General features: G+C 39.9%; 10 protein-coding genes across 12 annotated transcripts in view; 4 read left to right on the top strand and 6 right to left on the bottom strand.

The window, feature by feature from the left end:
- Nucleotides 1–2,141: 2,141 nt before the first annotated feature.
- folr (folate receptor) lies at nucleotides 2,142–4,865 on the bottom strand. The gene is made up of 4 exons (XM_084350892.1): nucleotides 4,621–4,865; nucleotides 4,253–4,441; nucleotides 3,852–3,987; nucleotides 2,142–2,469 (listed from the first exon to the last, which is right to left on the bottom strand). Exons 1-4 carry the CDS (start codon nucleotides 4,768–4,770, stop codon nucleotides 2,195–2,197), a joined length of 750 nt encoding a protein of 249 aa, XP_084207018.1. The 5' UTR covers nucleotides 4,771–4,865; the 3' UTR covers nucleotides 2,142–2,194.
- A 4,727-nt stretch (nucleotides 4,866–9,592) lies between these two features.
- On the top strand, nucleotides 9,593–12,157 carry anapc15 (anaphase promoting complex subunit 15). 2 transcript variants are annotated; one of them, XM_084350994.1, is made up of 5 exons: nucleotides 9,593–9,683; nucleotides 10,019–10,140; nucleotides 10,220–10,279; nucleotides 10,839–10,979; nucleotides 11,222–12,157. In XM_084350994.1, exons 2-5 carry the CDS (start codon nucleotides 10,021–10,023, stop codon nucleotides 11,267–11,269), a joined length of 369 nt encoding a protein of 122 aa, XP_084207120.1. In that variant the 5' UTR covers nucleotides 9,593–9,683; nucleotides 10,019–10,020; the 3' UTR covers nucleotides 11,270–12,157. The 2 variants fall into 2 exon arrangements, with proteins under 2 accessions (XP_084207120.1, XP_084207119.1); XM_084350993.1 differs by having other exon boundaries at nucleotides 9,595–9,683; nucleotides 10,836–10,979.
- A 595-nt stretch (nucleotides 12,158–12,752) lies between these two features.
- Nucleotides 12,753–17,397, bottom strand: tomt (transmembrane O-methyltransferase). Its single transcript, XM_084350103.1, has 5 exons — nucleotides 17,349–17,397; nucleotides 13,652–13,919; nucleotides 13,375–13,571; nucleotides 13,065–13,187; nucleotides 12,753–12,969 (listed from the first exon to the last, which is right to left on the bottom strand). Exons 2-5 carry the CDS (start codon nucleotides 13,911–13,913, stop codon nucleotides 12,772–12,774), a joined length of 780 nt encoding a protein of 259 aa, XP_084206229.1. The 5' UTR covers nucleotides 13,914–13,919; nucleotides 17,349–17,397; the 3' UTR covers nucleotides 12,753–12,771.
- Nucleotides 15,363–20,869, bottom strand: sfrp2l (secreted frizzled-related protein 2 like). Its single transcript, XM_084350102.1, has 3 exons — nucleotides 18,702–20,869; nucleotides 17,572–17,652; nucleotides 15,363–17,430 (listed from the first exon to the last, which is right to left on the bottom strand). Exons 1-3 carry the CDS (start codon nucleotides 19,225–19,227, stop codon nucleotides 17,036–17,038), a joined length of 1,002 nt encoding a protein of 333 aa, XP_084206228.1. The 5' UTR covers nucleotides 19,228–20,869; the 3' UTR covers nucleotides 15,363–17,035.
- Nucleotides 20,870–21,438: 569 nt separating this feature from the next.
- On the top strand, nucleotides 21,439–26,661 carry lamtor1 (late endosomal/lysosomal adaptor, MAPK and MTOR activator 1). The gene is made up of 5 exons (XM_084350105.1): nucleotides 21,439–21,684; nucleotides 22,919–23,064; nucleotides 23,173–23,250; nucleotides 24,286–24,409; nucleotides 24,685–26,661. The coding sequence occupies exons 1-5, from the start codon at nucleotides 21,643–21,645 to the stop codon at nucleotides 24,775–24,777; spliced, it is 483 nt and encodes a 160-aa protein (XP_084206231.1). The 5' UTR covers nucleotides 21,439–21,642; the 3' UTR covers nucleotides 24,778–26,661.
- Nucleotides 26,662–26,672: 11 nt separating this feature from the next.
- On the bottom strand, nucleotides 26,673–29,064 carry lrrc51 (leucine rich repeat containing 51). The gene is made up of 5 exons (XM_084350104.1): nucleotides 28,746–29,064; nucleotides 28,497–28,568; nucleotides 27,912–28,117; nucleotides 27,663–27,811; nucleotides 26,673–27,076 (listed from the first exon to the last, which is right to left on the bottom strand). The coding sequence occupies exons 2-5, from the start codon at nucleotides 28,546–28,548 to the stop codon at nucleotides 26,950–26,952; spliced, it is 534 nt and encodes a 177-aa protein (XP_084206230.1). The 5' UTR covers nucleotides 28,549–28,568; nucleotides 28,746–29,064; the 3' UTR covers nucleotides 26,673–26,949.
- A 1,895-nt stretch (nucleotides 29,065–30,959) lies between these two features.
- On the top strand, nucleotides 30,960–46,611 carry LOC311256409 (uncharacterized protein). 2 transcript variants are annotated; one of them, XM_084351466.1, is made up of 25 exons: nucleotides 30,960–31,122; nucleotides 31,453–31,529; nucleotides 31,613–31,698; nucleotides 31,875–31,948; nucleotides 32,399–32,487; nucleotides 32,568–32,642; nucleotides 32,775–32,868; nucleotides 32,957–33,116; nucleotides 33,515–33,654; nucleotides 33,850–33,961; nucleotides 34,308–34,425; nucleotides 34,640–34,780; nucleotides 35,208–35,321; nucleotides 35,443–40,089; nucleotides 40,339–40,548; nucleotides 40,700–40,896; nucleotides 41,153–41,278; nucleotides 42,217–42,322; nucleotides 42,731–42,929; nucleotides 43,169–43,305; nucleotides 43,463–43,756; nucleotides 44,231–44,332; nucleotides 44,442–44,759; nucleotides 46,071–46,118; nucleotides 46,389–46,611. In XM_084351466.1, exons 2-24 carry the CDS (start codon nucleotides 31,491–31,493, stop codon nucleotides 46,104–46,106), a joined length of 7,614 nt encoding a protein of 2,537 aa, XP_084207592.1. In that variant the 5' UTR covers nucleotides 30,960–31,122; nucleotides 31,453–31,490; the 3' UTR covers nucleotides 46,107–46,118; nucleotides 46,389–46,611. The 2 variants fall into 2 exon arrangements, with proteins under 2 accessions (XP_084207592.1, XP_084207593.1); XM_084351467.1 differs by lacking the exon at nucleotides 46,071–46,118 and having other exon boundaries at nucleotides 30,961–31,122.
- Nucleotides 46,612–48,863: 2,252 nt separating this feature from the next.
- On the top strand, nucleotides 48,864–58,758 carry LOC311255673 (protein NLRC3-like). The gene is made up of 12 exons (XM_084350323.1): nucleotides 48,864–49,199; nucleotides 49,744–49,956; nucleotides 50,752–50,844; nucleotides 51,414–51,588; nucleotides 51,959–52,106; nucleotides 52,304–52,396; nucleotides 52,634–52,986; nucleotides 53,647–53,862; nucleotides 54,211–54,386; nucleotides 54,604–54,874; nucleotides 55,457–55,672; nucleotides 56,970–58,758. The coding sequence occupies exons 1-12, from the start codon at nucleotides 49,174–49,176 to the stop codon at nucleotides 57,354–57,356; spliced, it is 2,367 nt and encodes a 788-aa protein (XP_084206449.1). The 5' UTR covers nucleotides 48,864–49,173; the 3' UTR covers nucleotides 57,357–58,758.
- A 587-nt stretch (nucleotides 58,759–59,345) lies between these two features.
- On the bottom strand, nucleotides 59,346–62,384 carry LOC311256194 (uncharacterized protein; the record flags this gene model as incomplete). The annotated part of the gene is made up of 6 exons (XM_084351043.1): nucleotides 59,346–60,050; nucleotides 60,152–60,538; nucleotides 60,647–60,735; nucleotides 60,930–61,041; nucleotides 61,830–61,940; nucleotides 62,351–62,384. 6 exons carry the CDS (start codon nucleotides 62,382–62,384, stop codon nucleotides 60,037–60,039), a joined length of 747 nt encoding a protein of 248 aa, XP_084207169.1. The 3' UTR covers nucleotides 59,346–60,036.
- A 2,605-nt stretch (nucleotides 62,385–64,989) lies between these two features.
- The window catches only part of naalad2 (N-acetylated alpha-linked acidic dipeptidase 2), a 12,317-nt gene continuing 8,991 nt past the window's right edge, over nucleotides 64,990–68,315 (bottom strand). The window contains exons 17-20 of the mRNA XM_084350939.1: nucleotides 67,756–68,020; nucleotides 67,578–67,659; nucleotides 66,429–66,521; nucleotides 64,990–65,966 (exon numbers count right to left, since the gene is read on the bottom strand). Coding sequence (XP_084207065.1) covers nucleotides 65,777–65,966; nucleotides 66,429–66,521; nucleotides 67,578–67,659; nucleotides 67,756–68,020 — 630 coding nt within the window. The 3' untranslated portion in view covers nucleotides 64,990–65,776. The remainder of the gene's footprint in view (nucleotides 65,967–66,428; nucleotides 66,522–67,577; nucleotides 67,660–67,755; nucleotides 68,021–68,315) is intronic.

Here is a 68,315-nt window from a genome sequence, read left to right as displayed (position 1 = left end):
CCACCCATCTCTTTGTATAGGACCTTTATGAATTTCATACAGAGAAAATAGACAGGAAAGACTGGCTTGGAGTTCACAGTTACAGCTGAACTTGCAGTGCTAAGTTATGCAGTGGTATCATCAGGAAGGATGTCATTATCAGTGTCAGAAAGAAGCAGCACTTTGCCACATCTGATCTCTGTCAGGGGATAAGGCCGCATTTTCAAAATATAATATACTGTTGACTGCATCAGTTACACTTAGACAATTAATTACTAGATTACTTGTCTCAGGCTTTGATTATAAAAGTACAAAGTGCACAAAAGTTATCTAACTTATCTATGTTTAGTCAACGTTCTCTCTGCTCGACAGCTAACAAATCACAAGACTTGTCCAAAGACCTGAACATATTCAGACGTGGCGTTGACACCCACACATCTGTAAACACATGCCCCTCACATAGTGACTGAATGACACAAAAACACACGTAAACAGAGAGAGAGACATTAACACACCCTCACACACTCTCACACACTCTCACACACACACACACACACACACACACACACACACACACACACACACACACACACACACGCACACACACACACACACTCAGGGGACTGGAACTCCATAATTACCAGGCACTAACCACTAGCCGGCCCAGAGTGGTCATGTGATGGTGTGATCACTGGGGCCCAGCGTAGAGAAACATTTTCCCTCAGTGCAGATCCTGGGTCAGTTTTACTGTTTCATTACTGGCGGTTGAGGTTATGAAGGGGTTATTAAACTTATCCGTAGTTTGCACTTATAAGACATATGTCATCCCAGAGCTGTGCAGTAATACAGTATGTGGCATGTCCCTTCATGCCTTGTCCAGATGCTCAAGTTTATTTTTGTTTTATTTTCTTTCACCACACAGATTTTCAAATATAAAATACTTTCCTAGGCACAAAACTGCAGTGCTGCCTTGGGTTTGGCTACTTTTACATTTTGGTATTGAAGCTGTAATCTTTGGGCATATATCATACTGTATTTTTTTCACATTTTGCTGTTTTTATCCTAATAGAGAAATCATTCAACTGTATATTTCCAAAAGGGAGAATTGACGATCCAACAGGTTGAATTTGATCGCATTTATTCACACTGACGTGGAGCATTTCCAAAGTTCATGTAGCAAATGATCGCACCTTAATGGACACATCATACAGATAAATGATAGATAAAAAATCTTTTAGCACAATTATCAAGTATATACTTGAAAAGCACTGTAGGTGTGCTAGCCTAGAAATCATCTGTAACATTTGAGATGTTGAACAGTATGCAGAAGGAGGACATTGAGAAACAATGTGCTGTCAGGTACACATATTTTTGAGTGCATCATTTTTGGGGATGCATCCAAATGATGTAAAAGGAAAGTTCAATGATGAAGCTGTAAGACGCTAAAACACGCAAAGTCATTTAAAAAGAGGAAGTGTTTTACTCAGAGTATACTATCTTTGATTTGTCTGCAATAATGATAAAGGTTTAAACATAGACAGTATGTATTTTGGCCGGTACGTGTTTCTATTTTCAACGATGCCTATGTTTTTGTATTCAAACAAAACATAGTTTTCTTCCCTCAGGAAGACAAAGTAGATCCTTTTCAAACTTGAAGTCCACTTTAAATCCACAATATACATCACATAATGACATACTACAATGCCACCTGAAAACTGATCTTTTAAAAGATGACTTCACCCAAAAAATGAAAATTCAGTCATTATCTACACACCCCCATGCCAACAGTATTGCTGCATTCTCCTTAACAACTGAAGAAGATGGGGACTTGCTCTAAAGGCTTTAAACACAGCACATCCGGTGTAATCTAATTCTTTGTAGGCCCCAACACATTGATTACACCTTTTTTAAGCCTCAATCTTCATTTTAGCTACTCAGCTAATGAGCTTAAAAATTCTCCCGACTTTCCATCGACGTGAATGCGAGTACATAATGACTGAATTCTCATTTGTGGATCAACTTATCCTTGAACCTTTGCTCAACTGCTAGCTTCTAATGCATATACTGTATGTACTGGAAGACATGAACATAATAATCCCTAAATTGAAACAGTAGGTGGCGTCTTTTCGATGATTCAAAAGAGGACAAGAAAACAACAGAAAGAGCATTTGAAATCAGTTTTATTGGTACTGCCAAGGTGATACAGAACATCATTTTAGTACATCATTACAGAGAACGATGCCAAAGCCAGGAGCAGTAGCGTTTTAAAGGCAAAGCTTTGGTGTTGCTGTGCGCTGTTAAGGTAGAAGTCTGCGACCTTCCTGTTGGGGTTTGCACCTTCGAACCACAGCTGCATACAGCGGCCGGAGGCTCGGAGGTGGGTGGTATAAAGGTAGGAATTGGACCAGATTTGTTCACACATGTCTTTGGGTGTGGGGTAAACTTCGGTCCACTTTCTGCACTTGCTGCCATCAGGGCATTTGTTAATACCTGCAGGGGAGCAGAGTAGTTCAAGTTACAGCCAAAACTGCTGTATTTCTCAGGTATAATTGGATAAAATGCAGGAAATGCCTGGCAAACGGTAAAAAGGTGTAGTAGAAGATCTGTTTTTATGAGTGAGTGCATAGTATTGTGTAGATATACCCCAGATAAATGTTTGTTTTTTATGTAAGACGAGTGTGTTAGCAGTGATGGAATGTAACTAAGAACATTTACTCAAGTACTGTACTTAGGTACAATTTTGAAGTCCTTTACTCAAGTATTTTCATTTTCTGCTACTTTATAGGATACTTCCACTCTCCTGCATTTTGGAGGCAAATATTGTACTTCTTACTCCAACACATTTATTTGAAACCTTTAGTTACTAGTGACTTTGTAGATTTCATGCTGCATCAGAGCCAAAGACAGAAAAAATGTATCAGCAATCTGATAGAATAAATAAATAAATAATTGGTCAACACATATTATACTGTATATAAATACATATAATTATGTCTATTAACATTTATTGTACTTGTGATACTTAAGGTGCAACATGTAAGAATTTTAGTTTAAAACATTAAAAAAATGAACTAACATTATCAACAGAAAGTGAAGAAATACAAGCTTTGAAATGCCTACTGATGTTAGCATGCTAACCAGCTACCTGTTTCCCACCAGCATTCCTGGGTGGGTCCCCTACACCCTGGGCCTGAAAACATTCTTCTCCCGGGGGTCTAAGATCCTTTGGTGGTCCACCAAAACTCCCCTGTGCTGATAGGACCACGAGCTAACTGAGCTAACTAGCTAACAACTAGTTTGGTGACATGCTGCCCTCTTCCCCAATTCTTACATAGTGAAGGTGCACGATGTAGTTTTGGGGAAGAAATTTTAATCAGAAGAGAAAGATCTTCATTGACTGGATTTTTATGCCTAATTAAACTAAAAAAAACAAACTTTCTTTGTTTTCATGACTGAATAAACTGACCTTAAAAGGACAACACAATGTCATACTGTTTTACTTTGTTTATATGTGGCGGACCCTGCCACCTTTCTAGCTTCAAACAGTGTCCTGGGGACGTTATTTTCCTCTGAGAACAGCTTGTTTACTCAGTTATGGAAAACATTAATATTTCTGAGTTTGTATTATTACGTCATTAATATTGTAAATATTCAAATTCCAAGTTTGAATTTCTACTCCAAAACTACACAGTGCCCCTTTCAGTACATTAAATATAAGAAACTAAGACTTTTACTCAAGCACTATTTGTATGGGTGACTGTCACTTTTTACAGCATTGTGCATTAGTTTGTATGCAAAAGGTGTGAATTTGTATACACCCACTGGTCTCTGTGTGCATGCATACGTGTGTACGTGTGTGTTTTTGTACTTACCTGAGCTCCAGTCCCATCCCTTGTGCCAGTTAGTCTTGCAGGTGAAATCATCTTTGCAGTCTTCCCACCATTGGTGGCAGTCCTCCTGACACAGAGGCACATCCAAGATACGCTCCTTACGCCAGCTCTCAGTCGCCTACACACACACACACACACACACACACACACACACACACACACACACACACACACACACACGACTAGTAAGTCTGATCAATAGTTCTGAATAAAATAAATATATTTCGAGAATTAAACTCCTTGTCCCTTAAGTTGTAATGCTATGATCTGTCAGGTGAGTTATAAAAGTGTCTACAAATTATTATTACTATGATGATAGAAAATAATGGCGACATTCAGCGTCCTGTGCTGCCATCTAGAGGGCGCAAATGCACAATACACACTTCTTGTATCCAGGGTCCCAGGTGTGGTGAGCACTCATAGAAGCAGGTGTCCTGGATGAAGTGTTTCTTGCACTGGGTGCTCATGCCTCCACAGTGGTTCCAGTTGAAGTTGTACAGGTAGGAGTTATCCGCGTGGGCTTCTTCGCTGGTGTTGGCTATACAGCACGCATTGTCCCTCCACGGAGCACACTGGAGGAAGAGAGGGAGTAACGGGGGTGATGCCATTGAACCCAAAAACATGATTCCAGCCCTGCGTATGGCTTAAAAACATTAGATGAGAAAAACAAACAAACAAACTATAAAACACATTTGATTTCTTTTGTATCCTTCATGATACAACCAAATCAAATGGCATTTGTGTTCCTCACCTGTTTGTAAAGTTGTCCCTCAGGGCCAGGCTCTGTTTTGTGGTGTTTGGCGTCCATGCACATGTTGAGTTTGTCCAGAGACAGAGCGCCACTGGAGAGGGCAAGCAGCAAGGCCAGGATCACCCACATGGCTCTGCGGGGGAGAGGCATCAACGTACAAGTCGTTTACACGAGAGCCAACAGCTAACCGTTACACACGCGGTTGGTTGTTTAAATCTTGCGACAATTATTATCTCCGATGCAGCTGTGATCAGCTGCCAGCCGTCACCAGAAACGGACGTCGCTTCACCCATAAACATATATACCAGTGGCGAGAGCGGTGACCTTTTACTGTGGTCATGCTGAAGTGTCATGAGTTTCACTTCTACCGCGCCGTCCACTTGAAATTATAGTTTTCTTTTCCTCAAAAGTTCTCCGCGAAAACGGCACTGAACGCAAAGACTCAATAGAATTAATATTTTCACTCATTTTGACCAGGCTACACGATGAAATGAACCACTGACAGTTTCCCGCTGAACAATTCAAACAAGTCAGTTTTGCGCATGCGCGTTGGCAGATAAGCTGCTTCACTGACAGCTTTTTTGCCATTCAAAATGCTCATCTACAGTAAACACAACACAACAACACAACACAGCCTCTAGCAGTTCTGTACTACTCGGTGTCACAGTGCGCATGCGCGAAAAGCTGCAAGCTGTCAGCTTTCCAGTTTTTCGCAAGCAAAACGGGACAGATTAGGCACGGATTTAAGACCAAAACAGTAGAACTAAGGTATTGTATAATTGAACACACTGCCAGATTAATATTTTCAATTATTTTCATTGAAGGGCTTGGGCATGCACTGCATTTATAGCTTATTATGACCGCTCGCCCATGATATATACATAGACGCCGCATTGGATGTGGCAGATCTGCCCCGTAACACTTGTACATACAGCTGTATAGATATAAGTATGTTCTTCAATTTCTTTGTGTGCTGCACCATCAACGTGCCCACACATTGATCACTGCACTCATTCATCTACACACACCACTGACTCACACAGAAACACCTCATCTTAATTCTTATAATTTACTTTAATAAATCTAAGTTTAAGATTGTTCCTCTTTACACATCTCCCTCATTTGTCGTAACACCTCTAATATGACTAACACACACACACACACACACACACACACACACACACACACACACACACACACACACCACAACTTTGTCCATCTCAGCCATTTTTACACTATCTAGCCTGCAGGTGTAGTGGCAAATGAGAAGCTGGGTCATGATCATGCATGTGAATATATTTTGGAATATCCCTCTGCTCTAATTAAGCTTGAGGCTGATAAAAGACCAATGTTTGATGCACCATTTTATATTGACAATGTTGAAATAAATGAGCAACAGGTGTTGCCACAGCACACCCAAGGCCACAGAAGGGGCCTGGGTAAGACATTTGCAGCTTCTTAAGAGCACATCCAAGAATGAGAATAATAAGTGGCAATCCCAGGATGATCATCAAGGTAAAAGGATGGTCCAGAGGGGTGTGGGGACCCTGGACCACGGGGATAAAATGGGGAGAATCGGCGAGAGATCTCAGTTGCCCCGGGGTAGCTCACAGATGTATATTTTCTGTTTTTGGGAATAAACACCTTTTGGACTGAAGACCTGCTGCTTCGCCTTTGATTTTTTGGACTTCAACCTTCAGTGGATTTTCAGAGTCAGATAGTGCATTAATTGGAAAGATAAGAAAAGTAATGTCCCACTACACAGGTAATAATTACCTCACACTGATTGTTGATAAGCGCTGATTTTGAAATCTAATTGGCAGCTCTTTTAGTAACAGAGCATTACACAGATCATAATCTAATCTAATCATAATCGTTATTTAATAATTGTGCTTGTGTTTCTCAATCCCCCCTAAACTGCAACTAAGAACTCTAAAGAACTCCTAAACCAAGCCCAGACTATTGTTTATATTATCTTTAACTTTAAAATGTGAGTCACAGCAATGCAAAAAAAAAGTGTTACATTTATCATTTCGTTTACGATACCAGTATTACCAGCAATACGATATGATATGATAGGGTACGGTAGGGTACTTTATTGTTGATGAGATGCGGTACGATACAATACAATACAATACAATAGGGTACAATACGATGTGGTATGTTACAAAATGATACCATAGGGTACAATGCGATATGATAAGATGAGATACAATACAATGCAATATGCTACAATAGGGTACGATGCGATGCAATAGGGTACGATATGGTATGATGCGGTATGATGCAATATGATATGATATGATAGATTACGATAGGGTACAATGTGATGTGATATGATATGATATGATAGGGTATGATGAGATGGAGCCGATCCCAACTGACACTGGGCGATGGCGGGGTACACCCTGGATAAGTTGCCAGTTCATTACAGGGCTGACATATCAGGACAAACAACCATTCACGCTCGCAGTCACACCTATGGACGATTTAGAGTAACCGATTAACCTAACTTGCCATGCATAACCATGAAACATGCCACATGCTATCCTGAGAAATCCTGCTATCCTCACTTGTTACAGAAAGTGTCAACTAAGCCTTTGAGTGGTGTTTATGGTAATGTGGTTAACTCACGATGACAGCACAGGCAAACTCTGACGTAACACACGCATTACAGCATTACTCTGTAACTTCTATGTGAAATTAAAACATATCAACAGTTTTATTAAAAAACTAAGAATCTGTTTTCACTTTGAATATTAAAAAAATATATTATAAATACATTATTAAATATAATTATTATTATAAATACATTATAATAATACCCGTGGTTCCGAAACTGTGACCTAAATAACACAATGGAAAGCAATTAGAAAGACACTGTGAAGTTTCTTCCGTCTTCGAAAAGAAAATTAATCTTACACTAAAAACTAAATACATGATCCAGAAAACATAAGAACTATATGTGACATCACACTTAAAGACCAATGAGAACATTTCTACAAGAAATAATGAACAGATTCACTTTACCTTGTTAGATTCTGGGATAATTCTTCCTGAAGAGATGAGCCTACAAATCAGTAACTCCACTCAGCTCTTATACACACACCGTGAGTGGTTATGATCGTGTGAGTGGCGTGTGACTGAAAACAGGGTGGACCCCTTATTACTTAATATCTTTCCAGAATCCAAAGTCTGCCTTTTGTGCGCGCTCGTGTGTGTGTGCATGAAATTGTTTGTGTGTGTGTGTGTGTGTGTGTGTGTGTGTTCGAGATAGAGAGAAAGAACGAGAAAGAGGCAAGTAAGTATGTGATTATCTGTTTTGTGACGTCTTGTTATGAGGAAGGTTTGTCCTATCTCAAGGTCTACCCTGCTTACACACATAAATGCACACACACACACACACACACACACACACACACACACACACACCCACACACACACAGAATGGCCATCTGGTATGGCAGTGTGACCTGGGAGGGCAATAAGAGTAAGAGGTGGTGGTTAAGATAAGTTTCTGCTGCATCTGTATTTTTGAACTTTAGACTTTACAACAACAAAGGGAAGAAAGGAAAAAGGTCTTAAAAGACATTTTCATGCAGACTATGCCAGAGCACTTGACTCTTAGATTGTGGCAGTGTGTCAACTCAGAAAGAAGTGCCCCAGTCTGAAATACAATGATATTCCTCCAGATCAAAGGTAATTTGATTTGTCATTTTTCACATTTTGATCAAATGAATGATGGTAACAGGTTGCAGGACACACATACTACAGCTTTACCTCAAAAGTTTATATTGTTTTACTCTTGATGGAAATTATTGTATTAGTGAAGTTAAAATTCCACATACACTTTACAAGAATAATGTTGTATTGAGATCGAATATTTTGATAATTATCATCAACATATTAAAACCAATTGAGATATAATTGAGTTATAATGAATATAATTGCTCCCAGCTCCCCCTGCATGTCAAAGTATCCATGAGCAAGATACCAAACCCTGAATTTCTCCTGATGATGGTCTCTGCCATCAGTCTGCCATCAAGTGTTGTAAAGCAGTCAGTAGACTGGAAAAGCGCTGTAGAAATGCAAGTCCATTTACCATGTAACAGCTATCAGTTAAAAGATGGAAAACAACCATAAAAATTGTCAGTACATATTAAAATGAGAAGCCTCTGATGACTGTAAGTATTAGGGGTCGGCCATATATGGCTTTTTCAGGGCCGATACTGATTAAAAAACAAGGAGAATGAAAACCGATATTTGGGACCGATATTCATTTGCAGTAAAAATGAAAATCTTCGTGTCAAAATTTCAAACAACCAGTGATGAAATAAACATAACAATTTTCTCAAGTACTTAACTTGCATACTTCCTTTTTCTACTACTTTATCCTTCCTCTACACTACCTTTTTTCGATAGTTACTAGTTAATCTGCAGATTCAGATTATTCAGAGTTTATAGGCTTTTAATTGTGTCCTGTTGCCAATCAGAAAGTGTTGTGGGTGGGACATTTTGTGAGAGGATGCTGCATCAGAGCCAAAGTAACACATTTTAAAATTAGTTCATTTTATTGGCAATCTGACGGAATATAATCACAGATAACAATTATCTGAAAAATGCTAAATATCGGCCCAATAATTTGCAAGGGCCGATAATCAGTCTGCCTCTAGTATGTACAGGCTATTACATTTCAGTTATGGAGAAGAGATTTCAGTGAAGGTAATAACCCAGTTTACAGGGAAGGAGGTAACTCAGTTCAATGTTGAATGTATGTATGCTGTGACTGACATAATAACAGTGTAGGCAGTGACAAAAAAATACTCTTTAAAGTAGGCTACAAGAGACAATTTTATAGATGAAAGAAAATTAACTAATAAAATTAGTTTTCCTGTTGTCCTCTAGCTCAACAGTCCCTCGCTAAAGTACGTTATTGTTTTTGCTCCCAGGCGGAACCTTTGTGCGGTGACACCGGAAAGGAGGGGAACCTCTGGGTGAACACCAGCGATTTCCGGTTAAAGTTGTTTTGAATTTTTTTGAAAGCTGGAGCGAGAGATTGGCAGGTACGTACACGACATATAAATGGGGGTGAAATATGATATTTTATGACGTTATTTCTTTATCTAGAAGATCATCGTTGGTGACATTAACGTTTTGGGGTTTTATGTTAGAAAACCGGAAGACTTTAAATCGTATTTTAACGATATGTTACGTTAACTTACCGTGTCGTGTAAAATTGTGTTTCTCTGCTGCTTTTCTTACATTTGCTCCGACACATGCCTTATAGCTCCATTTCTCTCGTAAACACCTGGGTTTTCCTGGCTTTGTTTATATTGTGTAAAAGCTGTTCATTGCTACACAGAAGCTAGCTGGTCGACACTGTATTTGTTGTTGTCAGACATGTCCACGCTGTTCCCCTCTCTCTTCCCCCGGATAACGGAGTCCCTGTGGTTTAACTTGGACCGGCCCTGTGTGGACGAGACCGAGCTGCACCAGCAGGAGCAGCAGCACCAAACCTGGGTAACAAATCACCCCTGGTCTCCTTCTCACTCTCTTCATGCTGATACTTGAACATACTAACACTCCGTCTCCACCGCAGCTGCAGAGCATCGCTGAGAAGGACAACAACCTGATGCCCATCGGGAAACCTATTTTCGAGGTAATGTGAAGGTGTAGCCTTGAAGATATAGTCCGCAGATGCATTTTAAAGGAAAGGTTCAACCAAAAAATTAAAATTCAGTCATTAAAACAACAACCAAAAAACATAAATGGCTCCATACAGCTCATTTGGCGTAATCCCATTCCCTGGAAGCCCCTGGATCCAAAATTCATTTTGTAAAGATGTTATTCGCACCCTCAACGCTTGGTCAAGCTTGTGCAGCAACTTCAGGCAGGGTGCGTGCTAATGCTTTTGGCTTAGCAGCTACAGGGATGATTTCAGCTTGAAAAGGGGAGTAAATAACATATTTTCAAATCAATTTGGGGATCTTATAGCTTCAGGAGACTCGGATTATGCTGGACGAGCTTTATGAAGCGTTTAATTTGACTACAAAATATCAACTGACATTCCACCGTTATCGGTGTGAGTAGATAATGACTGAATATTCATGTTTGGGTGAACTAATCCTATAAATTGACATGCATTGTGCTACAGTGTGAAACATACACTGGTTACATAGTCCCCCGCATTTATGTTGTCTGCCTTCACCTGTCAGCAGGGGGGATATGAAGACGAGGAAGAGGAGGACGACGAGGATGAGGAGGACAGCGAGGAAGACTCTGAAGACGAAGAGGACATGCAGGACATGGATGAGATGAATGACTACAACGAGTCACCCGATGACGGCGAGATCAATGAGGTGCTTTGATGTATGACTTGTATAAAAAAAAAAAAACCCTACAGAGTAAACACTGTCTTTACAAAGTGGAATTAATTCTCTAACATCCTTTTAAAAGCATTGACTTGGATTTTGTTAAAAGTACTTTTTCTGATGGAAGGCACTGTTACTATATTTCTAAAATACTCTGAAATTTAGCTCCCTGTCCTCTCTCCAAACAGAGAAGTACGTTTATTTAATCTGGGTTTGTTTCTTTCTTTCAGGTTGACATGGAGGGACCAGATCAAGACCAAGACCAATGGATGATTTGAGAAAAAAAAGACCATGTTGGTCTTGATGAAGCTGTTTGGCACTGGATATTTTACTTCTTACGTAAAAACATGACTGCAGCCCCTTCAGTCGAGGACACAGATACATTTTATTTTTTTGTGTAAACAGGAAAAGAACACAACTGAATCAAAGCTGTACCAAGGTGCTTTGGAAGCAGATCAGGTAAATTCAGCACAAGTGTCTTATGTCAAGCTTCAGTTTGGACGTCGGTGGAAATAGCTGAGTGTTGCTACCTGGCACACGTTCACATTGTTAAAACACTGGCGGCTGTCGTCTGACTTTTCTTTTAGTTGGAATGTGTGAATCTGTCAAATACACACACACACACACACACACACACACACACACACACACACACACACAAAATGGTATTGTTTTAAATTATGACCTTGTCATATGTTCGGTCATGTGCCACTTCTTGGATAGCCTCCAAACAGCTGACTGAGGTCAAACAACGCTTCAGTCAGCTAAATAATTTGTTACCTATGAAGGAGATGTCACCATATGGTACAATTCTGTTTCAGAGCAGTGTTGTGTATGCTGCTTATCTTTTGTTACAGATATCTGAATTTTCTTAAAAGCTTGTGAAATAGTTTTATGTTCAGACACTTCTTATTGAAAATGCGTTGTAATATTCTTTTACAATGTCAACAGCCATCACCACTGAAGAATCGTAATGTAAATATGCACACACACACTGTCTATCCAATTTCTTATGTTCTGCTAAAGGAGTCCTTACAGACGTGTTGATTATTTGTACTGAAATGAACAGGAGCCTTGATTATTTGTATTAAATTATTTTGATGAAACCAAATTTATTCAGTTTTTTTTATATTTAATGTCTTATTAAAGCAACATTATGTAAATCATGTTGATGTTACAGTGTCTTGTAATAGGGTGAATGGTGTCTCTGTCTCAGCCACTCTGACCCCCATCACTTGTTTCTGCACTATGTAACTCCGGTAAGAGAGTAGGATCACAGCGTTAAATATGTGTCAACATACAAGTTAACAACACATAACATTGTTATGACGTAATGATTCTTGTTTGTAGTCAGCACCTACATTACATCTGACAAACTGTTATGGACCTGGGATTTTTATTAACAACAGTGGCGTTGCACTCAGAAACTGTGGGTGGCGCCGAAGATCCCCAGCAGGAATAAAAATGTGGATGTTGTTTCTGTAAAAATAACTTGTGCACGTGGTGTTACTAAATTTGTACATGACAGTACATTTTCCTGATAGTTCCCTTTTTCACAGAAGAGGGTGCTGTTAGTGAGGTATTTTGAAAGACATTCATGAAGTTTCCTTGAGTTGCCACCCATTGCATCTCTGAATAACTACATACTGAGATGTGACAGTTTTCAGGTGAATCAAACCTTGTAGAGAAGAAGTTACAGTTATGTTTTCCTTCAAAATTTTATTTAAAATTTCTTTGAACATGGGTTATACCCTCATCAATCCATCTCTTGCCACTTCATCTACTTGATTCCCTGGTAAATCAGCTCAGCCATCCCGTCCCTGATGCCTTTGCTGTACTCCAGCATGGCCCGGTGGATCCTCCACTCATACAAGCCGCTCTTACGAATGTGCCTGAGGAACTTTGGAGCTCCGGGGAACAGCACGTTGTCGGCCACAATCATAGATCCTTTTCCCAGCAGACCAGAGCCCTCTAGCATCTGTTACACACACACAGGCAGTATCATTTAACTGGAGGAGTGGATCAGGTGGCAAAATATAATGTATTTATTTAAGAATGATTTGTTTTAGTCACCTGCAGATCAGGGGCATAGCATTTCTTCCAGTGGTCCATGAAGATAAAATCTAGCTTTTCCAAACCATAGTTGGACCTCAGCTGAGGGATCACCTCATCGGATGGCCTCACGATGAGCTCCACCTGGAGAGCACACAGCATGGGTGTCTCAAAGATACAATACTCTTCACATTCAATAAATGAAATGGAAATGTCCCAGATTTATGCAAAACGATAATCATGATTGCCTTTAGATAAGTCATTTGGGGCTTTTAAAATGACTAAAGTGGAGAGCATTTGGATTAAAGGTGACATGTTTCTGCTGTCTCACCGTGTCATCGTCAAACCCTGCCAGGCGGATGATTTTCTCAGCGATGGCAGCATTCCTCTGGTCCATCTCGACGCTGTAGAGCCGGGCACCCAGAGGCAGAGCCCGGGCAATCCGCACGGTGCTGTACCCACAGTGGGCACCCAACTCTAGCACCGTCAAGGGGCTCTGCTCCATCAGCAACCGGTCCAGGATCTTCCCTACATGCAGATGAACCAAACATGTAAAAATCATGCTCATAATCAGGACAGTTGTTGTATAGAGTAAAGGATCTCCTCACCTTTTTTAGGCCCAATGTTGCTGATGAACTCCACCTTGCTGCACCAGATATCGAAGGCATCCAGGATGCTGTCAGGGTCTCCAGGGGTGGCGTGAGTGAGAACATACTGGTAGGCGCGCTCCTCTCGGCTCAGACCAGTAACACAGTCCTTCCATATCCTGACCAGGACCGCCCGATATAACAACACAAAGTAGTAACGGTACTTGATAATCAGTGTCAGGAGGAGGGGAATGAAGGCCAGAGCAATAGCAGGAGACACCATCCTATCCTGCATAAAGAAAAGCACGAGTAAATCCATTATTCATGATATGATACCTTGTTTTAAGGAGCTGGAGGCCATGTGGTGGAGGCCAAAGTTATCTTGAGTAATCAGGTCATGGTTTCTGTAAAGAGACAATCCATCTAACAATCTAGATGGATAAATAGCACTACAGGTAAGGAAATATATGTATTTTTATTTTGGGGTGAAATGTCCCTTTAAAACTAACTGTGCTGCCCTGCAGTGTAAGAAATCAGCGTGATAAGTCTTGCTTAAAACTGGTCACTTTTTTAGTTGGTATTAGACAAGAAGGACATCTGAGGATAAAGAACAACTTTGACAGTCACCAAATCAACTCATTTCCTTAAGCAGCAGCTGAAGTCTCAATATCATTTTCATCAGTCTCACACGCAGGAATTCATGAATACAACTCTTTCTGTGCAGCTGCTGGTGCTCTTATAATGCTCCATGTGTTAAATGATCTAAGCCATGAAAATTATTACAGCAAAACTACAGAAAGCTAAAAAAAAAAACCCTCAAATGAATGCAAAGAAAGAAGAGAAAGAAAGAAGTATACATCACTGTGTCAGGTACATTTGGAAATACTTAAAGATGACAACAACAATTAAGGTAATTTTATTAATCAAATTATCTTTACAAAATTTCAAACGTGACAAACCGTCCTAGTTTTGAACTACACTCGAGCAGACTGCACAGTGACAACCTTTCACGCTTCAGTCCTGTGGTGGATGTGATGCACTGTGCCTCTCTAGATGTTTCTACTGCCTCAGGTAACTGTAGACTCTTCAGGCTTTCTGCACCGCACACAACAGATAATCTAACAAAATATTTGCATCAGACTTAAAGTCTCTCTTACTGTCCCATGAAAAGCTGACATACTCACCTGTTTTGTTAAAAGTCTGGTGAAAGCAGAGCGGCAGCAGCGCGGATGATAATGAAGATTAAAGTGGCTGAGAGGAGTGTAGAAAGACGGAGAGGTGTGCGTGTTTGTAGGAGAAGGTAAGAGACCTGGAGGTGTGAATAATTTATGCATCACATGCAGGACAGTGCATGTCCTGTAATTATTTCCAGTTAACAGACAGTGACAGCAACTAACTCTCTAGCACTTTTTGTCATCTTTGACCCAACAAACAGATAACCTTGTGTCCAGGTATATAGGATAAGAATAGGAGCAGATACAGTGTGACAAAGAGAGGCGGCAAGAAACAGACATTTGATATATCGAGTCAGCATCAACAGGTGTGTGTCTGTGTGGAATCAAATTTCTTTTTTTTTTACTGAGTCATGATGGAAAGCTCAAGGAAGACACACACACATACAGAAGGTGATGTAAGAAATATAATCAAATGTGACTTATGACAGTATTTTAAAAATTTCAGTATAATCATGATAAGTACAAATAGATATAATGAATGAACAAAAAAGACCAAATTCAGCTCTTAATGATTTATTGTTGACATCACATTTAATTTCTCTCTATTCAGTGCTTCTCTTTTGATGTGACTTGAGATTATGGCATCCAAACACGTGATTGTTGTTGTCTTGTCTTTTCACAGTGAGTGTTTTCACTCATCAAAAGACTTTGATGCGACTGTGAAACGAAATGGTAAAATAAAATGTAAAGAAAAACAGGTATTTTATAGTTATTGCTTATGCTTTGTGTAGAAAAGTATTACGATGATGGTAGTGTTAGAAAACATTTTATGATTACAGGAACAAATGCTTCAAACCAAATATGTATCAATAGAAAACTTAGACCCCTGCAAACACTATCAAAACACTTTGATTCTATATATACAAATGTACAAGAAAATACACAAATATCGTCCCAGTTGTAATTACACAACTTTTGCATACCATGTGCAATAGTAACTTTTGAGACAATGCATTACCATCAACGCCTGTGTGAGATTTTTTAAAATGATGGGGTACTTGGTAATTACAAAAAGGGAAACAACAGGGCTTTAATGTATGATTATTTTCAATATTGATTAATCTGCTGATTATTTTTAGGATTAATCTTTTACTCTGTCAAAAAAAGTGTGAAAAATCCTCATCACAATTTCCCAGAGACCAAAGTGACGTTCCCAAATTGCTTCTTTTGTCCGACCAACAGTCTAAAACCCAAAGACATTTAATTTAAGAAAAGCAGCAAGTCCTTACATTTAAGAGGCTGGAACCAGCAAATGTTTGAATTTACTGAAACTATAAAATAATAATCAAAACAGTTGGCAATTAGTTCTTTTGATTGGCTTATTGACTCTCGGGCTCTCTGTCTTTTGTCATTCGTGAACTAATAATCAAAATCAAAAACGCCTACTGGTCAGTTTGCTAAAATGAGGCTGTATTTGACATGAAGGAACACAAACATGGTGAGTAATGGTAAAGTAATCATGATGTCATGATACTTGATGGGACAGAAAATAATCTTCATTTACCAAGTAAGACTTGATTGGTTACTGATTACCTGGAATTTAGCACCTTCTTTAGAGTTAATCAGGAACAATTAATCAAAAGAGTGGCCAGTATGCAGATTTACAGACGTCCGTGAACTAATCTTTAAACACTGGTTCATTTACATAGTATCCAACGGTCTGCATCAACTGATTTATTTAGTGTTATTTGGGACATTTTTGTCAGCAGAACATTGTTCCCAATTTGTTCCCAACTCATTCTTTGATAACTTTAATTTTGGTTGTTGCTATTAACAGCATATTAGGATCACAAAGCAACGTCCAGGGCAGGACTGCAATAGTTACCTCCCTGTCTACAGCTGCAACAGTTAGTTGATAAATCAATTAGTTGATCAAAAGAAAATTAATTGCCAACTATTTTGATCATTGGTTAATCGTTTCTGTCATTTTTCAAGCAAATATGTCAAACATATGCTGGTTCCAGCTTCTTAAACAAGAGGATTTGCTTTTTTTGTTTTGTTTTTATGATGATAAATAAAGAGTCTTCAGGTTTTGGACTGTTGGTTGGACAAAAGCAGCAATTTGAAGAAGTCACCTTGGGTTCTGGGAAACTGTAATGAGCATTTTTCAAAATTCTTTTGAAATAATCAGCAGATTAATTGGTCATGAAAATAATTGATGCAGCCCTATCTACAGCTCTGGGCAGGACTGTTTAAGGAGACCTCTGATAAACTTCTTCAGCTCCTTGTCCCCTCTGGTCCACTTCACCAGTCGAGTCAGCACCAGTCTTCCCTCATCAGCCTGAGCCAGGGCCAGGTACCATCCACCCTGGGCCCCTGCTTGTCTCTTATCCGTCTGCTCCTCCTCTAACCCCCTGTCTACGATTGTCTCCGCAGAGTCTAAGCCAGGACAAGTACAGGTACCTCCTTCTTGCAGCCACAAAGCATTGTGGGCCATTGCGCCTCCGACCCCTTCTGCCCTCTCCGCACCTCCCCCTGCCCACCTGAGGATGCGGCTGCGGGCCGTAGGCACCAGCTGACGGTCCCCTCCCACTGTCGACACACTTCCCAGACGCATCTTAAATGCTGCGATAGAGACAGAGAGAACTTTCAGACATATTATACTGTTTTGTATTAACACAGATGGTTGGATGCTGTTCTGCTCCATTCCCGAAGAAAAAGGGATGTACTTTGCAACCTATGGTATCTAAATCACTTTGCTCTCACCATATGAACTGCGGCAGAAGTTTTCCTGGATGTCAGTCTCTCCTTCAGCAGCCAGACTACAGGCATCACAGATAACACTCCCTGGGGGGAGGAAAAGGTGGGAGTGGTTTTAGCATTAACATTAGATAACTGAAAAATGTTGAACAAAGTCACTTTGACTGGTGGGACTGTTGTCGTTGAGCAGAAACTCCAGGATCAAGGCATGTAAAGCAATTCTAAGAAAAGATTGGAATAAACTGCAATGAAAGCCAGAGCGAAATGTAGATGTTACAACAGCAAAAATAAACAAACTAAAGAAATAACTTTCAAAAGCTATATGCATTATATCCCAGCACCTTGGGCCGTACACAATCTGTGCATTATTTGTACTGCAGCCTGACTGATTATGACCTTGTGAGACTGACACCAATATCAATATTAGAGTTAAACTTTTTGAAGGACCCTTACAATTTGGTTATTTAACTATTGTGAAAGTAGAAAACAATTATGCACACACTCTGGTTCCGTGAGCATTTTTTTTTTTACTATTTTAATCATGTTTTGGTGATCTTGAAGAAGGCCTGAGGGCCAATACGTCATTAAGTCCAAAAAGAAAAATGCATATGGAGACAGCGTATGCCACTTTTGTACTTCCTAGTTTACTTCATGTTTTCAGATACTGCGGTTAAACATTTAGCAGCACGCTGGCTGAATAACTATCTAACGAAGGCTTTCCAAATGAACTCAAACATATCTTTAACATCTGCTGTTGACGTTTCTTGTCGCTTGTTTGCTGATACCGATATCTGTCACAAGCTATTGGCCGATGATACTGGCACGCTGATATCGGTTGAATCCAATGTGTGCATTGTACAGAACTATGTTTGTATGAATGGTATAGCATTGGTGGTGTAGGGCACCGAGAGAGTATTGTGAATTTATGGGGGACACTGCAGTGGATATAGTGCAAAAAAACTTGTATTGGCAGACCATAAACACAACACACTCAAACATGAACATGAAAAATGTGTTTATGAGTTCACTGTTAAGATATTTGATGGTGAAAGTGTTTCTGAGATAGTGTGAGAGGTTAAAGTTATCATAGTTAAGTAAAAAGTTAGAAAGCCTGACAGAGATATCTGTCCTCTGACCTTTCAGGGCCTCCTCGCGCCTGACCTCCTCCACCGTCCGCCCCTCGTGCTCTCCGGTTGCCGGGATACAGAGCTCGGTCCCTCGCGGGAACCGGGTACAGTTGAACATCTCCGGCCAGGGGAACCCGAACGCGCTCATGACGGGCACGCAGCCGTCCCGCACCGCCTCGCACAGGCTCCTGCAGGGGCTGACCGGCCCGCTGTACTCCGGCAGACACACCGGAGCGAACAGCGAGCACAGGAACTTCTTGGTGTCCCGGTGGCACAGCTTGGAGATGAGGGGCAGCCAGGCCGCCGACTGCTGCTGGGCCTCCCTCAGGGTGTCATGGCCGAGCAAGTTGGGGACCCGCATGTGCCTGTAGCCGATCCCGTGGCACAGAGACAGGGTGCTCGGGATGGGTTTACACACCGAGCGGACCGAGGAGCTGAACCCGAGCGACGGCGGCCCGAGCTGGGCAGGAACCACGGTGTCAGACGCATGAGAACCGCCAAACAAGAGCATAAAGCTGAGCACAGAGACTAACATAGCTGTGTTTGTTCCTGGGAGAGCAGACTGGAGGCGACAGAGCTGCTGCACTTCTGCCTGGACTTGACCGGCCTGAAGGTGTAAACGAAGAGGTGTGGAGGAAACGGGGGGTTAATGAGAGGGCAGGCGCCTCCCAGCCATCAGACTGGCGTCTGCCTCCACACCTCACGGTGCCAGCGGCGGCATGTTGTCAGAGACATGACAGAGAGTCTCTTTTAATACCGTGTTTCTTTAGTGCAAACTGTGGTTGACACCGAGCAGGAAAAGTGAACTACTCCAGTGAAGTATAATCACCATTTTGCCCTGTACAGTCAAACTATACTTTAAAGGGGGGACTGTGTAGTTTTGGAGAAGACATTAAAACTCAGAATTTTAATATTTACAACATTAATGAGGTAATAATACAAACTCAGAAATATGTATTTTTTTCCATAACAGAATAAACAAGCTGTTCTCAGAGGAAAATAAGGTCCCAGAACACTGTTTGAAGCCAGAAAGGTGGCAGGGTCTGCCACATATAAATGAAGTAAAACAGTATGAAATTGTGTTGTCCTCTAAGATTAGTTTGTTTATTCAGTCATGAAAACAAAGAGAGTTTGTTTATTTAGATTGTTTAGACATAAAAAAAATCAGTCATGAAGTTTTTCTATTCTGATTGAAATTTCTTTCCCAAAACTACATAATGCATCTTTAAACTTTGGTGTAAGCTACATAATGTGTCAATATAAATCCTGCACACTGTGTATAATATGTCCAGGCTATGTATGTACACATGCATTTAATACAGCCATGATATGTACACATATTGGTCAAATATTTATTCTATATTTCTTTGCACCACTGTTATTGCTTCTTTGCAATGCTAGTACTTTTTACAGAACGGTTGTCTGTCATTTGTGCATATGATTTTGTGGAAATTAATGTTACTGTGTGGATTAGGATTACATGAAGCTAAACAGTGCAACTTTCAATTCAGGATGCTGCTCGTTCAGTCCAAAAATCTTTTTCTTTTTGTCTCTGAATCCAGGTCTTTGCTTGGTGATGTCTGCCATTGAAGTAGTAAATTATTGTTTTTTGTGCTGGATTACTTTCTATTTTAATGTTTGTTTTGTTTGTACTATCATGCCTGTATTCATTTAATTTCACACAGTATATTTATATAGTTTGCTTGTGTTTGCAAGACACTTATAATTAACTCGGAAGTATTCACAAACGTTTCTCGTAAGAGACGAAACAATATGATTGTGTGATGCGATGTATGACAAGCTTTGAAAAACACTGTCTGTATTGTGAAATGAGTCACTAGAACTAAAATCTAACTTGTGTGTCAGTCGGAGAAGCACTGTGTGTGGTTCTCTGTCATCACACTCAGCCAGAAGGCATCAGTGAGCCTTTCATGTTGTTCCAGGGTGAAACATGCCTCGTCCTGTTCCCTTCTCCTGCAGCTGTCTATTTGATTATGCTCAGTCGTAGCCTCTTATAGATTAAGACATCTTGAGTTTGATTAAACATTTGCAATGTTTGCATATGACTAAACTTGCTACACTCTTTCAGAGAAAAAGTAGAGAAAACACTGCTTGAGCAGGTTGAATTGTCAGTGTGCTAGATTATAGCGCAGTGCATGAAAGCTACATTTGTCACATGAAGGACTGCACCTGGCTACTTTTCAGAGTAAATAATACATTTCATATTTATGTCAAGATCATACCAGTAGGGAGTTTAAACAGTAGCTATACTGCACAATATCAAAACACTTTTTGGGTTAATGGATCAATAATTCAACACTCTACAAGCATGGCTGAATTGACCTGTCAGGGCACAAGGGCAATATTCACTGTTGGGTCCCTGCTGCCCTCTGTTAGGCCCACCCTGTCATTCCCAAGTTCCTACTGAGTCCAGTGCACACAGCAGATTATACACCCAAAGCTATAGGTCAGTCAACACTCCTACGATGAATGAGTATTTCTTGTTTATGCACTGCATGATGCAAAAACTATGAATCTGTCTTTAAGGGGCTCCTCTCATGCAGTTTGGTCTTGCTCACAAAGGACAAATTATTTTTTTAAATGTAATAAAATATTTACATTTTTTCGGGAATGTTAATCTTTTCCATCTGTTTTTTTCCCCCGAAAAACAAAGCTCACGTTTGAAAAATCCCCCGTCACGTGACGAAGGCCGCAGCTGCCTCTCAAATACCGGAAGTGGTCCCTATGTTGTTGCACCAGAGCTGCTGTCATGTGATAGCTCGTCCGAGGAGCTGCTGCTGTTGACAGTAGCTTCCTACCTTTAGATGAAGCTCAAGTAAAACCACGCCGGGGAGAAGTTTTATGTTTTGTTGGAGAAGATAAACACGTCTCGTTTCTGACGGAGAACAGGGAAGCTGGGGTTGTGTAGCTTCGCCCCTCGGACGCTGTCATGGGTTGCTGTTACAGCAGCGAGAACGAGACCACAGAGCAGGTAGTTAGCTGCTAGCTGGCTAAAACTGTCCCTTTAATAACCATGTTTTTATGAAGCAGCGACGTGCGAGATGTTATCTTTTATTCAGCCATGATGTTTTATGCATGATTTGCAGCTGATTAATGTGTGACGAATTTACCAAGTGGTTGTTTTTAAGTAGTTAAAGTGAAAGTGACACCTGAAAAGCAGCTTTAGCATGCTAGCCTAAGCCTTCGTGAAAGGCCTGGCCCAGGGCAGGCTGAGAAGTTGGCACTCACATGAAAAACGATCATAGGGAAGAAGCCCCACACATCTGTGAGGGCAAAGAAACGCGTTTTGAAGATAAATGTAGGCTACATATGAGAACTTATTTACAGCTACTTTAAAGATTAGCAGCACAGGACAATTAATGGTTTAGTTACATTCTTGTTTGTTTGTTTTCAAGTAATCTGTAAATAATTAAACTACTAGTAAATGAAGTACAGTAGTAGTACTGAATTGTGATACAAACGTGCCCACCGACGACAGAAGGAGTAGATATTCTGGTCCATGGTCTTGTTGTGTTTTGTGTCATATGACTGTCAAGATTTCCTGGTATTTTTGGTTTAAGGAAACAAGTCAGTTCTTCCTTCACTTAGTAAGCTGCCCTCACGTGCAGTTGTCTGGTCCAATAGCATAAGGAGCACAGTAGTAAGACATATCTATCCTATATTGTACCTGTGTTACTAATATGTATTTGTCTGAAAATGTAACCTTGCCTCATTTAATATAGTATAATCATCAGTTAAACCCAGTCCAATTCGTCCAGTTGGTTCAAATCAGTGTGAACTTGATTAGAGTTAGTCATTCAGATAGAAGTCCAGTTTTACTGGCAACAAGGAAGCTATGTATGATCAGTGATTAACTTTGGCTCTAGCTGTTGTAGTTGGATTAAATATTTGTTTCTTGTGAGGTTTGACTGTGAGTGGAAGATTGGTGAAACTGATCTGAGAGCAGGTTCTGTAAGGAATAGTGATACCTCAGTTTCCTCACATTCTCTAATTATTAATGGTAACAAACTACTTTTTGTACCCATTGGAGAAACCACTTCTAACGGGTCACACTGTTATCCATTGTTTTCTTATGTCATGCTCAATTAAGTAAACATTACTTCAGGCACTCTTGTTGCTATACATCTTAACTTCATTTGTTTAACTGCCATTAGCTAAAAATAACTTTGTAATTATGAATTTGTATTCTGCTCGACCTTTTCTAGGACCCTGATGAACGTAAGCCGCTGATCCCCCACCCGAACCCTGTCAGCAAACCCCCAAATGGGACCGACTGGCTCACTCCCAGTGTCCCCTCAGCGCGGACAGATGAACAGGCCCTCCTCACATCCATCCTCACCAAGACAGCACAGTAAGTCATGCTTGCATAGCTGATTCAGATTCTGCATATTTCCTAATAATAATAAAGCACTTTCATGTGGTTCTTTTAATAAACCTGCCATTATTTCCTTTCTGTCAGGAACATCATTGATGTCTCAGCAGCTGACTCCGTCATGATGGAGCAGCATGAATACATGGACAAAGCTCGGCAATACAGGTATGTGGGTGAGCTGTTGGGTAATCGTTGTTGTGGAAGGTTGCTGCTGCTCTGCAGTTTTCTGTTTTGTTTTATGTGTATGGATATGGGAAGCGTGTGGGTCTCTGTTTGGACAAGCGTTGGCTTTTAAAATGAGACGAATTTGTGTGCATTGCACTCATCTGAAGATGGTTGTTAAGCAGCTGAATCATACAAGTAGGTAAGCTATCATGGGTGTTTTAGTTGCGAGAGCCATATAATGATAATGGCCTTAGTTGAGTTTTTGTGCGCTTTTGTGCTGTCTTTACTGTATGGTGCTTTGCGGTGTGTATTCTGGTTGTAGCTCAATCATTTAAAGGTTAAGGAAAAGACAACTTAACCTGGCATACACAAGTTTATTGCCAAGTTTGTTGACCACCATCAACGTTTTAGATTGGTTCTCTATAAACTTCCCTTGCACTTCCACTCCATCTCTCACGGGGCATGAAAGTAATGCTGACTGGTGATCCAGTTTGGCAACATTTCTATCTGTGTTCATGTCTCCATTACAGACTAAATTTATGAATAAACTAAGGTTTTGTCCTGTGAGTTCGGTTGTTGTCACTTGGAGGAAAATGTTTAGCAATCTGGTTGTCTTTGCGACAGCGGTGGCAACAATAATACCACTTTGGAAATGCGAGGGGGGAAAAGTTGTCTGTTTCAAAAGTGAGCCAGGTGTGTATCCAGAAGCATGTACTGATTGGTTGGGACACATGGTTGGTGCTGGCTTCAATGTAGGTGGGAAAACTGAAACTGTTTACAATGTTTGAAATTTCTACACCAACCCAGTGACTCGAGAGGGAGATGGAGGAAGTGATTCAACCAGAAAATTGCAACACCTTAGGCCTCAAACTTTACCTTAAACCTCAGATGTAGTGACACAGCAGCTTTGTTTAGGCTAAAACACACGAGAGACAAGGTGATGTGTGGTGGACAAACTGTTTTAAAGTCTAAACTGCAGTTTAGGTAATGATGGAGCAATAGTCTTATTAAACGTGTGTTTATTTTATGTTTCAGTACAAAGCTGGCTATGTTGAGCAACAGTCTGCCACAGAAGAAAGCCCTTGCTCTCCCCTCCCTCACCAGCCAGCCCCACCAAGTGCTTGCGAGTGACCTGGTGCCATACTCAGATGTTCAGCAGGTAATCAATCGTACACTAACACACAAGAAATATGTTGGCATGTGCTGTTTTGTTGTTGGCTACATCTAACACCAGGAGGAAATGGTATGCAACATGTTACTGTTTGGTATTTCAGTGTTGGGAGGCATGACGAAATGTGTGGCTTAAAAGAAACTTAACCCTTTTCTGTTACTGCTTTTGCCTTCGACTATTCTTGTTTTATTCAGTAAAATTGTGTATATGACTTATTTTGCATAAACACATAAACTCTTAACTGTCTTCCTCTTTCTTTTCAGGTGTCCAAGATAGCAGCCTACGCTTACAGTGCAATTTCTCAAATCAAAGTGGATGCTAAAGAAGAACTGGTGGTCCAGTTTGCCATTCCCTGATTCTGCAACTCTGGCCTGCATATTGTTCCTCCCATCCTGCTCTCTCTCTCTCTCGCTCTCTCTCTCTGTCACCTCTACATCCTCACCCTCCACTCCAGCTCACCCTTTATTAAAGCATCTTGGTCCTTGTGCTTCTTAGCTATGCCTCTAACTGCTACAAAGACAGAGATGATGTAGGATTGCACCCCATGGCTGTTATTTAGTGTTTACTGTAAATGGGCCACTGGGGTGTGATCTGATATTTACAGCAACAAGGCCTCCTCTGTATGTGTGGATCACAGGCTCTCTCAGAACCAACTGTGGAAAAACCATCACTCATCCTTCTTGGTGATCTCTCTTATCTCTTTTTAGGTTTTCAGGGCTGTCTCAGTATCTTTGTTTTATTTTCTCTAGCCTGTATACTCGGGCCACACGGCAGACTGTTCTCCGAAGAAAAACAAGAATATACAGTTTCATAACCTGGGACAGAGCTGTTGGATTTTGGAACAGGAGAAATGAGAAATCTGTGTGGCAAGGAGGAATAGAAATGATCACAGTACCATAGGTGCGAGTGCAATGGTTGAGTATTTTAGCTGTTTACCTGGATATAAAACTTGCAACCTGGCTTTAATTTTGCACTTCATATGTCTTTAACTCTGCTAAGTTGTCCTTGGATGACAACAACAACAAAAAGGTAAAAATCTGAACTTAAAAAAGGAGAATATGTTCAATATTAATATGTCATAATTTAAAAGGTTGTTATCCTATAGCCACGATGAAGGCTGGCTAGGTTTGAGCATCAACATTAAGTCAACTTTTGGCATGTTTCACTTCAGCCTAAACATGAACCAGTAAACCAATCTGACTTGAGTGAGTTTCATTGTTTGTTTGTTTTTTCTCACTGTACTTATGTTTAGAAAGTGACAGTGAATCAGGCCTGGTTGGTTAGGCGTGTCCAGTTTGTCACTCCAGTTGAGGCCAAATCATGAGTGCAAACGCATGCAGGAGGAGGGGGGTGCTGGGTGGGACTACTTTTGTCACGAGATGGAGCTTTCTTGGGGCACACGTTCTCCAGTTTACAGACAGTAATGTGTCTTCTTCAGTTTTCTAGCACTAACAAAATGAGCTGGCAGACTCTTTAAATCAAATCCCAGAACTTCATGTATCTAATATGTAGGAGTAGATGCATACAGAGATGAAGGGGGTTGGTGTGTGGAGGGTGCAGGGACAGATATCGTGCATTCATGCCTTCTATGTATAGAATTTTCCGATTGAGTATAAAAAAACAGATGACGGATTGTATGAATTTCCTCTTTTCGTAGAGAGTTCATTGGTCAGGATTGGTTATGATCTTGTGGTGACGACGAAACGTTTTTACGAAACGCAAGAACACTTTTAAGGCTTGCGTTTGTCGACTTTTAAAAAAAAGCTTTTCGCTGCAGATTGTTATATGATTGAGTGGTTCATATTAATCAGAAAACTAACCATTGTAGCAGTGTGGGAGAGCGTTAACAATCTATGTACCACCACCGCAGATAAAATGATCCGAGACCTTTTTTGTGATTATTTATTTGTGTTTTTAAATGTATATTTGCTCTTCGGAGGAGAGCATGCGACTGTATGCGTGGGCAGGGAGCACGGTGAGCCGCTCTTGAGTCTCTAAAGGGATGATCTGCAACCTGGCTGTGATTATTTCAACCACGCTTTTGATTTGAGCTTTTTTGCAATGGGTTCTTGGCATTTTTTTTTTTTTTTCAGTTTTTGTTTGTTACTCAACTGTGTTATACTACCTGAAATATGTTTGTAATATCTTAGGCTAGTACCAAAAAGTTTTAAGAGTTTGTTTTTTCTTTTTTGTTTGTTTGTTTTTTGGTTTAATTAATTCATTAAAAATTTTCAACATAAGCACTTGTGACTTATTATGTAAATCTTCCAATATGATGTACAGATCATTCAGTGACATTAGCCTCCGTGTTATTGAAAAAGAATGACCATTTTGGATGGCTAAAGCATTGACTTTTCAGACTATCCAATAATAAACTGTTCACTCAAGCAGTTCAAAATAAAACATAAGCATTAAAAACAATGCTGATTTCAACACAGATATACAGACAAACATACAATACATTCATATTTTTGAGGTTTTCCTGAAAAGGATGTGGAGCACAAAACATTTTGGATATGAACCAGCAGTCACTGGACAGTCTTCCTGCTGCGGTTGTTGCTGTGATGCCAAACCTTCGCCATGACTCGCTCCTGGCTTGTCACAGCACTGAAATCCATTGCCTTTAACCGAGGCAGAGCAGAAATCACACGACTCCTGAATGCACAAAAAAACACATTGATACATGTGAACAAAAAGGTTTACACACAGTTTGTGTAAACTTTGAAAAGGTGACCTTATCTCTTCCTTGCTAATGCTACACACACACACACACGCACACACGCACACACACACTATGAGAAACTCTAGACTTTTGACCAGCAGTCCCTCTTTCTTTCGCTGTGTGTTTGTAACCAGTGTTGCTACGCAGACTAGGATATGTAATATGAGCTTGATCTGCATTTAAGCACCTGTCCCAATGTTCTGCACCTACATGCTTGCCAAGCATTCGAGCCTCTCATAGACACACACATTGACACCCTTGCACTCATGTAGCATAAGTGAAAAACCCTCACTCTGCAGCTCTGAAGTGTTTGACAGTATGAGGTGCTGACTTTGACTGTATTTGGTCCTGGTCTCGGCAAACTACCAGCTGTTGTGGATAACTGCCGGGTGCTTATGATCACCATGCTTATTCACATTCAGTTTTTATAAATGAACAACAAAACAATGGCTGAGAATTAAAAATGTCTCACATCTAAGCAGGATGTGTGTGTAACTGTTTGTGGTGAATTTGTTCCACCTGTAAGCGTTGTTGGTTTCTAGGACATTCCCATGCAGAGTGATGGTGTGCAGATGTGGCAGCACTCCCAGCCTGTCCACCTCTGATAGAATAAAAATGCTGTTGCCGTGAAGATACAACACACGCAGTTCGTGCAGCTCGCACAAAACCTGCAACACAGGAACATACATATTGCAGGTTTATTTTGACGTAAAGAAGACAATTCTGCAAGCAAACATGCAAATAAGACACAGAGAGAAGGGAGCTTACTTGATCTATGTGTGAGATTTTGTTGAAGGAGAGGTCCAGCCAGGCGAGCAGGGAAGGCTCAGCCAGGAAGTGTCTAACAGGCTTCTGGAGGTCATGAAGCTCAGTGATGTCGTTGTTACTGAGACGCAGGGAGCGACTTTGGTACTTCATCTCTGAATTTCTCTTTAAAGGCCGCAGACTGGTGCGTGGTTCCTCTATCCATGCACCTGAGACCGCGAATAAAAATACATACAGAAAATATTCATTACTTGTTTGTTGATTTCTTTGATTTGAAAGGGCATCTACATTGATATATTCATTATTTAGTAGATTAAATGCTTAAAATGGTATTAGAGAGAAGAATAATACAGCCTATATGTACATGTGTATGACAAACTATGTACATAGATATACTGAAAAATTATTTCTGAGGTGTACTTATTATTAATTATTTTGATTACACTGTGATTCACTGTTACGTGCAGCCATTACAACAAAGGTGCAGTTATTCCTTAATAATAATGTTAATACAGGAAATAAACAGTTATGTTGAGTACTATAAGGTGAAACTAAAACGTATTTCAGGAATATGATAGAGTGTACTACCTGCCAAACTGCTGATTTGTTTAAAAGACAAATCCACTGGAGCTCCATACATATTCACACCTGTTCACTCACCTGTGGGAGGACAGTGACGTCATGGTTTGACCCAGTAATTCCCCAGAAGCACCAGTAATTTGCAACTATAAATGATACATTTCTATGGTACATCATCCACACAAGCACACATTTCCCAATTCTGCCCGATTTGTATTTGAACTACCTTAATGAACTTCACAAATATGATATACTTACCAACAAACTACGGAAACCTATTACAGTAACAGTCCTCTAAACTTAAGTTATTTAGAAATCCGTATTTCGATGTGACATATAGCGTTAGCTAAACATTTAGCCTTGCCGAAGAGACAACAACCCGTCTCCAAGGAAACGACCCGGTTCATTGTGGGACTTGTAGTTGGATTACAGTATCTGTGTAGATTACAGGGTTTGCCCACTGGCTTCTAGTAAAATATGAATATTTTGTGATTTTTAATTTGTCGCCGTGATAATACCCGGCTAACAATGACCGATGTGTTCGTTTACACAAATCGGTGTTTGTGTGTAGGATGATTCTCTTGCTTGCTGGAAACACATTTAAATTCAATACCGGTGTTGTATCGAGCTCTGTTTCCTCGTCGAGACGCGTTTCCCCTAGTCCCGCCCCCTTCCGGAATGACCCGATGGGCGAAGGAAGCGCGCGTTCACAAAAAGCTCGCCCCCGAGCTGTTGTGCTCGTACTACAGAGGCAGTGTGGAGAGAGCTGAGGTTCAAAACTGACTTTTGTTAGCGAGTTGTATCTGAAGATGTTGAATTGTAGAAGTGAAATCCAAATTTCATGACTGTCTAGTTATATTTTTAAACTGGGACAACAGCACATATGTTTGTGTTTTTATGTCTTTATTAACACAACCAACTACTGTTATTTCTATCAATAAAAAATATTATATTTGTGAGAGACTTTTCATTTTGAATATTATGGACTTTTGGAAGAATGCTCATTTATTTATAGGCTAAATATAAATTGCTATTTTATCATATTTGTCTTATCCTGACAGCTTGGAGTATTACTGTCAGATACTGTTCCCCCTCTGTTCAATATGAAAGGAGGCTCGCACATCTTTCAAATTCATACTGCTGACTTATTTCCCCACAACAGACAAGTCCTGTGATTTTCAGGCTGATATCTATAAATTTGACCATTTACAACAGGGGGAACGCATCCTGACAGCTTGGAGTATTACTGTCAGATACTGTTTCCCCCTCTGCTAAATGTGAAAGGAGGCCCACACATCTTTCAAATTCATACTGCTGACTTCTTTCCCCACAACAGACAAGTCCTGTGATTTTCAGGCTGATATCATTAACTTTGACCATTTACAACAGGGGGAACGCATCCTGACAGCTTGGAGTATTACTGTCAGATACTGTTCCCCCTCTGTTCAATATGAAAGGAGGCCCACACATCTTTCAAATTCATACTGCTGACTTATTTAACTTATTTAACCCTAACCCTAACCCTAACCCTACTCCAAGCTGTCAGGATGCGATCCCCCTGTTGTAAATGGTCAAATTTAATGATATCAGCCTGAAAATCACAGGACTTATCTGTTGTGGGGAAATAAGTCAGCAGTATGAATTTGAAAGATGTGTGAGCCTCCTTTCATATTGAACAGAGGAGGAACAGTATCTGACAGCAATACTCCAAGCTGTCAGGATAAGACAAATATGATAAAATAGCGATTTATATTTAGCCTATAAATGAATGAGCATTCTTCCAAAAGTCCATAATATTCAAAATGAAAAGTCTCTCACAAATATAATATTTTTTATTGATAGAAATAACAGTAGTTGGTTGTGTTAATAAAGACATAAAAACACAAACATATGTGCTGTTGTCCCAGTTTAAAAATATAACTAGACAGTCATGAAATTTGGATTTCACTTCTAAAATTCAACATCTTCAGATACAACTCGCTAACAAAAGTCAGTTTTGAACCTCAGCTCTCTCCACACTGCCTCTGTAGTACGAGCACAACAGCTCGGGGGCGAGCTTTTTGTGAACGCGCGCTTCCTTCGCCCTTCGGGCCATTCCGGAAGGGGGCGGGACTAGGGGAAACGCATCTCGACGAGGAAAAAGAGCTCGATACCACACCGGCGTACACCGAAATTCATCCGGGTTTGCACTAAACACGGGTTTAACCTAAACGGCCTTGGTTTAACCCGCTGCAGACTGGCTGATGATGACGTTAAATAACCATCACGTTATTTTTTTTACTATTTTATTAATTGAGTGATAAACAAAACGTTTTTGAATTGAGCCTTATTTTAGCGGTCCTTCTCCGCCTACCTTTAAAACCGAGCACCCCGACGCTGATAACGAACGCATCGCTCACATAACTTCCGGTTTTTGCACCAATCATCTACGCCTATTTTCTGACGCGTTACGTTTGTCAAAACGGATTGGCTGGTTCAATCTCCAGCAGCCTTTTTGAATTTTATCCGGCTTCGCATGGGACTGTTTATTTCGTACCAGGCGCTCCGTGCAGTCAGTCAGATGAAAGGGCTGCAGGAGAACCATTAATAGTTAAATACGATACAGAAAAGTTGGCGGAAGTCTTCGGCTTTTACGGTAAGTCTCTGCTCTGAAGGAACATTTTATTACCGTTGTTCTTCAAGAACTAACACTCATTAAGTTACAGTTAGCGGTACAGTAACTGTTAGCTAACGAATGTAGGTTAACACTAATGTTAACAGCACCTTGCTAACACTAAGTTAGCATTGTGCAATCAAATTCGTATAGTGTAATGATTTAAGGCGTTATCGATAACTTTAATTACTTAATTAGCAAGATGTCGATGAAAAGTAATGAGCCCAGCTTTGTTGATATGTGCTCATCAGCTAGTTGGCTTGATGATGCTAGCAGCATACGCTTGTTTAGACTGTGTTTCTTCGCTTCTAGGTTGAAAGCCCTTTGAGATAAAGGGTCAGCCAGCCAAGATGACGATTAACTTGGGTGTTAAGGCTCTTCTCAGCTGGGTAAGTTAATTGTTACATTATAAGTAGACTGCATCATTAGACAGTTGCTGTCTTATTTAACCTGTCAAACTCTCTCCTTACAGGTTAACAGTGTAAAGCTGTCCGACCGAGAATTAGCTATCGACGATTTACAAGATGGGACAGTCTTGCTGAAAGTTGTTTATATGCTGTAAGTTGGAGCGATGTGTTGACATGCTTGGTCTGTGTAAACAAGAGAAGGTCAATGTCTGTTGAACTACATTTTAAACATGCTTCTCCTGTCAGTGGGTTCATGAAAGTACAGAGATGCTCATTCCTTGGAATAAACCTGCATTTTATTCGTGTTTCACCTTTGTGTCATCTCAGGAAAAAGGAACCAAACTCCTGTTTGAGTAATTCCATCGAGGGCAGGTTAAAGTTCATTGCAGACTTTTTGGAGCGTGAGTTTCTCTACCTTTTTGTTATATCTTCAGATACAGATGCTTGGTTAAAAAAAGTGTGTTGTTCTTAGTTCAGGCTATATGTTTACTAAAAACCTGTGATCAAGTCTCCACTTTTATCTAAGACTCAAAAGTTAGGTGTCATAACATTTGTGCTAAGAAAGTGTCCCTGTAGCAGCTTAGTAAGTTCATTCTATGATTTGAGGCTCCGTTTGTTCTGACATCTTGTAGTTGAGGAATTCAAATCTGTTGCATGTTTGACCACGCCCCACATCAGTGTGGGGCGTGGCGTGAAGTACTCCTGTAAGCATGCCAGACAGTGATGAAGAACACACCCTGAGTTCAAATGTTTTTTGTGTATGTGTAGTAACTCTTTCAGTCTCACAGGCACACCGATGTTAAAATTTCTTTCCCTTGAGAATTAACCAATCTGTCTATTCCGTGTATTAGGGGACTGCAGATTCAATGCAACCAAAGGCACTTCATTGTCTTGGGACAACATTAGAGATGACATCAACCTAACAGTAGAAGTCGCAAAGGTATACAACAAAGAAAAACACTGATTTAAGAGAAAGATGGACACAGACCCACCCTGACTCATTCTTTGTGAAATCACCAGGTGCTTTTGTTGCTCGTGTACCACGACATGATGAATGACCGCTGCACTCTGAGCATGTTGAACTGCGATGTGGAGGTAAGCAGCACTGTTTATCTTTATGTTCACTACTGAGATATATCAGGGTTCATTCATCATGTGTTGCGACCATTTACTTCTACCTCAGTTAATATGTATGTATATAAATATATCCCCCCTCTTATCTGTTAGCGAGAGATAGCACACCTTGCTGGCTCCTTTGTGATGGAGAGTGAGGGCTGTGTTTATTTGAGCAATGGACTTGATGCCTATCTGGCAAGGAGACGTAAGTCACACAATTTTAAATCTTCCATTTCCTCATGTTTAACATGCAAGCTTTAAAATCTTTCAAAACCTATCTCCCTGAATTTCAGGTTTGCCTGCTGCCCGTGAAATATTTGAGCGATCACCAACCACCTCTACCTCCAACGTGTCGACTATCTCCTCGCTCTCGGATGACGAGTCCCCCATGTTCCGCCGCACACAGAAAATCACATTTGTCGATATGAAAACCGTGGCTTCTTCCTCAGTCAGGTACCAGTGTTAATTTGAATTTATTGAAATTGATTTCAATAAATTCGATTGTGTTTGATTGTGTTTATCAAATTTTATGGGCAATGTTGGTCCAAACTTGACATTTCACAGCTTAAAATGCATGTCTCAATTGAAAGACCGTCAGCCTGAATTCATAATAGGCAAAGCAGCTTTGTTTGTTGTCTTTGTGAAAGCAGTGTAATCCTCTGTGCTTTGATAAACCTGTAGTAACTAATATTGTTATCACACTAAAACAATATGACTAACTTTGTAGTTGTACATTAACATTAAAACTTTGTCTAATATAAAGGCTACATTCAATACATAATTGTTTGCAAGTCAGTGGGATGATATTTTGATTATAATTATTTATGTCTGATCTGCTTTTATTCCCACAGCACCTCTCCTCTGCAGGATATCATGAACACACCTAAATTTCAGTTGAGGAAGATGCAACGACAGATGATCAAAGAGAGAGACTACAGAGATGGGTTGGAGAGAGAGTTGGCCACCAAGCTTGCACTTATTGCACAAAGAGGTAGCACATTTAAGTGTTTGTATTTGGATAAAAACAAGTAATATAGTATCAAACTTGACGTATTCTGTCAAAGTGCTACTTTACCCTGTAGTGAAAGTATTATTATGCTCTGCATAGTAATATTGTCTGCCTTTTCATCTATGTTTTTATTTCTCTTCACCTCAAGTTAAGCTCTGTTTTAATACTTTTTTCCAGAGACCCACATTAACCAGTTACAGTACCGCCTGGATAAGCTTAAAGAAGAACAACATGATCAGGAGCAGGTTACCAGGGAGCAAATCAATGAGCTTGAGGCCAAGAACACAACGTGAGTATCTAAGACCAGACCTAAACATATTTTAAGAACTTTTTTTGACATGAGGCCTATTTGTTAATCCATGACAGAATGAATAACACCTTTTCACAGGTGTGTTCAACTTGAGTTTGTGAATAATAATAATAATAATAACAATTATCTTATCAGTCTCAGATGACGCTTGCCCTTTTTGAATTGAAACTGTTAATGTCAAACTGAACAGACTGAGCCAGTAACCTAAAAGTTGAATGTTATTTTATTCTGACTACCACAAGATTTTGGCCAGATATAAACGGCAAGTAAAGTTGTAAATTTAATGAGTCCTAAATTATTTTGACTGTTCTTTTTTCTGTCTTAGGTTACAAATGCGTTTTAATGAGATGTTAAAGGAAAATAAAGACTTCAAGGGTACCTCCTCGCTTATGGAGCGCAAAGTGGATGAGCTGTCCGAAGAAAATGGTTTACTCTCTTCCCAGGTGTGTGCAAAGTTTTAAATGAATCTCCTCACCAATCCTCATGTGCAATTCTTATACTCTCAAAAAATTCAAGATGAGCAGTGACATGTGACATGACATATGCTGGTGGTGTCAAGTCTCTGGGCTTTGGCACTAATAATAACTCTATCACATTAAACAGTCACGTGTCAGTGTTCATACAAATTGTAAAGGCTTTCTTTGAATATTTTCACAGATGAGAGGAGTGTGTTCACAGCTGGCCATCTTCGAGGCAGAAGTTGGTAGGCTGACAGAAACCCAAGCATCTGCTCAGGAGGAGTGGAGAAACAGAGCATGCCACCTCGAGTCTGAACTCAACCAAGCTACAGCCCAAAAGGTAGATATATCCTCAAAACAGAACCTGTGTTTGCAACTGCCTCTGGTTTGTAAAATCTTTAAATGATTTCATGTTGTACCCAGGAGAAATAAACAGCAAAAATAATGTTGTGTAACAATATTATGTTATAGTTTAAATGCTATATCACAGTTCTAAAAACACTACAAAATGTGTCACTTGACGTGTAGGCCTGGGTACCCTTGGTTGTTTGATTGGTCTGTCAAGTCGACATAAGTTTGACTCTAATGGGCAAAAATATAAAAACACTAGGTCATTATGGGAAGAAAAGCATACGAACATTATTTGACTGTGTTTCTGATGTACTGTTTATAAAGCTGATTATTTGTTTTTGTTTATTGGAATCAATTCTAATTTCCAGTTCTCCACAAATGGGTTAGTGATTTAACATGTTTCTCCTTTTTTTTAGGAGCTACTGACTGAACAAATTCAGATCCTCCAGGGAAAGATTTCCTGTTTGGAGGATGAAATAAGCAGGGCCGCAAAGGAAGAAGTAGGAGAGAATATGGGGCCTGTAATGGAGGTAAAGTCCATAATTTTATGTAGAAGCTGACATTGTGTCATGACACTGAACTTGATTAAATATAAAGTCTGTTTCTAGATTGTTACTGGTAACTAATTGTCAACTCTTTTTAAATTGCCAGAGAGAGAAGTTTGACACTGAAATCAACGATTTGAGGAATGAGCTGGAGAGCACATTTTGCTCCCTGAAAAAAGCAGAGGTGGAGATTCAGGCCAAAACACAGCAGCTGACAGAGTATCAGGATGAAATTACACAACAGAAAGAGATCCTAAAGCAACAGAAGTCCCAAACTGAAGAAATTGTACAAGCCAAGGATGAAATTTTAGAGAAGTTGCAAGAGGAGATCATTGAGCAGAGGGCAGTCCTTCAGCAGGAGATCCAGGATCTCAAGTTTCAACTTGAGCAAGTTGAGCAGCAAAAAAACATGCAGGTGACCAGACTACAACAGCATATTTCTGCTTGCGAACAACAAGTTGAAAAACTAAAGGAAATTAAGAAAGAAAAGGAAGACCGTCTCTGCCAAACCGTAGAAAAGGTGAAAGATCTTGAGACAAAGTTATCTGCTGCCAGTTCTCTCTTGGCCGATAAAGACCAACAAATTAACTGTCTCAGAGAAGAAGTTGACATTCTTACAGATGAAACCCAAAGTAACAAAAATGAAATTCAAGCCAAAGAAGAAATGCTTGCCACTTTACTTCTGGAGAAGTCTAATGAGCAAGAAATGTTTCATATTAAGATCCAGACCTTAACAGTCCAAGTGGACGACCTCAGCTTATCTCTCAAACAGGCTGAGCAGGAAATTCACATTAAGCAAGACCTACTGGCTAAGACCCAACAAGAAAATATCCAACAAAGGGAGGTACTTCAACAGCAGATTGCAACCTGTGAAAAGGAGATTCAGAAGTTAAACAAAGACATACAAGTAAAAAATGAGGAGCTTGTTATTCTAAAAAATGACAGTTCTCGACAGTCTGAATTGCTGGAGCAAGAGATCATAGGTCTGAAAGGTCAACTAGAAAGTCTGAATGATTCTCTCAGAAAAGCAGAGGAACAAGTTCAGGCTCAGGTGGTTATGCTTACAAAGCAGGAGCAAGAAAGTGCTCATCAGGCAGAGCTCCTGCAGCAACAACTGTCTGTCTCTGAAGAAAGGGTTAAGGGCATGAAGGAGGAGATCCAGACTAAAGAGGAACAGATGAGCATGTTGAAAAAACAAAGTTCAGAGCAGTCAGAATTACTCCATCAACAGATCCAAGATTTAAAGACACAAGTTGAGGGTCTGAGTTCCTCACTGAAGAATGCTGAGGAGAATTTGCAATCCAAGGAAAATCTGTTTGCTGAGCAGCATTTACAGAGCACTCAGGAAATGGAGGCAATCCAGACACAGATGGTAGCATCTCAAGATGAGGTAAAGAGGCTAAATGCAGAGATTCATGACAAGGAGGTGCAGTTAACTCTGCTGAAGACTGAGACATCTACTCACTCTGAATTGCTACAGCAGGAGATTGAAAGTCAGAATAATCAAATCAAAAGTATGAGCAGTTCTTTTGAGATCGCCAAGAACCAGGTTCAAGCCAAAGAAGAATCAATGGCTAAGCAGGAGCAGGAGAGCAAATTACAGATTGAGGAACTTAGAAAGCACAGTGCAGTTCTTGAGGGGGATGTTAATCGGCTGAGGGAGGAGATCCAAACTAAAGAGGTTGAGGTAAACATATTAAAGGTTGAGAACTGCAAGGAGACAGAAGTGCTACAAAGTGAGATCCAAACTCTCAGGGACCAAGTACAAAGTTTGAATGAATCTCTGAAGACTACAACAGACCAGATTCAGGCAAAAGAAACCCTGCTGACTCGGAAGGAAATGGAAATTTCTCAGGAAAAACATCAATTTCAAAACGTGATGACCTCTTTAGAAGGGGAGATGAGACAGCTTCAGGAGCAGATCCAGGCTAAAGAGGAACAGCTGGTCACTCTACAAAAAGAGGGCTCCCTACATTCTGACAAGCTACAGCAAGATATTGCATGTCTTGAAAAGAAACTAGCTAATATGGGTGACTCTCTCACAAAGGCTGAGGAGAAGGTTCAGACTCAGCAAGTTATGCTTTCCAAACAAGAGCAGGAGAGCGCTCATCAGAAGGAGCTCCTGCAGCAACAGCTGTCAGCTTCCGAGGAAGAGATGAGGAAATTGAAAGAAGAGATCCAAGCTAAAGAGGAACAGATGATACTGCTCAATGCTGACAGCTCGGAGCAGTCAGAACTACTCCATCAACAGATCCAAGATTTAAAGACAGAAGTTGATGGTCTTACTTCCTCACTGAAGAATGCTGAGGAGAATTTGCAATCCAAGGAAAATCTGTTTGCTGAGCAGCATCTACAGAGCACTCAGGAAATGGAGGCACTCCAGACACGGATGGTAGCCTCTGAAGATGAGGTAAAGAGGCTACATGCAGAGATTTGTGATAAGGAGGAGCAGTTTACTCTGCTGAAGACTGAGACATCTACTCACTCTGAGCTGCTACAGCAAGAGATTGAAAGTCTGAACAATCAAATCAAAACTATGAGCAATTCTCTTGAAATCGCCAAGAACCAGGTTGAAGCCAAGGAAGATTTGATGGCTAAGCAGGAGCAGGAGAGCAAAATGCAGATTGAGGAACTTAGAAAGCACAGTGCAGTTCTTGAGCAAGATGTTAATCGGCTGACAGAGCAAATCCAAACTAAAGAAGCAGAGGTAAACATGATAAAGGTTGAGAACTGCAAGGAGACAGAAGTGCTACAAAATGAGATCCAAATACTCAGGGACCAAGTACAAAGTTTGAATGAATCCCTGAAGACTACAACAGAACAGGTTCGAGCTAAAGAAAACCTGCTCGCCAAACAGGAGCAGGAGAGCGCTCAACAGAAGGAGCTCCTGCAGCAACAGCTGTCAGCATCCGAAGAAGAGGTGAGAAAGGTAAAAGAGGAGATCGGAGCTAAAGAGGAACAGATGATACTGCTTAAGACTGACGGCTCAGAGCAGTCAGAACTACTCCATCAACAGATCCAAGATTTAAAGACACAAGTTGACAGTCTTACTTCCTCACTGAAGAATGCCGAGGAGAATTTGCAATCCAAGGAAAATCTGTTTGCTGAGCAGCATCTACAGAGCACTCAGGAAATGGAGGCACTCCAGATACGGATGGAAGCCTCTGAAGATGAGGTAAAGAGGCTACATGCAGAGATCCATGATAAGCAGGAGCAGTTAACTCTGTTGAAGACTGAGACATCTACTCACTCTGAGCTGCTACAGCAGGAGATTGCAAGTCTGAACAATCAAATCAAAACTATGAGCAATTCTCTTGATATCGCCAAGAACCAGGTTGAAGCCAAGGAAGATTTGATGGCTAAGCAGGAGCAGGAGAGCACAGTGCAGATTGAGGAACTTAGAAAGCACAGTGCAGTTCTTGAGGGGGATGTTAATCAGCTGAGGGAGGAGATCCAATCTAAAGAAGCAGAGATAAACATGATAAAGGTTGAGAATTGCAAAGAGACAGAAGTGCTACAAAATGAGATCCAAACACTCAGGGACCAATTACGAAGTTTGAATGAATCCCTGAAGACTACAACAGACCAGGTTCAGGCAAAAGAAAACCTGCTCGCCAAACAGGAGCAGGAGAGCGCTCAACAGAAGGAGCTCCTGCAGCAACAGCTGTCAGCATCCACGGAAGAGGTGAGAAAGGTAAAAGAGGAGATCCGAGCTAAAGAGGAACAGATGATATTGCTGAAGACTGATGGCTCAGAGCAGTCGGCTCTGCTACATAAAGAGATCCAAAGTTTAAAGACACAGATGGAGACTCTTGGCTCCTCACTGAGGATGGCTGAGGAGAATATACAGTCCAAGGAAAATCTGTTAGCTCAACAACAACAAGAAAATACTCAACAAAGGAAGGAACTCCAAAGCCTACAGGATGAAGTCAAACAAGTAGAGATTCTGCAGAAACAGATTTATTCGCGTGAAGAAGAGATTCAAAAGCTTAAAGAATCTCAGAGTGAGAAAGAGAGTCTCATTCTCAAGGCCGAGGAGAAGCTTCAGAGCCTCCAAACTGAGTTGTCTGCCGTCAACACACTTGTAGCTGATAAAGACCAAAATCTGAACACCCTAAGAGAGGAGGTTGCAGCCCAAGCTAACTTGGTTCAAAAAGCAAAAGAGGAAGCCGAAGCCAATGAGAAAATGTGTGCTGAGAAAAAGGAGGAGAGCTCCAAACAGACAGATGTTCTTCAACGTCAGATCCTGGATCTGAAAGGAGAGGTCGAAACCATTTCTCAGAATCTTCAGACTAAAGAGCAGATGTTACTTCAAAATCAACAGAAGTCTGCTCGGCAGATAGACCTCCTCCAGCAGCAGCTTGTCTCAGTAAATGCAGAGACACAAGCTGCACAGGAGTTGCAGGTTTCCACTTTTAGGGAAAAGGAGGCTCTTGTTCAGGAAAAAGGAGTACTGATGGCCAGGACACTCCAGGCGGAAATGGATCAGAAAGCTCTGGAGAAACAACTTGAAGCCCTAGTCTTTGAGAGGGACAGACTTTCTCAAGCCAAGCAAGCCATAGAGAGAGAAAACATAGCTTCCCATAAACTGGAATCTCGGCTACAGCAGGAGTTGGAAATATTGAAAATGGAGAAAGACAAACTCTTGAAAGAGAAAGAGAGAGAAAAAGCTGAACAAATTGAGGCTCATAAGAGACACCTGCAGGAACAGCTCTCGGCTAAATCGGAGGTTGCAGAACACTACAAGGCACAGGTTGGTGTGAGCTCAAACAATCCCTACAGAACATTAACATAATTCAGTTTCACTACTTGTATCTCTGTACGTATAATTTGTTTTCAGGTAAAACTGATTTATTTATTTACTTTTTCGCTTATAATTATTCATTAACTGGTGTAGCGCAGGAGTACTACAGCTTCATGTGCATACTTCTGTTTGGTGTCAGATGAGTAGTGTGGACTAAGAGATTAACAAGACATTTCTTCTGTTATCACAATGCCACAGATGGAGAAGGCAGCGAGTCATTACAATAGCAAGAAGCAGCTTCTCCAGGAAAGCCAGGAGGAGTTGGCTGAACTCAAGCAAACCTTTGAGGTTAAAGAGCGTGAAGTGAAGGCTATTACCATGGAGAACAAGATGCTCCAGATGGATTTGGATAAGGCTCAGACCAATGAGAAGAAACTGGTGAACATGGTGGCCAGTTTGGAGGCACAGGTTGGTGGTTTATTTTGAAGCATGTGAACTGAATCTATTGATCATGAACACGCTCGGACTGAAATGTTCGGACTTTGAATTGTGTGACTTAAATGGTGCATTTTTGCTGCATTTTGCCCTCATCTCTATTACTTTATCTATTTACCTTTAGCTGGCCTTTGCTGATCGCAACCTGCGGCAACAGAATAAGATTCATGGTAGTGAAAGAAGTGCAACAGAGTCTTGTCACTTTGAGGTTCCTACCGCACACCCAAGTGTTCACACTAAAGTACAAGTACAAGCAAAGCGGACCATGAGCTCTGACAGCTTGGACCAGAGCTCTCTGGAGGACTCCCTGAACACTACCAGGTAATACACCTTATCTCAGAGAAGTGGCATGAATATCTCGTCATATATTACTGAATAATTTTCCGCCGAAACAACTCCTGCCTTTCACCCATTTGGCATTGTGATTTTGAACTGTGTAGTTTTCTTTCTTTCTCCCTGCTCCAATAAAGTACACAACTTGAAAAATGCAGAAAAGCCATAAAAAACATTAGCATTAGAGTGAGAATCTGTTGTGATTCATCTAATCTTGAACAATACTGTGTTTTACCTTTTGCAGGACACTATTAGTACCTGATGAATCAAGCACACCACTTGTTCGCAGTTCAGAGCGCTTAGCAGCCAAACGCCGGGGTCTGCATACAGAGTCACTGGAGACCCTTTACTTCACACCTATAAGCAACAGGTATGTCACCAAAAGATTTGACAATTTTGGTATTTCACAGAATAGCCAACTTAAGCGGGTTTTTCTGTATTAGCGCTCCCCTAAATGTATTTTCGGTATATAGTATACTGAAGATGTCATTGAATTGCTAAGCTTTACTCGGCCTACTTTGCTGTACATTAAATTACGAATACACAGTATGCTCACATGATGTCACGAAAATTCAGAAGGGATCATTTCAGCTTCTCTCCTTGTATTTCTGTGAGATTGTATTACTTTTGGTAAGATGAGCAAAAGCAGTAAAGTCAGTTTTTATGTACTTTACACATTAAAGTCCCCTGTCATCTAGACTGTACACCAATAGAAATGATCTATAAACTTCTGATCAGCTGGAAATTTCTTTAGTAGAATTTATTTTTTATTTTTTATTTTGGCCTTTTCATGGCTTTACTGATTGGACAGCCTAGAGAGATGACAGGATACAGGATGAGAGAGAGGCGGGACGACACGCAGCAAAGGGCCACAGGTTGGACAGAGCCCCCCCGTACACGGGATGCGTGCTCCACCAGGGCGGCCCCTCGCCAGCATTTCTGTTGCTTATGTTTAATCATAGATCTGACAACGGCAATTGAAGTGGTCTGAAGATGGAAGTTAAAAAAGAGCAAACTCTTAGGATGTAATTGTATTTTACTTTAGCTAATTTAAATAAGTGTAATGCAGGAGGCAATATTTGTCCTGATTCCAGGTTTTCATATCATAATCTACAGCTCACAAAAAAGCTTGTTATGTGTTGTTATTTAGAAATGTAAGTGATCTCTCTTTTTAAAAATATTTTTAAAAATTCCCTGGCAAATTCTCCCTTACCGATATACACATATAACTTCCTAAAATTAGGAACTAACCGCAATAACAGTTTTTTCCATACTCTGTCACTGAGTTCCTTCTTTTTCATCGCCTAGGACCAATAAAGAGCACAAATTGGAACTGGACTCAGCCTGCAGAAATCCAACCTCATCTGTCAAACGACGCAGGACCACGCAGGTTATTAACATCACGCTGACCAAGGTGGAGGAAACTCACTTGCACTTTTATTGCATGTTCACAATAACACACACTGTTGAAAAATAGCTCTACAGTTTAACAATCACAATGGTTTCTCTCTCACTCTTTCTCAAATATACTCATGGTGATGAAGTTTAAATTCTTTGTGCTTTATGAAGGTTCAGCTGCATCTTCAAATTAAGATTTGAGCTAATAACACTTGTTTTCTTTAACTAGGACAGTGTCATCCTAGTTTTCCTCTTTTGGCCTTTAAGGTTGCTGAGAGCACTGCTCTCAGTACACTCCAGCAGTGTAAAAACGCGCTCAAATGACTCAACCCAAATATTTCAACTTCAACCCTTTCGAAACATCCCCACACTCCCACTGCAGTATTATTGAAGTCATAATTGATCGTTGAACTCTGATCTGTAGAAAACCCCAGGCGGTGGTGAAGACGACGAGACTTTCTACAGTCTGGCCTCAGCTCGCTCCCAGCCAAACCTCTCCAGTGCCCACTCTGCTCGACCCGTGTCTATGGAGCTGTTTGAAACACCTGCTAGAAAGACCGGCACTGCCAGCGACCAGCTCATCGGTCTTCCAGGGTACAGACGGAGCACAATCCATTCACAACGTAAGTAGATACATGGCTCACTTACAGGAGGGTGAACTGAAGGGTGAGAAGTCAAGTGAGAGGTCGAACTGGTACCCACAATAAAAAAAAAAGGGGGAAACAATGTTAATCTTTTTTTTTAAACCTTTCAAACTTGCATATGACTTGAGACTGTAACTGTCTGCAACTGAGATTTTCCAGAGGTGTATGTGTGTGTAACTCTTATTATTTCTCATTTTTCCTTCATCCTTTGTGTTCAGCCACTAGTACATTGTGCGTTGGGGCAGAGAATGAGCCAGACGGTGCGCCTGAAGACTGGCTAAGGATTGCTGAGCTTCAGGCCAGGAACAAGGCCTGCCTTCCTCATCTCAAGAGCAGCTACCCTGCGGAGTTTGATGTTAGTAAAGATAGACACACGCTGAACACAATAGGCATACGGTTGCGCAAGGCATTTGGCCCAAAGAGGATTTATTTGTTACATTATGTTGCACTTTCTGCCCTTGACTCTTTTTCTAATAGTTTTTTTTAAAATCCCTCTCTGTCTCTTCCCCTAGACTGGCTGCAAAAGTGCTTTTACTTTCACAGACGAAGAACTGCGTACGGGTGACCCATCTGACACAATCCGTCGGGCGTCCATGATGCCTGGCCAGCTTCAGGATTCTCTCACATCCCATCGGCTCTCCCTCATGATTGGACACTCGGGTGCTGCAGCCAGTACACGCTCTCATCGTCTGTCTTTGATGCCCGGCCAGCTGCCATCAAAAACTGTCAGTGCCTCTCAGCTGAGAAGCCCGAAAGGCACAAAGCGATCTTCATCTACGCTGTCAGTACATCAAACTTCGCCTGAGGTTGGTTCGCATTAGCATACACAGAAATATTTGTAACATCTTGTGGGGCTTAATCTTTAAGCCAGTAGATAAATGCTTTATAGTTTTATGTATATTTGACCTTTTTATTTTCTTCAACTTTAATAGTTTCTTTAGATGCTTTTTCTCTCATTTCTAGTTACTTATGATGTAATTACTCTTGAAGTATAATAATTAGATTTAGTGTTTTTTGATATTGACTGGTACTGCCATCTTTAACAATCAAGCTTATTGGAAAAGGAGTATGTCAAGAGAGGACCTGTGGCTGATGTATCAGATTTTTTACATATGATTTTTGAACTAAAAGCTCTCAGACTTTTGTGTTGGTTGATTTCATTGGTTAGTGGACATTCACAAAATCACTTTTTAATGTAATAAAAAATGACAATAACTCAATAATGTAACTTCCAAAAACCCACTTTTTCTAACTTGCCTTTCCCTGTCTCCATCTGATAGAAAAAAGTCAAGGCTTCTTGCTTCCCTCGTCCACTAACTCCCAAAAACAAGAACGTGATGAGTGGACCTTCCAGCTCTCAGCTTCACCCTGCTCTCAGTCCAGTGAGTATGATATAGGCGAACACACCTAGAATTTTCTGTCTGGTTCAATCCTCCATCAACGTTATATTTTGCATGCTGACTAACAGTTCCACTTGTATTATCTCCTTAGGCTGATCGGAGGCAGTCTATGGTGTTCACTATTGAGAACACCCCTAAAAACAGCAACTACTTAAAGAAAGGGCTGAACAAACTACGCGCCTCCACCCGCAAATCTCCAGGCAAGAGTTCAAAGAAGTCGCCTGCTCAGACATCTGCACGCAAGTATCAGGAAAATATGCCCTCAGGAAATTCTCGCACTGCAGTGGGACGGACAGGCAGAATCGGCAGCTCCAAGTCACCTCAGGTGGCAACTAAAGGACAGGGTAAAACTCAACGAGGCACCAGCAGCACTGCGAAGTCTCCTGGACTGACGGCTAGTGCTCGCAAGGTAAACACCATTCAGGGTTGTACAGGCCACACTTAGATAAAAAAATTTAAGGTATGATTGCGGGGGATTTGAGTTGATGTTGAAACCCTATCGACTGATAATGAAACGGCAGCAGGTAGTGGAGAGGCTGTGGTAAACTTTAATTTGATCTTTTCACAGCTTTGAAGTGTTTGCAGAGACAGTACAGTAATGTTTTTATTGGGGTTCAGCCATGACAAGCTATGTAATATATGCTTATAGTCTACATCGTTTACAATTCTTTTGGTAGACAGTGGTTTGTTTATCCGTTGCCCAGTGCTGTCCAGCATCATTTCACCTCCATGCTTATACCGTTGGTGTGCTGGTGTAACAACATACAAAAACCACACAGCTGTCCTAATGGTCAAAACTCCCCAGGGTACTTTTAATATTGATACATACTCAGTTACCATCTATGACTAACATATCTATGTCATTGATACTGTCGAAGTCCACCTCCCCAATTTAGTGCTGATCAGGGGAAGGCATATCCACTCAAGGGTTCATTTGCAAAAATGGACAGTGTATTTGTTTTTATTTATGTGCATATATCATGTTTTTTTGTGCACTCCAGGGAATATTTAACTGGTTTTGGTTCATTTTTATGAAGAATGTTCTCTATCTGCTTTTGCAAATGAACCCTGGACTCTAATGGCCTACATATTTTGACTCGTCAGACAGGTTTAACAGCTGCATTGTATTTCGGTGCACCAGTCTTCAGGTTTTGTGGCTGTAACAGTCATCAGTGTTGCGTAGCTACTAATCTTTTTTCTGCTTTGACGAGGGAAATTGTCTATAGTCCACAGTCCATGTGGTGCTGCTTTTATTATTTTATTGTTGTATTTTCTATGCTCGTAATACATTTCCTTTCCCATTTGCACATACGAAGGGCACAGAGCAATAGAGCGCTTCAATATAATTCAGTCTGATGCAACACTAGGGCTGCAAAATTAATCAAAATATTACCTAGATCACAATATGGCCAAGTGCAATATCCAAATTGGAAGAAGCTGCAATTTTCTGCTAAAGTAAAATGTGTGATAAAACAGCACTATGATGAAGTGGTGCAGAGATACCCTTCAAAAACAAAATGTATGGTAGAATTAGTTGCAGGGCTATTTTATTATATTGTAATAGATTACACGTTTACCTAATAAACTGGCAACTTTGCGTGTATTGTTACAAACTACCAGAGTTGTTAACTCCGCTTAACTACACTTAAAGTGAAAGAATTTGAAATATGTGTTCAATCATCACATCTCAATATCTGCTGAATCTGAACACTGTTTTCAGAAGCGTGTGACTATAAAGGAAGAAAAATCTTGCTGAAAGTCTTGAAAGGTCAATATAGTTCAATAATACTCATTTATTTTGTTGATGGGGTTTGTGTGTTCATACTGGTGGTTGGCTGGTGGTTGGTTCTCACTTTATGCCATAATAACTCACGGTGTGATCATTTCACATACTGTATGCCCGCACGTCTCTGTCAAACACCACTTCACTGGCAGCATGTGATTTCAGCTTTTACTAAAGGTCACATTAAACTTTTATTGTAATGTGTTTCTCTGTGAGTTTTGGATTAACTCATATTTTCTGTTTCTTAATCCACAGATGATGAGCAGGATGAAGGTGTGAAGGTGTGAGGGCTGGCTCCCAAATACGAGTTCATGATCGTCTACTTGATCTCACTTTTTTCTTCTCTTTTCACAAATTGATATTCATTTTAATTTTTTGTCCTTTAGGACTTTTTACAATCTTGTCCAAATAAACCTTTATTTCTTTATTCTCTTTGTATTATATTTACATGTTTGTTAATAAAAACATTTAAATGACACATTGGGAGAAAGCATCCTTGTTGAACCTCACCTCATGTTTGAGGACAGGCACAGGTTTTTATTACATACGTCTCAGGCATCCACATATTCAGAAAACACATTACTAGTAGCACAGATGATGTATGGGGTCTTGGCCACTTGGGCTCATGGCTCTCTGACAGACTTAACTCAAGGCAGTGTCATTGTACCTAAATGTGTTCAAGTAATCTGATTAAATCTGGCATTTTTTTTTAAAGCTAGGAAGCTCATTCTGTCAGGTCATGCATTTGTTTTAAGTTGGTTTTGCCCACATGTTAGATTGATCAACCACAGTCTAAGCATGTTTATTATAAAGGAAGGCAATTCTGATAGATTCACGGTATAGTATTTCCTACCAAGTTCTAAGCACTTGATTCCTCTGGTATAGCAGTTTAATCGTCAGAACAACTACTTAAACACCTATTTTGTTAAAATAAATGTGTTAACAAGTAGATCTATGCTGTATAACTGATAAAAAATGTTATGAGGATACAAACAACTACTATGAAGTGTCTTCTAAAAAGAGTTCAACTCTAAAATTGAGTTCAGTCCAAGAACATGCAGGTCAAATAAATCCAGAATTCATCCTATTACAGTTCATGTAAGTCTGCTGTAATGAGTAGTGCTTACTCTGCACATGGGGAAAAAAGGAAGAAGGGTCAGCTGAGTTCCTGACTCAGATGTAATTTCACTTCCGGTTTGCACCTTCAGAATAAAAGCGGAACATTAATGATCCTTTTTTTGTATCTTTAAAATATGTAAGCACAACATTTGTCATAACTCACTCACCTCATTTTACAATGTATTTTAAATATTTCATAATGGTAACTTTAGTCCGAGAAGACAAAGTTTTTCGGTATCTGATTTGCCTTTTAAAGAGGTCATATTACGCTAATTTTCAGGTTCATACTTTTATTTGGGGATCCTAGTAGAATAGGTTTACATACTTGAATTTTCAAAAAGCAATATTTTTCTCATGGCGCACTGCTGCAGCATCCCTTTCACACTGTCTTGAATGATCCGTTTTAGCTACGCAGTGAGACATCTGTTTGATCTTTGGTGAGAGTTGCATATGTGCATTACTTAACGGGCAGAATGGAGCAAATCAGAGGCAGATTAGAGAGGGGTCAACAACCTCTACTATCAAAACATCCATTTTAGCCCCTGTCCCTCACCCAAAAAATCTGTATGGAGCTGCAAAACATATTTTTGTCTCATGATGAAGGTAACACAGCCTAGAAAGTCTAAATTAGCTCATCAAGATTATTAATAGGCCTAAATGAGCATTCATTTATATTTTCACATGATGTGGCAACTCTGCAGCGGGCTACTTATGCTTACAGTATACAGTAATTGAACTTTGCATTTCCATTTCAATGATGCCATGTTTTGGTGCATTTATGAAACAAAAGAACTAGAATACAATAAATAGCAATAGAGTAGCAATACAGAACTATATATGCAGACCTACTTAACTCCTCTCTGTGTTTGTGAAAATGTACAAAATAAAAACTAGCCTCATTTGATAATAAATAAAATATATGGTGGCAGCCTAGATTTAAAAACAGTAAAAGTAAAAAAAGAAACACAGGACAGTTTACATTTTATTTTAGTCCGTTTCAGTGTGAGTTAATCCTTTTTTATCCTCTACCACATATAGCGATCAACCCTCGGGCTTGAGCATAAAACACAATGACATTCAGGATCATTCAATAAATCACAACTTGATAGAACAGATACAATTCTGTGTGTAGGCTGTGCATTTTTACTGTCGGAGAATGTAAGAATCACTGTAGGCCTAGAACAGTGATGATGATTATGTAAGATGTCAAAGCTGCAGGGAGCCACTGCAGAGGGCCAAAAGCTCTGCAGGTTGCAGACCTCTGGACTGGATAGTGTATATATTTTATAAGAAATATATAAATATATATATTTCACCTGTCACATAGCGATGCACATAATTTACGGTGGTAAAGGCTGACCTCTTTTAAAGCTGACTCCTAACAATGTATCATTTATTTCTTTGACAACAAAAATATAATGTACAGGCCAACTAGAGCATTTAGTTTATGAATTACTAAAGATTTTTTTAGTGGACAGGATTTAGATTATGAGTAGCCCATATAAGGTGTTTTATCCACACACACACACCTACAAATTTAATGATGGCTTGAGTACGGATTGTGTGCTTTTATTCTGAAGGCACGCTCTCCGGAAACTGACTGTGCTCGAAACCGAAAGTTAGAGCTGAAGAGGAAACAAGTTAAAATGGAGTCTCGTTGACGTTAACCTACATCTTATAGCTTCTTTTATCTATATTATTTATTTGTTGAGAAGCATTAATGCCTCTGTGAAGTCATAAGGCCGTGGCGTGTATGTAGTTATGTTAATAACGTGTTCACAGTAGCAGCGGCGGCGGGAGACAACCTGTACGTGACAGAGACGTTAGCTCGGTTTTTGGATGTAACGGCTGAACTTAAGCGATAAGTGAGACTTGGATCACCTGTACACCTGTGTTGTGTGAGTCTGCTTCTACCACAGACATGGACCCGGACACCGAGGTTGAAAGGTGAGAGTTTCACAGTCTGTAGCCATCTTTGATTTTTATCACTGTGGGAGCGTGTTTAACACAAGAGTTGTCAAAGTTACCGGACTTTAACGGTGAAACACTAAATCATTCATATTTTGTTAATTGAGTTGTTTTTGTTCATTTACTTGAGCTTGTTTGTTTCCTCTCTGGTTTATTAATTACTTACAGTGTAGCCTACTGTTCTCGTTTGACACACCCACGCACGCCAAGAGTTTGTTCAGCTGCCAGACTTATCATGTACCTTTTCAGAAGTGCTTGAAAAACGTGTCACGCCAACAAAGATTGATATTTTTTTATCTGTATTTTGAAATCATATTTAACTTCCATTGAAAATTTAGATCTGACAAAAAGCAGAAATTGGCAAAAACAATTTGACTATTTAGATATTTGAACTTTACTTCTTTTAATTAGCACACCTCTAAATTGTGTTTCGTTTTGTTTGTTGATGTTTGGTTGTGCTGAAAATGGACTGGGATTACTCATTTAAAACCAGACAATAACACCTCCCTTTTGTCATCCTCAGCATCTTGAGGCAGGAGAATAAGGATGAGGAGGATGATGAGGATGAGGAGGAGAAGAAGAAGCACCAGAGGCCTCCCTCCAGCTATGGCTCAATGAAGAGTGACAGTGATGATGATGAGGAGGGGATGGATGGATGTGATGAAGAGGTTACAGAGGACTCTTCTTCTCTGCTGCCTATGGGGCCACCTGTGTCGACAGCTCATGAGGGGACAGGGTACTGTGTCTTGGTTCAATAGTTGAGCTTCATCCCAGTGTGTCTATTTGTTCTTTATTGTTGTTTGGCCAGTTTACCACAGATGGCACTTTGCATCACTGCTGGCGTTACTTTTGCTGTGATCTTTAACCTTTCCAGTTTAACCCTGCACCTAAGCTCTTGATGGGCTTGCTGTTTAATTACGATTCCTTCCAAGTCTGTCTCTCCTCTCTGGGCTCTAGTAGACAGCGCCAGTTTTCGCAAAATTTCAACTCACAAGTTTGATTTCCTACCTTCTAGGCTGGCCTTGCATTTAACTTTAGTGTAGTATGCAAGTTAGTTTGTAGACTTAAAGATTGCTTGAGATAGACCATGGCTATAGGTTCCTTTCAGGAGTATTTCAGCCTACACATGATACTGGAGATTTCTTTTTCCATATTCAAAGTTACAAGATTATCTACACATTTCACTGAGCAGGAAAATTTGAACATCCTACATTTATACCCAAGATTAAACAACTGTACACCAGTGTTTCCCTAGATTTGTGGAAGACTTGGGTGCACCTATTTGGCAGAGAGATTTGGAGGTCCTACCTGATGAAAATGTTGCAACACACAACTTCATGAACTTTCAGTGTTAATGTTTTTGGGATTCAGCCAAACTTTTAAAGGGAGGATCTATTTAAGACTACATTGATTCTTTTTAGTAAAAGCAAACGGTTGTAATGGTCCACTGTGTTATATTGTGAAGTTCAAGTTTGCTTTCAGTGACTTAGAAACATCTAATAGGATGTTAACCATGTGAATCCTTTGCCAGGTTGCAGATGATTCGCTCAGAGTCTCCAGAGACGCTCTACACCATGACCACGCAGCAGACCAAACCACCAGGAGCTGTTGTCATTGACACCAGGTGGAGGACGCTCACGCACACACACACACACACACACATAGACACACACATGAACATAATTGTCTGTAACGAATCTGGACAATGTGATGAACAGCAATAGTTATGTTATGTTTGGTAGATGCATGTTAATGCGCAAAAAGTGGAAATCTGCTTATTGCTCTCAAATTCACCACTTGCAGAAATTTGACAGGAAAATTAATGAATGTGTGACTAAATAATAGTGAAAGGATTCAACTTACCAGAACTGCCAAAGAGTTAAATGTGCCTAAACAGTTTGAGGTTGCAGTGCAGGTCACGTCTCTGATTGCACTGATGTGTTTTCTCAGAGGTAAATAAAATGAGACCACCAGGCTGTAGCTGGTCACGTGTATATTACTTGAAGATATGTTTAGATACTTAAGATAAATTCAATATGGCCTATTTATCTATACAAGTGGGAACTATCTTAATCTAAAAAGGAAGAAAACACTTCTTTATGTTTTAGTCAGTATGCTAAATGCAGTTCCTCGTGGTGATCTTTGGATGAGATTTGCAGTGCGCTTTCTGACCTCGCTCCTTTTGTCTCTTAGGTCATCTGATCTGGGGGATTTTTCAGACAACGATGAGGAGGATATGGATGAGGTTTTGGTAACTCATTCGCCAGAACCACCTGAGTTTGTTGAACCTTTTGATGCAATGCAGACTGACGAGAACAGCCAGCCAGGCAGGCTGCACCCAGAGCAGGACCTGCCCCATATATTCAAGGTCGGTACATGGCATTTGGTCCGCAAAGCCTAATATTTCCTTTTCCACACAGAAGTTATTGTTTTGGTCTCAGGACTTTGTTAGACCTGATGATGCATTTTAACTTACATATTGAAGTGATAAGTGATAATCCTAATAATAGTACAGTTTTCAATTGATGTCTGACTCAGTTGATGGTTATGTTGGAAAAAAAACTTCAACACTCCTCGTAAATTATTTGAAAAAAAAACTCCAAATGTTAACAGATAACTTTGTGTCATTTTGCTAATTTAATAAAGTTTGTTTATAAGTGCTAAATATGATTCAAAAGAATGCTGACATGATTTTTGTAAGACCACATGTTATTTTATGCCTTTCTCCCTGTCTGCAGAGTATCCAGGGTGTCCTGTCAGGCCTCACCAGGGAAGAGCTTTACAAATTTAAGGTGTGGTTTTACCAATGGGAAACAGCCATAACCCTGCAGCAGGTGATGGATGGAGACCTTCTTGATTTTGTCGACAGGATCTTGGAGATCCTTGGTAAGAAAGCTATAGTATATACAATGTGAATAGTACAAATAGAGCTAAACATTAAGAGAAATGTTAATTTTGCCACTCGAACAGTAAACCACAGTGTTATGAAGATAAGGATACAGCTTCATGGATAGCCTAGGGACGTAATTACTGTCAGTGATTGCTTACTCTCTTTATGTTTTTCTTCAAATTCTGTCCTGCAGGCCAGGATCGTGCCCTGTTACATACGATAAGTAGCCTGGAACAAGTCAACAAGAAAGAAGAGGCAGAAGAACTCAAGAAAAAGTGCAAGAGAGGCAAGTGGACGCTGGTTTTATCTGAGCAAACCGGCTAATACTGGTGAATGGTAGTGGATGGTAGGCGTGTAACAGGTCTATCGTTAATCATGATATAGGAGTTTACATTTTTTCCCAGGGAAAGGTATAAATAAGGGAATCTTAAATGCTTATAGAGACCATTTTTACAGGAACAATTAAAATGTCAACCATGTGATTTTGATCTGACTGTCCTCTCCATCTTTCTCTCACCTCCAGCACTGGTCCGTTTTCAACTGAAGCAGTATTTGATCAGAAAACACCAAGTCATCCGTGAGGGGGTCGTTCGAGCCGGAAGACAGAACATGCTGGATACCATCTATGTTCAGCCCCAAATTTCGACCAGTGGTTACGGAGGAATCGACCCCTCCCACTTGTTCCCACAACAACCTCCATCACCTGTCCAGGTCCCCAGTCCCGACACCTATGTCGACTTGAACAATTTTTTCCGCTTACAGAAGGCTGATGGTCAGCCGGTGAGGACGGTGGTGACCACTGGAATTCCAGGAATTGGGATGTCAGTGTCTGTGGGAAAATTCGCCCTGGATTGGTCAGAACTACGCGCGAATAAGGTGATTCAAGACAAAACAAACACCACCTGCCCAGCACCACACAGCAGACCGACAGAGTTAGTGACCAGCTAGTAAACATTGCAGAGCATTCCCACATGCTAAACAGCCAGAATTGTTTTGGTCTTATATTCTTTAAAACACCATAAAAGGGACTCAAAATGAGTGATGAAGTTGCTCAGTGTCTTTTGGATGTAAATAGGCAAAGTGCTAGGCAAAGTTTGTAACACGATAATATGGCAAATGTGTATGTGTTGTTTACTTTGTTGTGAACATCTGCCTCCAAGTGACCAAAAAAACAGATTCACGCTGCCTTAATGTCGGATTACATAGCTGTTCTAGCTGCAGCAGAGGAGACAACAATGGAAGAGACTCTCAGGAAACCTCTAATTGGTCTGACTGAGATTTATATTGACCACTGGAAGAATTAGGGACATGCATGATACACTGAAAACATTTGGCAACATATGAATATTTTATCATTATATCATCATATTTAGTTTTGAATTTAAAGGTATAATTGAATTATATTTCTTATATTTTGAAAACCTAACTTGTAAGATGATGCAATGGCTCTTTCTCACCAGTAATTCTGACAATTGAAGATTTTGTTTTACTTAATTTCCTGTGACCAACACCATTTCCTTGTCTGTCTTTATTCAGGATCTGCAGTTCATCATCAAACTTTCATTTCGAACCTTCTGGTATATGCGAACCAAAAACCCTCTTCCTTCAAAGAAGCCCGAAATGTCCGTCATGGAAATCATAGAATATTTTCATAAAGAGTGTAGAGGCATTACATTCCTGGAGGAAGAGGATTGTAAATTTCTCATCATCATGGACGCGCTTGATTGTTACCAAGCTCCTCTGGACTGGGAGGTATCCCATCTGCACACATACACCTGAGATCCATTCACCTTAACATTTAACACATTGAATTATTGACAACTAACCAGCACTGATCAGATTATTATGATGGATACTAATTTGTAACTCATAAGAAAGAAAGATGTTTTTATGTCCTCTCCAGTAGAATTATTTAAAAGATGTAAATATCCACTTTCCATGTCCACTAATGATGACAATGCTGATTTTCATATTAGTTATATATAGGACTTGTGCAAAATACAAATTGCTAGGTTACTAACTGGTTCCTTATCTGACAAATAATGACTAGAAACTCATATATTAATATTTGTATTTATATTTGTTTTTTCTTTTCTTTAGAATGCTCCAGTCATAAATGGCAACCACACCCCAGCACATCCTGACGTCCTAATTGTAAATATCATCCGAGGCACCGTGCTTCCTGGTGCCCGTGTCTGGATCCTCGGGAGACGGGCAGCTGTCTCGCAGATACCATCTCAGTTCGTAGACGCTGTCACGGAAATACAGGGCTTCAGGTGTGTGTGTAGATGTCAGTCTAAATTTAAGTTTTAGTGTATCTTATTCTACTTGCTGCTGGTTTTAGCCTTTAGTATATATAATCCTGTAAGTATGTTTGGTCCTGTACAGTAACAGTGTAAAAAAGGTTCAGCAGTAGACTTAAATCAGTTAAATTCATTTTAAAACTGTTTCAGTAGTTCAATTATATCTTTTTTTCCTCCTCTTTTTTTCCAGTGATGAGATGAAAGACGAATACCTGACCAAACGCTTTGATACCGATCAAGCAACGAAGATCATTGCACATTACAAGCGCCTGCCGATGCTCCAAATGCTCTCTCGTCAGCCATTTGTCTGCTGGATGGTGGCAACAGTGTTTGAGCGCTGCTACCGTTATCGTGGCTATGGGGAGCACCCCCCCAGACTGACACCGTTCTACGTCAGCATCTTGATCGTCCAGATCAATCGCAGGCTGCAGTTCTACTATGGAAAAGGGGAAAACGACCTGGTAATTTGTGTCTTTTTTGTCTTTTAAGTGATGTTGTATAATTTCTAGTGACTTAATTCACCATCCCCATTCACTTGTCTTTTTAAATGTACAAAAAGAAAACACTAAACAGCTTTTGGGCAGCAAGTTTTCTGTCATCGTTTCATAACCTTTTAGTCATTATTTTATTTGGTACTAAATTTTAGTTCAAATGTAGTTGTTTATTTTTTTCACAAGCAGAGATTTACTGCTCCATTATTTGGAGGACAAAATATCATGAACTCCTGTACCATCAGATGCAGTCTAACAAAATTAACCTGAAATAAATATCTTTGTGAAAGCTTATAATTTTCAATAATTCTTAAGATTGTATATAGTGTTTGTGTTTTTTACAATTTTACACATTCCACTGCAACAGTAATCCAAACTTCTGCCGCAAAAATAGACCTCAGCTTTGAACCCCCTGTACCTCTTTAAAAATGGAGCTTTGATTGGAATTTGAATGTTTAAAAAAAGACAAAAGAGACATTTGCCAAGAAAGGCTAATGAACAGCTTACCTTCATTATTCCAATTTCTCATTTTGACATTGTCTTTTCACTCAGAAATGGACCCCTGACGACAAGAAACTGGTGTTAAAGCTGGGCAAGATGGCCTTGACGATGCTGGAGAGAAACAAGAGTGTGTTCGTTGAAGAGGACTTGAAGGAGTATGGTCTGAAGTTGACAGAGGTGGCGGTGTATTCCGGCGTGTGCACTGAGCTCCCCGCTGCATCCGCAGATGGGAAAAGGACGTTCTGCTTTATACACTACACCTTCCAGGTACAACTCTCTCCATATCACAGAGTTTGACGCTAGATGGCTGTTTTTTTAGAATTTGTCTGATGAAGGAGGGAAAGTTTCTCTGGGCTAACCTTAACTCTGAGTTTAACACGTGTAGGTATGATCATCATTTTGTGACATCCCAAGTACACTGAGAATGAACCTAGTACAGTAGAATAAGAATAAGAATTATTTGTCCAGCAGTTAAACCTTTGAAATGAACATTTGCTATTCATATAGTCAATGAGAGAGAAGGGGTGGATTCTTTATTCTTTATTGAGAAGCCCATTAGCTTCCACAAAGTGGTTGCTAATCCTCCTGAGGTCCTTTTAAACGACAACAAAAATACAAATCAAAATTGTATAGTATCAATAACACACACAAAAAATGCTATATAAGCCAAACATAATGTAGTAGATGAGTAGATATGCCATTAAGAATTTGTAAGAAGACCATTTAACTATTTTTGAGGAAAGAGCATATTGGACTTGAGTTATTGCTCAAAGCATAGCATTTTAATATGTCTAATAAATGTCTTTAAATGATCTTTAACATTTATAATGTACTTTGCACTTAGAAAACACTGGAGATGTTTTATTATCTGGCCATTAGTTCACATATAATGGAAGGAAAAGTGTGTGCATATGCATAATTTTTTCCATCAAGTTTCCACCAGGTAATATAAGCTCTGTGAGGTGCTGCCTATCGTTTATCCGAGGTGTGCTTCTCTTTTTCTTTCTTTGTTGATGTAAGTCCTGTGGTTTTGTACTCAACTGAAATGTGAGACATGGGAAACACACACGTCTCCTGACATGAGCTGACTTTGAACCTGAAGTGCTCACAGGTAGCTGCTCAAAACAGGTGCTGCTGCTCTTAAAGGGGAACTACCGTTTTTTACAACCTGGACCTTATTGCTAGAAATAAGGTCCAGGTTGTAAAAAACGGTAGTTCCCCTTTTTTTAAGTTTTCATCACACACCTTGGTCTATAAATATTATTTATAGACCAAGGTGTGTGATGAAAAATATGTTAAGCTTTGTGCGAGAGACGAACAGAGAGGAATTTTGATATAAATATCAATTGTTTTTGTATATTTGGCTCATACCAAAAGATAACAAAACAACTTACAAACATTAACACATGATTAGGAGTAAAATATTTCACTTGGTGTTAAATAACAAAACTTGCAGCTGCCTGTAAAATATCCCTGTAGCAGAGACACATGCCCTTATGCTGCCTGGCCCTGGGGACACCCCAAAGAAATAATCTAAAACCGTTGTATGTCCTCTCTCCTCCAGGAGTTCATAGCTGCTGTGTACGTCTTCACGTTGTTCCGCTTAGAAAACAAGAACGTCCTGGACTCCGGGTTGTTGCACCTGCCCTGGAAGTTAACCTCCAAGGATCAGACCAAATCAGCAGAGGGCCTGGTCCAGTGTGCCCTGGGGCGAACCCTGAACGCCCCGCTGGGCCAATACGACATGTTCCTGCGCTTTCTGTGTGGCATGCTTTCCCCTGACTGCCACCACAATCAGCTGAGCGGGTGTCTCTTCAGCCGCAACTCGCCCAAGGTGAGTGGACTGGATGAGGCGCAGCGGCTGCTGGAGCAGACAATACAGAACGCTCAAGAGAACCGGGTGGAAAACTTAAAGGAGTGCCTTAGAGAAATGATCCAGGAAGATGAGTGAGGCTGTGTGAGATCGAATCAAGAAAGTCGGCATCAGTTTGAGAACTCAACGTGATTTGATAGTTTGTGTCATTTAGGCTTCGATAACATTAAATGTCTTTCAATAATTTTGATTAAGACATAAAAGAGTTTCACCAGACAAAATAAAATGTTATTCTATGCATTTCTGTTTCAGAAGAGTCTGCCATGTCTTACAACAAGCACTAATAAAAATGCATTCCCGAGATGGATTTTTACTTCATTCAGCTGTCATCTTTTATTTAGTTTTATGGATATTTTTGTCCACACCTAAATACATTGAAGTGATAATAGAAGAAATGAACTCTTTAGAGATTCATAAAATGTAAACTCAGCAGCAAAGATCAGAAAATGTGATTAGAAAATGTGAGGAATCTGACTTTGATCATTCAAAGAAAACCTTATACTATACAGCAGTATGAAACAGATGTTCCCATCTGTATATGCAAACCATATAAGGCACTTTTAGTGTCACACACCGCTCTACTCCTTAGATTGTTGGAGGAAACGTATATAGTGATATGAATTTATAGTTTGTTTTGTTTGTGTTTTCAAATGGAAACTGGATGAAAACTAATTATATTTATAAATGAAAAGCTTTATTTCTAAATAGTTGTGGCTTTAAATCATACTGTTTGTGTCTCTGAGTGTTTTTGTACTTGCTGAATTTATACATTTGCTCCTCTGTCTACCTTTTTTGCAACAGTTCCTCACATCAGAATATATTATGTGGTACTCTGCATGCTTTTAGCATTTGTTTACCTCTTTTTTTTAGGTTTTCATGTAACCGCCTGACAGCAGTAATAAGAGTGACTAAAGGGTGAATTCTAGCAAAGATCTTTTGTTTTTCTCTGAAAAGATCACACTGTGAACTGTCTTCTCTGGTAAAAGAGGTATTTAAGGCTTTTTGTTTGTTTGTGTGAAGTGTAAAAGTAGTTATCATGATTTCGAGAAAAATCAGGAAAATGCTACGGATGAGCGATTACACCATTATCTGTATCTGCTCGCCCAGCTAATAACTATGTTTTTTGTTTGAGATTATCTGTATTTGTACTCTGAATGGACAGGGGTTTAAATGGGAAGTGGGTGTGGTAACCACAAGAAGTTTTTTTTACCCAATGAGGATTTTTTTAATCATCCTGAGTTGGATATTGACACATTGTACTGGTAAAATTACGTTATCTGTTTACTTGTATACAACTGAATACTTGCTCAGCCCCCGTAAATATGATTGATAAGGTGAAAATGGATGATAAATATCCAAGATTTATGGACAGGTGGTTCCTGTATTTATTTATTTTTTTTCTGTGTCTTGCTCAGCTCTGGATTTGTATTGGGTGGTTATGTTATTGGCACCATCATAATTAAACATGCGTCAACCATCATCAACACTTTGCAATGAATAGTTCATTTATGTGACTCCATTATTTATTCATTAGTCTGTATAGTTTGTTTGTAGCCGAGGGAACTACAACTGAAATGTCACTAGAGGAAGAGGAATCGGTGAAGTTGTTTATTGGATAAATGATCAACAAGTGCATGCAGTACATTACAGTACAATATGAGCATGTTGGTTTTACAGGGAAGGAAAGCAAATCAGTCAGCTATTACAAGGTGTCACAAGGACAACAAGACTGAGATGAAAACAATTTATAAACAGTCTTCAACATGCGATTTCAGGCAGTTTGATTAAGGTATTATATGAGATCAGAGTAAATATTTATGGTAATTAAACAAAGCATAACAGCACATCGAAAGGGCTTTTAACCTCAGCTACTTCAGAGTTGACAATGGAAATAATCAGCATAAAATGCACAAAGTTGACCGCACAACAGTCATCCATCTGCATCAAGTAACAATATTCAGCCTGACTGCCTTAAAGTATGACAACATAAAAGACTGCAGGAATGTTATCAATGTTAGCTTAAGATAATAAATCAACCTTATTAGTAGATGTTAAATTAAACTGCTTTGCTGTAAAATCCATCACATAAGACGCAGTGATCCTGTTCGTAAACTTTTGGCTTTTTTAAAAATCTATTTACAGTACACTAATCACATCTTTATTCAATCACAAAATAACAGTTTTCGTGCATGTGTTGAAGGCTGTTGCTTAGACCTAGACAAGAGCGTCACTTTGTTGAAAAGTGGTGGGGACATCAGGGCTCAGATTAAAAACACTCTTTATTTCAAATTATCTTCAACATATGCGATTTGAGGCAAGTGGATAGAGTCAGAGTAGATGTTACATCACATAGCACATCAAAATTAATTTAATCTCAAGCTCTAATTTCTATCTCTAATTCAAGCTCTTTTCAGCACATCTTTAAAGTTGTTATTCGTAAGAAAAGTTGACTTTTCAGAGCCTCATTATTTGACGAGTTGGTAACGAGACTCAAAAATCAACTTTTCTTACAAACAGCACCTTTAACTCATAATGCTTTAAAAAGTGAGAGGGACAAAGTGGTGGGGACATGTCCCCCAGTTATTGTAATAAAGTTAATATATACCGTATCTATAATAAATATCGTTAAGGGAGAACAAGTGCAATAAAAAGTAAATGCAAGCCATTGCAGTAGCCCAACACGCCAGTATTCAATGAAGCTTAATATCAAAAGGAATGGTGGAGCGTCTCTTGTAGTTTCCAGGCCGCCACACAGTCTTTATATAGGAGCTGCTGAGATATAAGAGACAAAACATGTCAGTCGTCAGGTGAGAAACCTTCAGCAAGGCCTTTCATTCAAAACAGGAAATGAATAACTGACTAAATCTGATTACTTTGGCAGATGAAAGGCAGCTTCTCATGGCAGCAGGCGTCCAGCCACTTGAACTGTCTTAACTCTTCTACCCAGATGATCTTTCCACAGTGGTGGTTCAAGGCGTCGACAGGAAAGCTTGCGTTCCAGGGCGGATGTTCTTTAACCTCTGACCATGAAATCCACTTCCAGGGGACGTCGCTTTTTCCGAAGATGGACCGCTCCAGGCCGATCCACGCTCCCTTCTGCATGCTCTCCTTCTTCTTTAGCAGGGAGGAGTTCACCTTTTGCTGCATTATCTGGTCGGTGATTTGAACCAGGGAGGACATCTGGTTTTGGCAGTGCTCCAGGGCATCAATCCAGCTTTTGGCTTCCCGGTAGAACAGGAGATCTGCAGCAATTTGGCCATCTTGCAAAATAACTTTCATTTGTTATTTCAAAGGTAAAACTATCGGGTAAATAAAGATACTGCAAAAATAATTACCATGTCATGTAAACATGAAATGAAATCACTTACCATTTTCACTGCTGCTGTTGATGAGGCAGTGATCATTAAGCTGTATCTCAACATTGTTACAAGATGTTCTCAGTTGACATTCATTGTTGCTGTGGGGGGAAAATGTAAGTCTGATTACAAATCTTTATTTAATCAGATGCACCCACAGTGATGTAGTGCTACTTAGTCTTGCTTCTGTAAATGTAAAATAACTGACACAAAAATGCTGGCTCATTAGGGTTTTTTATGGTCACAGTTCCACAAAACATATATTTACTTTTTATGAAAAATATATGAAATTTACACGAGCTTGGAGAGCTGATTTCCATCACAGTTTATCTTACAGTTTTCTTCAGTAGGGGGTGGACAGTCTGGAAATTTGACTCTACAGTTGGTAGTCCATGGATTCGTACAACCTGATATATAAACACACAAGAATTCAGACAGACAGTTAGAGTGGAGTTCAAACAGATTTCCATAACCTCATTCATTCCTCTAGGTGTACTGGCTAAATGTTTTTCTCCTGAAAATATGTTACAGCTGTTTTTCTGCCCTGGATCTGTAATTTTGTGACAATTTACATTAACATTTCATCTTAAGCAACAGTTATATACAGTGGTGTCCTCCAGGGGGGGCCGTGGCCCTTCCCTTTGTGAGTTGTATTTGAATAATATGCTTCTCAGTCATGAGAGCTGTATACATAATATGCACCTATCTGATTGAACATTAGATATTATTTATTTACAATAAAAAGATAATGAAAGTAAGATGACAATAATAAATCCATAATGAGAACCATTTGATTAGATAATGTCTCATTTGCATATTTTTACATACAATATCATAAAACTTGTAATACAAAAATAATTGTCTTAATGTAAATTCAACTGGGGAAGTTTCATGGTGATACATTTTACCCCATTCACCTGTAGTGTTTACTCTTAAGCCAATCTCTCATATGGTCGGACTCAGGACACTGAAGACAAAGACATTCTCAACATGTGATGACTCCCTAAGTAGTCACAATAAAACTCATCCTGCTCGGTCATTTAAGGAAAACTGGGTGTTTGGAAATTGAAAACGTGCAGTTATAAACAGAGGCCTTCAAATTCTTCTAAAGATAAGTAATGTTAACAAATCATATGAAAAAATGATTTGATTGGGAAGATAATTAATATGCTTGTCAAAGGATTAAAGTGCTCACCAGTTATGTTCAGACACAGAAGCAGATCAGTGTGGATTGGAGAGTCACCATAGAAGCAGTAGTTCCCGTTGCTTTTCTCATTAGGATTGTGAATAATCAGCTCACTCTTGTCTTTTTTGAGTAAGAAACCACAGAGCCACCACCAATCGTCCACAAACGCACACCTGTTTCCTCTGCAACAGTATTCAACTGTCCAGTGTGTAGGAAATTTGAAAGTGACTTTGCCTCCCCTCTTGAAAAGTATCTTTGTCACTGAAACCACAGGCAGCTGGGCTGTTGCTGCTGCGTGAGAAAAACCATATATGAGAATCAGTTTTTTCTTTGTACGCTAAGATTGTATGCTACTAAGAATAGCAAATCCTACTGCAAAGAATAAAAAAATACAGTAATAAGCTCTTTATGTATTCATATCAACAATAAACACTGCAGTGATATGCACAGTGATTAAACATAAAGAAAATAATTATGTTGATAAAATTAAACAAAAAGGGCTTCTAAATACGTCTAATAATAAAACATACCCAGCAGCAGTGACAGATGGATGAACTTTGCCATGGCCACAAAACCTAAAAAAAAAGTTTGCAAGTTGAGAAGATAAGCGCACACCTCATCTTAAATGTAGATTATTAAACACATCTATTTAAAGGATTTCCTTAATAACTCAGAAATCACAGGTCTGTGTCATTTACCTTTTGTTAATCTACTTAGTGTAAATTTAAACTGACCTGTTCTGTGTTGTCCTGTACCAGCACATTACATGAAAGTACCACAACCCTAATTTGCAAATTTCCACATGCGGCAGTGCATTAGTTGAGAATGTACTGTAATCAATCAATCAATTTGTTGAAGGAAAATGATTCAAATATGTTTTGGTTTTTTTGTAGATTATTATGACATTTATCTGACATACACCTAATGTGTAAAACACAGGTCTCCCTGCGTCACAACACACTTTCAAACGTACAACATCACATCAAAATTAGAATATCTCTTTCAGTGAATTTGTAACACATGTATTACTCAGCTCCACAGGATCGAAGAACAAAATGACAGTTTTCTAGCAGCTGTTTGAATCGTAGACTTACCCAGCAAATGACGCGTTGCTCTTCAGAATGTGTTGGGAGGGTATGTAGGGAAATGTGAACAGGAGTATTCACAATACATCACTTTATAGAGCTGTTTACCTCTCCTGCCAAAGAAATACACCCACACCCGGATGCTCATTTGTTTTTAAGCTGATTTAATCTAATGCCTGTAGAGACACTGTGGATGCATTATAACACAAGGGCACCTATAGAGAATGCTGAGGAGAATCAAGTCTTAAACTCTAGTACAATTCAGTTCTATCAATTCATTTTACGGTAAAATCACACGTCATGGTATATTTGTGTGATATTGTATGGTGAATACATGCTCACAACAGAGATTCAAAGCAGACTTACAGCACAACCAAATCAATATGTAGCACGTCTCTTTGGTTTTACAAAAACAGTCAAACACCGATCAAGTGTTGATGTTTATGTTGATCAGACTGTCCCTTTGAAACAGTTCTCTGCGTTCCCGAATGCCCTCAAATGAAACATGAAGTATTGTGCTTGATGTTGATGGCATTTCTTCATGTTTGTCTGAACTCATTAGGGAAAAATCCTGCAAAATGTTCAGTGTTTTTATTTACAACAGTGGTGTTGCACTCAGAAACTGTGGGGGGGCCCAGATCCCACACACTTTCTACATAATGTTGCTTTAAGTGCAACTTGTATAACATTTCCAGGAAATGATTACAATATAAGGTGCTACAAGGCCTTTGTGTCAATCCAAGAACATCAAACAGCAACTCTGTGTTTCCACAAACCACATGCAAAAACAAGTTCAGCAGCCTAACGGTGAGATTAGTTTGTTTGGTCCTAGAAGATGCAAATATCAGTTCTGTGGAAGGTGCGTGTAAGCATGTAAATGTGTTATGGGTTATGCAAGCAGCACATATCAGGCAATGCTTCTTTTGTGGCAGGTGTTCGGTCGATCAGGGAAGCTACCCACAGCTAGAAAGTAAAACAGAGTACATGATACTTTATTTTACTCAACTTGCCTTTGAAAAATAGTATACTTTATAAACAAGATGTATGCTTTTCTTTTTTCTTTTCCTTTATAACATAACCATAATAAATACGACATAAACAGGCAAAGACAACTGTCACACAGAATAAATAGTATACATTATCCAGTTAAGATGCGTAACAGGTATTCATTTGAATTCAGTATCATAAATAAAGACAAAACAATGAATTAGAAGCACATGCATTGACCAAGAATGTTTTTCATCATCATCTGCATCCATCATGCCAAGAACTCCTTCACCTACCAGAGCTCAGCTACATGGAGGCCGACAGCACCATGGTGAAAATATACACAAACATGACAGCACACTCACTCTCACATACACTCCCTCATATGTCCAAATAACTCTGCTGTATGTCTTTGATTGCTCCAGGTGAACATCTGTATGGGTTTGAGGGAGTTGAAGAGATTAAACAGAAGATCTAAAAAGGTCCAAGGTTTAAAAAGGTCCAAATTTGTTACAACTATGGCACCCTCTTGTGGTTATATAACTAAACCCACTGTGGCAGACTATAGGCTAAGGATGGCCTGTGATATCAAAGCCCTGAAATCTAAGAAAATATTAACCCATATAATTGAAGAAGCACAAGAAACAGCTGCAGTACTCAGACAACAGATATAACAGTATTTAGAGCCTTTTTCTTTTACTAACATCCGCCAAAAGAAATCAGTGTAGGTGTGTTTTTTTAAACCAGAAGCATGTGCCAGACAAAGATCCAAACTTGAGTGAACCTGATGGCTGCAGACATGGAGGTGTCGCTGAAGAAGGCTGAGCTGATCACACGAGCCTGTCTGGACTTGCCCTTCCTCCGACAGGGTCAACAACAGGAAGATGTCAAACACACATAGCCGCCTTAACCCTCACTGCCCTGGTCTTTGTCTTCACTTCCAGTGTCGCCACGTAAAGTCAGATCTCTCACTGTTTGAGCATAATGTCCTCCTGCATCATCTTCCTTGTATCTACAATCCTTTCATATCAGTGGACACAAAATCCTTAATAATGGCATAATGGCAGAAACAACATTATAGAAGGATCAGGGAACACTTGAATTTTCAGTGCATTTTATTTCATCTCTTTAGTCTGTTAATGTTGTTCAATGATGAAATATCGTTTGTTTCTGAAGGATATGTTCAGCATATTTTATGTTATGTTATTGCCTTCACACTGTAGCTTTTCCATCCTGTGAGCCAGAGACGACAATAGCATCTGTTGTCCAACTGTGAAACTGATGTGTCTCACAATATACTGAATAGTTTTCACACATTTTAAAATAACTTATTGTCATAAAGTTTCTGTCTTACCCCTCAACTTACAGTCAGCTCATTTTCAAGTCTTAGTCAACTAAATGTTACTGTTGATCAAACAGAGAAAACTGGTTTAATTCTGCTTTATCATTAAATTTTGTTACATCTTTGATGTGTGCAAAATTTGAGGATAGTAAAATATCAACAAATGTAAATAATTGTCACATCTGTCACATGACTTGGACACAATTGCTTTCGGCTCACATTGAAAGGATGGATTGATTTCAATTGGCTCCCCTGTGACCAAAAACTGTTATTACAAAACTCAAATAAAAAACATTAAAAACATAAATTATTTCTTCACTGTTGAAAAAAAATAACAAAACACAGAGGCGCAAAAGACAGTTCATGTGATTCAGAGTGTCACTGTGTCACTGAGCTCTGGACATTCCCCGGATCATGGCTGGTTCATTAAACAGGGATTGTCCATTTCTGTGCTTCTTGCAGGTAGCATATCCCTTCTCTTCACATTCTGGTGTTATATCTGTTTATAGATGGCTCGATCACATGGCTTTAAACTGTTTCCTTCATGCAGGTGGTGTGAGGGTCATAGCGGCAGCATGAACGGTGAATGCTGCGATGCTGATTTGACGCTTGACTTCCTCCCAGGCCTTCTGCGGGTCAGCTGAGTTCTCGATGTCAAACAATGCATCATAGATCCCAGGGAAAGACATCCCTGCGTATTTATTATGGCTGCTCGGAGCGAAAATCACATGTCTGAAACAGAGAAGAGAGGGAGTGTTAAGTTTAGGAATGTACTGGAGATATTACAGATTAAACATATTTGTGTGTTTTCTTGTAAACAAGCTCAAAATGGTTCAGATTAAAGGGGAAAAAAATCTATTTTCTAGCACTCCACAGTATCCAGACTGATGGTCAATGATGCATTATATTTGAAATAAACTTGGGAACAGTCTCAGTGAATTCCTGAGTAATTTTCTGGCCATTAACTGTAGAATAAAGAGGTCACAAGCCAAAATAGTTGGGAGCTGCTGTTGTGAGGAATCATGTTTATATGAGCAGGTTCAAGTGTGAAATATACAGCGTTTATCTGTCAGTAGTTGTAAGAATATTGCAGAGCCACAGTTGTGTTGACATGCAAGTAGAAAATGCTTTTTGACTGTAAAAGCATTTAAACCAATGGGAACATGTGACTGAGTGTGTGTGTGACTAATTGACCTGTAGAAGGGTCTGCCAGGTAGACCCAGGGGGTCTATGAAGGCTCTCTCCAGATACATGAGCTGATCATTCATGACACGCACCTGCAGAGGACTGACACACACACACAAATTGTGTTTTACACACCCTTGACTCGACAGAACATACACAACAGCTCAAAAGTTTGGGACCACTTAGAAATGTCCTTATTTTTTTAAAGAAAAGCACAATTTAATTCTATGAAAATAACATTACAGTCTACATGTTATAAATGTGGTAAAAGAGTATTTAAGCAGGAGATGGCTGACTTGTGGAGTATCTTCGTAGGTACACAGACAACCATTTTCATTAACCATCCCCCCTGTGGTCCAGTGGACAATTGTGTAAGCTAATCCAAGTTTATTGTGTTAAGTGGACTAATTGATCATTAGAAAACGCTTGTGCAATCATGTTAGCACGGCTGAAAACTGTTGTGCTGATTAAAGAAGCAATACAAATATTTAGACTCTGAGTATCTGGAGCATCAGCATTTGTGGGCTCGGTTTTAGTCTTTCTTCTGAAACTAGTCAGTTTATTCTTGTTCTGAGAAATGAAGGCTGTTTCATGTGAGAAATTGCCAAGTACCTAAAGATCTCATATGACGGTGTGCACTACTCCCTTCAGAGAACAGCACAAACTGGCTCCAACCAGAGAAGAGAGAGAAGTAGAGGCCCTGGTGCACAATAGAGGACAAGAGGCAAGCTAGAGTGCCAATGGTCTGCAAGGCTGTGATTGCTGCAAATTTCTTTGACGTAAGCCAAGTTTAAAGGACCTTGTCGATGTCTTGATTCTGTTTTCTATTCATCTGACCACACATTTAATGAATTAAAGCTTGGTTTTCACGGAAAACATGACATTTTTTGGGTGATCCCAAACTTTTGAGGTAGTGTACACTGAGTGGCCACTTTGTTAGGTACACTTGCACAATCTAATGCAACTGTGCTGCCATTAAGTATACTTTCATGTTTCCGATAATGTTTGTCTGATGCTCTCATAGAGTTTTTAATGAAACCTGATAAAGTGTCCACTGAGTGTACATTTCAAAGCAACTTCAAACAAGAGCCTGCACACTGATAATGTATACTTCAGCATTTGTTTGGACATCTAAAATGTTTGAAATGTTAAACACACTCTGCTCTGTTGAGAGTCTGCAGGCGCTCATGGAAGTCCCTGGCTGCTACAGTGAAGTTCTCCACAGCAGAAAACAAAGAATCTGAAATGAAAAGGGGGAAAAAAAATACAGAGACATTGTTGGAAAAGTCAGCAGGCTGGCAGCACATGAAGCCCTCAATGACCACAATCAACTCACCAAATGACACCTCATACAGCTTCATCTCCTCTGGGTGAGTCTGTGCCAGCTGTGTGATGCTGTGTGCATATTTCCTCAGTGAGTCTGCGTATTGGTCGGCATCAAGAGGGAGGAGCTGGGAATCAGCCAATAGGAAGATGAGCCCACCTCTCACCTTGGCCACCGCCTGAAGCCTCTTGAAGGTAGGGTCGTAAAACTTCTCCACAATCTCGAAAGTTTCATACACACTGTGATAGACCGGATAACTGCTGTACCGCTCTGTTTTCTGAATGAGCACACACAAACAAAGGACATTTCAATGAGTTACCTTGAGTCTATGAAGGCCCACATATACGTATCAGTATTTCTACAATATGTGTCATATTACATTCAGATTACACGTGGCAACTAGGCCAGATGGCTGCCAAGCGAGAGACCAGTTTGAAACCACGTGAAGAGCACTATTTTTGCTTCCTGTTTCAACCTACAAAACTGAGTGTTTCCGACCTCAAACAGAGTTGTTTTTGTGCCTAAACCTAACCAGACCATGAGCAAAGCAAAAAAAAAAAAAAGCAACGTCA

This window comes from Pagrus pagrus, assembly GCF_965226575.1.
Source record: "Pagrus pagrus genome assembly, chromosome: 4".
Lineage (NCBI taxonomy): Eukaryota > Metazoa > Chordata > Actinopteri > Spariformes > Sparidae > Pagrus > Pagrus pagrus.
This window is presented reverse-complemented; position numbering and strand designations above follow the sequence as displayed.

Coding starts and splice junctions, on each gene's coding strand:
- folr (XM_084350892.1), bottom strand. CDS start 4,770: ATGCCTCTCCCCCGCAGAGCCATGTGGGTGATCCTGGCCTTGCTGCTT. Junction 4,442..4,620: donor AGGGACAACTTTACAAACAG/GTGAGGAACACA, acceptor CTCTTCCTCCAG/TGTGCTCCGTGGAGGGACAA. Junction 3,988..4,252: donor TGGGACCCTGGATACAAGAA/GTGTGTATTGTG, acceptor GTGTGTGTGTAG/GCGACTGAGAGCTGGCGTAA.
- anapc15 (XM_084350993.1), top strand. CDS start 10,021: ATGTCCACGCTGTTCCCCTCTCTCTTCCCCCGGATAACGGAGTCCCTG. Junction 10,280..10,835: donor TCGGGAAACCTATTTTCGAG/GTAATGTGAAGG, acceptor TTCACCTGTCAG/CAGGGGGGATATGAAGACGA. Junction 10,980..11,221: donor ATGACGGCGAGATCAATGAG/GTGCTTTGATGT, acceptor TCTTTCTTTCAG/GTTGACATGGAGGGACCAGA.
- tomt (XM_084350103.1), bottom strand. CDS start 13,913: ATGGTGTCTCCTGCTATTGCTCTGGCCTTCATTCCCCTCCTCCTGACA. Junction 13,572..13,651: donor CAACATTGGGCCTAAAAAAG/GTGAGGAGATCC, acceptor ATCTGCATGTAG/GGAAGATCCTGGACCGGTTG. Junction 12,970..13,064: donor GCTATGCCCCTGATCTGCAG/GTGACTAAAACA, acceptor TGTGTGTAACAG/ATGCTAGAGGGCTCTGGTCT.
- sfrp2l (XM_084350102.1), bottom strand. CDS start 19,227: ATGTTAGTCTCTGTGCTCAGCTTTATGCTCTTGTTTGGCGGTTCTCAT. Junction 17,653..18,701: donor GCGCGAGGAGGCCCTGAAAG/GTCAGAGGACAG, acceptor TCCTCCCCCCAG/GGAGTGTTATCTGTGATGCC. Junction 17,431..17,571: donor CTTCTGCCGCAGTTCATATG/GTGAGAGCAAAG, acceptor TCTCTATCGCAG/CATTTAAGATGCGTCTGGGA.
- lamtor1 (XM_084350105.1), top strand. CDS start 21,643: ATGGGTTGCTGTTACAGCAGCGAGAACGAGACCACAGAGCAG. Junction 23,251..24,285: donor GACAAAGCTCGGCAATACAG/GTATGTGGGTGA, acceptor TTTATGTTTCAG/TACAAAGCTGGCTATGTTGA. Junction 24,410..24,684: donor CATACTCAGATGTTCAGCAG/GTAATCAATCGT, acceptor CTTTCTTTTCAG/GTGTCCAAGATAGCAGCCTA.
- lrrc51 (XM_084350104.1), bottom strand. CDS start 28,548: ATGTATGGAGCTCCAGTGGATTTGTCTTTTAAACAAATCAGCAGTTTG. Junction 28,118..28,496: donor ACAAATCAGCAGTTTGGCAG/GTAGTACACTCT, acceptor TCGCGGTCTCAG/GTGCATGGATAGAGGAACCA. Junction 27,812..27,911: donor AAATCTCACACATAGATCAA/GTAAGCTCCCTT, acceptor CCTGTGTTGCAG/GTTTTGTGCGAGCTGCACGA.
- LOC311256409 (XM_084351466.1), top strand. CDS start 31,491: ATGACGATTAACTTGGGTGTTAAGGCTCTTCTCAGCTGG. Junction 32,869..32,956: donor TGCCTATCTGGCAAGGAGAC/GTAAGTCACACA, acceptor CCTGAATTTCAG/GTTTGCCTGCTGCCCGTGAA. Junction 43,306..43,462: donor GCTACCCTGCGGAGTTTGAT/GTTAGTAAAGAT, acceptor CTCTTCCCCTAG/ACTGGCTGCAAAAGTGCTTT.
- LOC311255673 (XM_084350323.1), top strand. CDS start 49,174: ATGGACCCGGACACCGAGGTTGAAAG. Junction 51,589..51,958: donor ACCTGCCCCATATATTCAAG/GTCGGTACATGG, acceptor CCCTGTCTGCAG/AGTATCCAGGGTGTCCTGTC. Junction 54,387..54,603: donor ACGGAAATACAGGGCTTCAG/GTGTGTGTGTAG, acceptor CTTTTTTTCCAG/TGATGAGATGAAAGACGAAT.